This window comes from Pinus tabuliformis, chromosome 3_1 (genome assembly GCF_031772625.1).
Source record: "Pinus tabuliformis cultivar Carrire ecotype Pingquan chromosome 3_1, CPIR1, whole genome shotgun sequence".
In the NCBI taxonomy this organism is placed as follows: domain Eukaryota; kingdom Viridiplantae; phylum Streptophyta; class Pinopsida; order Pinales; family Pinaceae; genus Pinus; species Pinus tabuliformis.
This window is the reverse complement of record NC_142301.1, coordinates 107,249,798-107,321,886: the sequence shown is the minus strand read 5'-3', so window position 1 is coordinate 107,321,886 and position 72,089 is coordinate 107,249,798. Positions and strand designations below refer to the sequence as shown.

Here is a 72,089-nt window from a genome sequence, read left to right as displayed (position 1 = left end):
GATCAGAGTGACAGGCGGGTGACGGAATACTTAACTTGGCAGGATGAAGATGCAGGGAAAAGAGCAGGTGCACCCAGGATAAACGAAAATCATAAAGAATTGCTCTTTAATAAATGGGATGATCAAATCAGGCAGGCGGAGCGAGCAGCGGAGATAGCGGCTACACAGGCAAGCATTCTTATCGACTGTGTAAATGAGAATTTACACAAGACCAATTTAATCGCAGAGACCACCCCGGGGTACCTACCAAATAAGTTACAACTGGAAGCAGAATGGAAGCAGAAAGCGCAGGCAAAGGGAAAGGCGATCCAAGCATTAAACAGGTTGGATTGGGAATGTTACTGGACATACTTGGTCAAACCACACAGTCAATGGATGATGGTGAAATGCATCACAAACGCGGCCGAAAAAGTAGTGCCAGCTCTCGTAGATGCTATTTTCGCAGCCCAGCTCAGCACAGAAGTCAGTGAGCCGACTCTCCTCAAGCCCATGATGAACACTTGCAACTTTAAGGACCAAATTCAGAAGTAGCCTTATTTTAGAATGTTGTTTTTTTCTTTTAATTAGATTAGAAAAAGGACGGTCATTTGAAAACCGTATCCTAAATTTTGTAAAGATACTGTTATTAGAATTAGGAAGTAGTATTTTAACCCTTCTCATGGATTTTGAAAAGGGTCCAGAAATTTGTCAAAAACTTGTCCTCGGAACATGCACTTCTACACCCTCAGAGGAGGTTTTGATGAATGGATGGATCGAGATTTATTAATGTTTGCATTTGATGTCTGCTTCTGATGTTGCACTTCTGTACTCTTAGTAGATGTTAGAACAAGTAGAGATAAATCGTTTTTGCTTGAAGCTTGTGAGTAGGATTAGTCATAAATGGTACTTTTATCTCTTGACCATTTTTGCTTATATTCTTAAAGTGATATACATTTTTCAGTTGTTTATATGTTAATGCATGAATGTGTGGGTTACCATTTGGCACTTCTGTACGGTGGAGTCATTTATTTGTGTTTGATATATGAATAACTTATTATGCGATATGCTGTTCACAACTGTTTTGCTTAACTTTTTATGCAGAGTGGTTTATCTTAATTGATTTCTATTCTTATGATAGTTGAATGATCTTTATTACCAGTTATTGTTCGAAATCTCTTTAGATTGCATAATAGAAGAAATACACCCCAGGTTAGCGTAGATTAGATGTGTTGTTTCTCATTAGATTACAATAGCATAGAGTTAGTCTAGAAGTTTGAATTAAATTAGCTTTAAGTACTCCTAGATCAGCATCATCCAACTCTACACACACACACACCCCTTAGATTGGGAAACTGGTCCCATTATCCCCAGTCGGACCTGCTATACCAAACGGATAAGGAGTTGCCAACCAAGGTTCGGACCGGGTGGGTATCCCCCTTGTTGTCGACCCAATTTTCGGGGCTTCAACATATTTGGTGCTAGAAGGAGGGCCTGAACATAGTGTCTGTTGGAACGTTTTTCAATTGTAAAATTTGAATCAGGATGGCTGCTCATAAAATTCCTATTTGGAGTTGCATCCATGTTCCTACCTCTTCCAACACTCCACCAGAAGTGGTAAGACTTTTGTCTCAGGTAAAATTCAATGGTAAGAATAATTCTTCTACTTTTAACCATGCTCTTCAATTTATTCAAAATGTTTCAAGTTCTGATATTCAGAGAATTGATGAAGGCGTTTTATGCAGAATTTTTACTCTTACATTCACGACGGAAGCTAGAAAATGGTGCAGAACCCTCCCAGTTGCATCAATTCATAGCTGGGACCAATTCGTCAAGACTTTTATTTTTGAATTTGATTGTTATGATTATGATCAGGTATATGATGAAATTGATTATCTACGGAAACAAGATGAATCTGTCAGGGATTTTAATATACGATTTCATCTTAATTGTCTAAAGTATGATCTTGAAAGCGAACTCATGGATGAAGAGTCTTCAGATTATGCTGACCATGATGAAGAAAGTCCCCAAAGCCTAGGAGTCATGCATGCTCTAATGCAAGAAGACAAAAGCGAGAATGCTGGAGGAAAGCCTACCTTGGAACCAGGAGATGTCTTTGATACAAGGTCAGATAACATCATTGCAAATCAACTAATGCAGATGCCAAGGTTAGAACAACAAACTATTTCTCTTTCAAAAAGTATCGGTACACAAAGGTATGATCTAAAGCCCGATGTCTATGATGAATCTGATGAACAAAGATTTTTCCATGATGAGATTTCCAAATGCATTGTTCCAGAATCGCATTTTTCTCTTTATCCTGATGTTTTTAGTGATGATAATTTTTCCCCTCTCAATATTAAAGATATCTCAAAAAACACAGAGGATTATTCAAATGAGTCATCATTAGGTTTTCAAGATAAAAAGACAGCTATAGAACATCCCTTGACCATTTTCAAACAAGAACCACTTGACCTTCCTTGTCTGAAAATATATGACGAAAAAGAGAAATCTAGGGAAACTTGTAAAACCATTTATGATAGTTACTTTGACGACGATGATGTTGTTGATTTATCCCAAGTAACTCAACTAAGCTCAGATAATGAGAGATATCCTAATTCAAAAATCATATCAGTCAATCCTCATTTCAAAGTAAAAGATCATTTGCATGATTTTATTATCCAAGACAATACCCCGATCTATGATTCATATCATGAGAAAACCCCCATCCCTGTCCACAATCATAACTTGTCTTCTGATTCACAAGACGGAATTCGAAATAACTCGGATCCCATAATTCTGGCCAGTTCTTGTGAGAAGCAAGATATTACAAGTAAATCCCAGTTGTGCTGTATCATTATTTGTACAGATAATCTTTTCTTTCTTTCTCACTTGCACTCATTTTGTACAAAATCGGATTGTGTTTTAAATTTTCACACTTTTGATAGATTACTGTGGCATGTTGAGCATCTTATCAAGGAACATTCGAAAGACGTGATACTATTTTTGAGAGCCAAACTGTGTCAAGAAAGTATAGAACCTTTTCAATTTCAAGATCAATCAATATCAGACTTTCTTAAAAAACTTCTTTGGCATCCAAAACATCATCAACGAAAGAAAGTACCTTTCGAAACTTGTTGGCAATTCGCGCCAATTGATAAGAATCTTTCCAGGAATTTCTATCTATTCTGCATTGATTTATTTAGTGATTTATATATGGAAACTTTCCTTTTATACGAAATCGCTAAAAGCTCAACTTTAACGAACAGTAGGTTACAAGCCATTGAAACTAAAAAATCATGTTCACAACCTGGCTTGTCATCTTTCCTATTACGAGATCATCAATCCATAACAGAAATTCATCCTGATTTTTATGATCCAATAGGTTCCCAGTTGGAAAGAAGTTTTCATGAGAAGGAAATATCAGACAGAATTCCAACTGAGGTTACATATTCTTATTCCCCATCCAACATTAAAAGTTCAGGAAAAGTTTTGTTCTCAACGCTAATGTTTGGAAGTTACATACGGCTAGGAATGAAAATGAGGAGATGGTTCCACTGGAAATATCATTTCACCTAGTTAATTTTCTGTATATAGTTAGAATAGGAGTAGGAGTAATTTAGCTAGTTTATTAGGTTTTAGGTTCACTTTTAATAGTTGGTAGAAAAGAGATTATCCCTATTCTGTACATAATCCTAAAGAATGTCTGCCTCTCATTTCGTTAAATTTTCCCCATAATAAAATTTTCTATGGTCAACAGCATTTGACATTTACTAAAGACACCATTTCTCTGTCAGGTTTTGAGCTTCTGCTTGTGTAAATAGCAAATCTTTCAGAAACCGATCTTTATTATTTATAGATATAGTTAAAAAACTTTAAACCAGATACGATACTAGTCTCAACTTCCAAAAGCTTGACAAAAGTAATCTTAGTAAAGAAATTGTTTTATATCAGTACGATGAAAAGTATCAATAACAAAATAAAAATTCCCTGTAGAAGCAGCCATTTCCAAAAAACTCTATTATTGTCGTCCAGAGCTTTCTTAAGGAAAGCAATGATATCCTCCCTGTTAGAGAAAATCGCAGCATTCAGAGAGACAATCCAAGAAACGCTATATCTCAAAGAATAAGAGGTCTCATCACGAGCCGGCTTATCATGATCACAGATATTATAACTTGCTGACTTTGCCAAAACTGTCCACCAAAACAGGGCAACGACTCAAGATTGTTGAAATCAATAGACAAGGGGTCTCATCACGAGCCAGCTTGTTCAGCAAAAGTGTAAATCAAGTGAATGACTGTGTCATAATTTGGCTACCAAACCAAGACATTGTTCTTTAGAGAGGAAAAAGTGTCAATCTGGGTTTTTCTCCGAAGGATGTAGATCGCCTTAAGTAGGATAAAGGATCATTACTGGGTAATAGGTAACCCTATCGAGGCTATGGACGCCTGCTGGCAGCAGAGGCTCTACCTGCGGCAAAAGAGCATATTTAAAAGACTGCTACACAGGGGAGACTTTATTTTATTTTTACAAGACCAAGTAATGGCTGATGTAAATACAAGGACAAGCTGAGGATACAAGTAATTAAAATAGAAAGAGGTTGTAACGAAATATCATTGACAGCTTGAAGTATGACATGCTTTATCTTTTTATAATAAAGTTTAAGTTTCCTAAAAAAAATATTTTTTTGTTGTTTCGGAAGTTTAAAAAAATTCATTAGAAAATCAGAGATAACTGGTTCTCCCAAGTGAATCGCCAATTGTTGTGGCCGGCAACAACCCCCCACTTTTTTTTTTTGTTCATTTAAGTGTTAACCAAAATACCAAATGAATGGGGACCCTTAGTTAATGTTTAGGAAGAACAAGAGTATCCTTTCCTCAAAATAAGGTTACCATCATAAGCCTTGGTAAGTCTTTTGAATATTTTAAACCTAAGTCTATGATAAGGAGAAAATCTTTAAAGTCGTGTTGCAAAAAAGATAGGAAATGCCTCCATTTCTCTTTAAATATCGGTATGTGCAAGACCCCCGTGTTCAGTATAACATAGCGTCGCAACAAAGTAATACTCATAAGGAAAAACTTAAAAATTTACCGATCTGCGATAACACCGATCGCAAGATCGCATATCGCAGAAATGAGCCGGCAGGATTTGGCAAACATCAAACTTCTGCGATCTGCGATGGTGCAATCGTTGCGATATTGCGTTCTCGCGATCTGCGATGGTGCGATTTGCGATGGCGTGATCTGCGATGGCGCGATATGCGAGGTTACGTAAGCAAATCATAAATCACTTCATTACGAATCCTTCGAGCACACCATTCAAGGAAAAAGCCACTTACCATAATCTGACTCGAAATCATGCGCTTTTAATGATAGTAAATGAATTAGTTGTCAGTTATTAAATGAAGTAAAGACACGTGCCTTTGTAGAGAATTACTTCACGTAAGGTGGCATATTTGATACATCTGTTGCATTTAAAACTCTCCCATCACCTTTATGAATCAGTCATTTCCATTTCACTCGTAATCTGCAGGAATGAAGAGCCAAGACGATTCAAACCAAAACGCAGGAAGAAATGGGAAAGAAAAATAAAGCCCAAAGCTCTGAAGCGAAGGAAAAGACGAAGGAGATGGCGCCTTTGTATACAGACACAGCCTGTAACAGAGACGCAGGCATATTGACATGGGAAAGCATGTACAGGCTGCTTGAAGAAGAAAATCCTAGAATAATGAAGGTTTCTGCTGTCGCGGGCTCACAGCGCTCTTCCGAGGCATCCTTAGAGGAGCTAGCATGTTCATTTCTTCACAGAATAGCAGCAAGACCCAAAATTCTACCATATACGGATATGATCAAGTGGATACTTGATAATGCAGACATGAACAACAGACAATTCAAAGTTCAAGGACACGGGCTCATCGGATCATTCGCTGCGCAAGATTTGAAGCTTATGTATCATCTTCCTGAACCGCAGGCGACTTACAATGCACAATTCGTCAAGAAATTTGCGGCCGAGAACCCAGACCTATCAGAGACCACCAAAGATTGGTCCAGAAAAGAGGAGCCGCTCAAAAAGGACAAAAACGGTATGTACAGCACTGGTTCCCTCACCTCTCTGTATTGTTTTGCTGCGGCCATGATTTGTAGGTTATTTGGGATGCCGGATATCAATAAGTTTTCGTCTGAATGGCTACCATTAATTGATGCTGCCACAAACGCCGATATTATGGATTGGGCCAAGATCCTTTCTGATAATCTATACACGGCTGTTATCAATTACCGGTCTAAAAGATCCTTGTCTCAAAGGATCTATCCTCCTTTTTATCTGTCTGCATATATTATGGATTCTATTTGTTATGTGTCTAAATTTCCCATTATGGGTTGGAAATTGACTACCCAGGACCCATTACCTATCCATGTTTATCATAAGGTGTTATGGGATTCTCAGTTCGTCCCTCACTTCTACCAGATTTGCCACGGGCTTATTTTGCCCTTGTATAGAATAATGTATGATGAAGACCCCCCGAGGTGCTCACCCGAGGCACAAATAGACATCATCCCCATCGCAAGATGGTTCGGGGAAGAATGGTTTACCTATATTAGAGTGTTTGGAAGCACTGTACCTCCACATGTCCTACCTCTATATATTCCTGATAAACTTTTGGCTCGGGAAATTGCTTATCAAACCTGTTCAGAAGGTGGCCTGACCAAAGACCTAAAGGACAAAAAGAAGGCCATATGGCCTCAATTTCCTGTAGCTTGTGGGGCCTTCTCATTGTTCGATGTAGGACACGCTTTCACTGAAGTGGAGAATGTGACGTGTCTACAATTATTTAAATTCCCAGCAAGGCCATTTGACCCAAACGATGTTGCCCAAGATTTCACAACGAACGTCAAAATAAAAGTATTCGTTGGAAAGAAAGATTTGTTTGATGATTTGTTTCAGAGTAGAAGCTCACTCCAAGAAATTTTAAGGGAAGCTCGGTCGAGGTTGTCTCCAGATGACCTCCAAAGATTCATGTTATACAGGGAAAGAAGGTTGGCCAGTGTTCCTCTAGAGAAGCTGTGACTGCCTACCAGAGAACCAACTCCAAGCATTAGCCTCAGTGGAAACTCTAGCACTTCCAGATCTAAATCCAACGCTGTGCAAGGAGTACCAGAACATCCTAAAGAGTCTGGATGCGACCAAGGAAAAAACGAAGAAACAACTAAAGATACAGCTCAGTCAAGTGCAATGTCGCAACAGCAAGTTATCGCCTCCCCACTAAGAGATGTCCCCCCTCCTGTTATCGAAGCACCACTAGTCACAACAGAACTAGACAAAGAATGGGAAACCTTCAATGAACTGATCAATCTTGAAGGGAAAACCCCCAAAACACTTGTGAACAACACACAGGTAGTGCAAGAAGTGGTTTCGACCATAGTCAGTAGTGTCAGAGAAACGGAGCACATTCCTATCGCTCCGCATTCTGAGCTTCTACTTAATGTAGAAGAAATTACCCCACTGGATGTATTCTATAGTCCCCAACACAAAGCAGTTTTAAGGAGACAGAGGAAGAAAAGAAAACTAGAAAATACACTGTCACAAGATGCTGAACATTTGGACGTCTTATGGAAAGACCCCAACAATAACCCGACTGAAAATCTCACTAAGCTGTCTCAGATCGCAGGAGCATATGCTTCTGCAACTATTGACAAGGCATCGGAAGTTCAGCAACTATTGAAAGAACAAGAAGATCAAATACAGCTGCTACAATGACAGTTGCATCAAGCCAATGCTAATATTGAAGCTTCCAAATAGCTCGAGAAGCTGCAGGAAGACTTTCAGCAGATGCAGATAGTCTATCAAAGAAGTCTAGACGAGAAAGGAAAACAATTGCAGACTTTATAGGAAATGCATAAAGATGAGCCTAAGCTGGCAGAATTTATTTCAGAATCTATTGGCTTAAATGAGCAACTACTGCAGCAACAAGAAGAGTTGGGACGTAAAATATCACAGTGGAGTCACTATTGTGAGCTGAGCGATAAAATCACCAATCAAGTGGTAGACTTGCGGAGTGACTATGATCAGAGTGACAGGCGGGTGACGGAATACTTAACTTGGCAGGATGAAGATGCAGGGAAAAGAGCAGGTGCACCCAGGATAAACGAAAATCATAAAGAATTGCTCTTTAATAAATGGGATGATCAAATCAGGCAGGCGGAGCGAGCAGCGGAGACAGCGGCTACACAGGCAAGCATTCTTATCGACTGTGTAAATGAGAATTTACATAGGACCAATTTAATCGCAGAGACCACTCCGGGGTACCTGCCAAATAAGTTACAACTAGAAGCAGAATGGAAGCAGAAAGCGCGGGCAAAGGGAAAGGCGATCCAAGCATTAAACAGGTTGGATTGGGAATGTTACTGGACATACTTGGTCAAACCACACAGTCAATGGATGACGGTGAAATGCATCACAAACGCGGCCGAAAAAGTAGTGCCAGCTCTCGTAGATGTTGTTTTCGTAGCCCAGCTCAGCGCAGAAGTCAATCAGCCGACTCTCCTCAAGCCCATGATGAACACTTGCAACTTTAAGGACCAAATTCAGAAGTAGCCTTATTTTAGAATGTTGTTTTTTCTTTTAATTAGATTAGAAAAAGGACGGTCATTTGAAAACCGTATCCTAAATTTTGTAAAGATACTGTTATTAGAATTAGGAAGTAGTATTTTAACCCTTCTCATGCATTTAGAGAAGGGTCCAGAAATTTGTCAAAAACTTGTCCTCGGAACATGCACTTCTGCACCCTCAGAGGAGGTTTTGATGAATGGATGGATCGAGATTTATTAATGTTTGCATTTGATGTCTGCTACTGATGTTGCACTTCTGTACTCTTAGTAGATGTTAGAACAAGTAGAGATAAATCGTTTTTGCTTGAAGCTTGTGAGTAGGATTAGTCATAAATGGTACTTTTATCTCTTGACCATTTCTGCTTATATTCTTAAAGTGATATACAGTTTTCAGTTGTTTATATGTTAATGCATGAATGTGTGGGTTACCATTTGGCACTTCTGTACGGTGGAGTCATTTATTTGTGTTTGATATATGAATAACTTATTATGTGATATGCTGTTCACAACTGTTTTGCTTAACTTTTTATGCAGAGTGGTTTATCTTAATTGATTTCTATTCTTATGATAGCTGAATGATCTTTATTACCAGTTATTGTTCGAAATCTCTTTAGATCGCATAATAGAAGAAATACACCCCGGGTTAGCGTAGATTAGATGTGTTGTTTCTCATTAGATTACAATAGCATAGAGTTAGTCTAGAAGTTTGAATTAAATTAGCTTTAAGTACTCCTAGATCAGCATCATCCAAATCTACACACACACGCACCCCTTAGATTGGGAAACTGGTCCCATTATCCCCAGTCGGACCCGCTATATCAAACGGATAAGGAGCTGCAAACCAAGGTCCAGACCGGGTGGGTATCCCCCTTGTTGTCGACCCGATTTTCGGGGCTTCAACAGGTTCCCAAAGTAAAATCTTCTAAGCGCTCCAAAACCCTGGAACGAGGGAGATCACTGGTTTTCGGCGAAGGCATCGGCATGGACAAGGTAGCCCTTACAGAGAATACGGTCCTAATCGAACGTGTCCTCGGCCAGAACTACACTCTAGGACGACTAAAGAAATGGACCATGGAGGTGTGGGGGAATGTTCTTCCTTAGCTCCCCGCAGTGCTGGCGCTCTCCTGCGGATGGTTTGCTCTCATTTTCAACGAGCCCGAGGATGTAAACTGGATACTCACCTGGTACTGGCATATAGAAATGACCCTAGTACTCCTAAAACGTTGGTCCACTCTCTTCGACCCCAAAAAGGAAAGTTTAGGTGTTGGGCCGATATGGGTCCGTTTTCCCAGCCTCTTGCTTCAATTCTAGTCGGAGGAAATCTTCAGGATTATCGGAGACGACCTGGGTACTTACCTCGACCATGACAGGTCCTACATGGATATTGGTATTCTGGCGATGGCCCGTATCTTAGTTCACTTGGACACCAGAGACGGCCTGATGGAGAGTTATCAGTTCCATTTGGGTTATACTACGCGTTGGTAGGAGTTGGATTATGATGGTATCCCCTTCAAGTGCCAGAAATGCCATGAGGTTGGCCATCTCTATAAGGAATGCCCCTTAGTCACAGGGCTCAGACCATCCCCTCCAATCAGGGTAGCAACGGCTTCCAATGAAATGGACTTGGGAATGGCAGAGATCTTAGACATACAGTCCCAACTGTCCAGGGCTACCAGCAGAGGACCTCCTACTCCTTCCAGCCTCCCAGGGCCTGACTCCTTGCACTCTGCGGCACCAAGCACCAAGGCTTGCTCCAAAGAAGGCGTAGGACTCATGGTACCTCCTCTCCTCCACTCTCTGTTTCTCCGTCTGTTAATTTATTGATGTCACTAATCCTAGTCTGGTTACCTCGAATGTATTTACTCCCATCCCCAAGCTAAGTCAAATTATTTGCCCGGTGATTTCTGCCCCTCTCCCTTCCCTTCCCTCCCACTGTACTCTCAGCCTCCTCCCTTCTAATGATACCCCCGGGGCCTCGACCTCTGGCTCTTCCCATCTGTACAATCTGCGCTCCATCCCCCCTTCCCTCCATGCCTATGGATTGGAGGATGACCCCCTTCCCCCCCCTCTCGAAATCCCCTCAAGGCAGACAGTCCCACATTTCTAAAGCCATCAAGAGAGCCAATTTTGAGGTGGCCTCTGACATCCAAGCCCCCATCAACCAGGTCATTAGAGCAAAGGGGAACCCTGCCCCAGTGTTCCCATGAAAGGCTTCTCATTTAACTATAGGGAGCTGACTAGCCCTGACAAAAAATTGGCCTTCAAAAGACTTTGTAACTCTCATAAACTGGATTTCATTATGCTCCAAGAAACTCTGGGGGATGGCCTGTCGATCCACAATACCCTTAATTCTCTTCTGCCTAACTAGAGTTTTTTCTACCTGGATGCCAAAGGTCGTTCGGGTGGACTTGCTCTGGGGTTTAACAATCGCACTGTCAAAATATGCAGTGCTAAGGGCGGGCATGGTTTTCTAGGAGCGGATATCATCTCAAATTCGCCCCTCATCTCTCAGAGACTCTTAAACATCTATGGGCCTTGCCATCATCAGGAGGCTTTTTGGGATAGTCTCCTCCAATAGGAATTCATGCGGTCAAAGGACATTATTATAGGGGGAGACCTAAACTTTTCTTTGGGGTTGGATGAATCCTGGGGATACAGAGCTCAATCGAACACCCTTACTGATTATTTTGAAAAACTATTGGATGACAATGATCTTCTCAGCCTTGATTCGGCCCGTAATATGCCCACCTAGAGGAATCGTCGTATCGGGGTCCATGCACTGGCCCGTCGACTTGACTACTTCTTCATCAGACCCAATCTCCTCAACAGACTTGGGCGCATTAGACACTGGGTTGGTTCAGGAGGTTGCTCTGACCACTCCCCCATTTTTCTGGATCTGGAAGATGAGGCTAAGAAGTCGGGTTCCCCTTTTAAATTCAACGCTATTTGGATTGGGGACGCTAGTTTCCAAGAACTAGTATCAAAGAACTGGACACACTTCAACAGGGAAGAGGGGCTAACACCAGGTTCTGTCATTACTCAAAATTTGAATCAGCTTAAACAAGTAACAATAGCTTGGATAAAGAACAAAAAACTAGAGGAAAAGGATCTGGCCAAAATTGAGGCCGAATTGGGCTTCCTTGATTCCCGGGGCTTGTTGAGCTACTCTTCCTTCAACTCCAAGGAACACCTGGTCAAGCTGGAAAAGGAAAAAAATAAAATTCTCCAAAGAACTGAAGAGAGTTGCAGGCTAAAGAGTAAGGCTACCTGGCTTAAAGGGGGAGACGAAAACACCAAGTTCTTTCAACAATTTGCCAGAGGCAGAAAGAACATCAACACCATTTGGAGTCTAAGAGACAAAAATGGAAGGGAAGCCAACTCTTTTGCACAGTTAGCGGATCTGGGTGTTCGTCATTTCTCATACATCTACAAGAGGCCCAAGGAAGATAACATAGCAGAGATTCTAAGAGTCTCAGAGGCAATCCCCCTTTTCATCGAGGAAGAGGACAAGGAGATCCTTAATGACCCAATCACAGCTGTTCAACTGGAGGCGACTCTTAAAAGCATCGGAAAAGACAAAATTCCAGGGCCGAATGGTTGGCCAATTCAATTTTTCATTGCTTTTTTTGAGCTCATTGGTCAAGACCTACTACTTGCTACAAAAGACTGCTAAACTTCAAGGATTATGCCAGAGGCTTTTAACTCTACCTTCCTAGCCCTCATCCCCAAGGTGGAAAACCCCCTATCCTTTGATGATTTCAGACCCATCTCTCTCCGCAATAGCGTCTATAATATCTTTTCCAAAATCATTGCCCTCCGCATTAAACCCATCCTCTCAAGAATGATTTCCAAAGAAAAATTTGCCTTCCTAAGCCATCATCACATCTAGGAAGCTATTGGCACTGCACAAGAATTGCTCCACTCAATCAAATATGATTCGTTAAAATATACCATACTGAAAATTGACTTGTCAAAAGCCTTCGACAGAGTTAGCTAGACCTACCTTCAACTTCTTCTAACTCATATTGGCTTCCCCCATTAGTTCATCAAGTGGGTGGGTTGTTGTTTCTCTGGAGTCTCTTTCAGTGTCCTAATAAATGGTGCTGCCTCAAATTTTTTTCATGCTGAAAAAGGGCTCTGTCAAGGCTGCCTGCTCTCCCCTCTCTTGTTTCTCCTGGTAATGGAAGGCCTTAGCAGACTCATCTCGGCAGCAAGGAACAATGGCTCACTAAGGGGTGTCAAGATCAGTGACAAGACTACTATTTCTCACCTTCTCTTTGTTGATGATATTCTTATTTTTCTAAATGGGTCCCTCAGTGACTCCACTACTTTCAAGGCTATTTTAACTTTATTTTGCAAAGCTACAGGAATGGAGCCGAACTCTTCAAAATCAACGATTACCTTCTGCTCCTGCCTTCCTAACGAGCAACACTTTGCCTCCCAACACTTTTCCTTTGTGCAAAATGACTTGGATGCTGGTCTAAGATATTTGGGTTTTCGTCTCAAACCCAATGGATACCGCATTGCTGACTGGGCTTGGTTGATTGCAAAGATTGAAGGACGCATAAATATCTGGCAACAGAGATGGCTCTCCAGGGCTGGGAGACTCACCCTCATCAAATCAGTCCTAGAGGCTATTCCGGTCTATTGGATGTCTCTCGCCTGGATTCCCAAAGGCATCCTCCACAGAATCAAACATATTTGTCATAGGTTTATTTAGTGGGACAAAGACAATGGAAAAGTCTTCGCATGGGTTAACTGTGATCAGATAGCAAAGCCTAAGAAGTGGGGTGGCTGGGGTCTAAAGGAGCCTCAAGATTTTGTAGAAGCTCTGGGTGCTAAATTGGTCTAGCAAATTATCTCATCAAACAGCCTATGGACCGAAGTTATCTACAACAAGTATATCTTTCCTCTCTCCCCTACTGACTGGATCCGTAGCACATAGCACCACCATTCGGGGGCCTCAATCATCTGGAAGACAGTCACACGCTCAATGAACATCATAAAATCTGGATTGGCTTGGCAAGTGGGAAATGGTACTCAAATCAGAATTGGGGCTGATCCCTGGGCTGGCAGTGGGAATGTTCACATCCTCCCACAAGACATGAGAACGGAACTCAGGGAAATTGGCCATACCCTTTTGTCTCATATTCATGAGGTGGTTAGGGAGGAAGCCCCTCACAGTCGTTGGAAGGATTTCGACACCTTGGGGATCAGTGACAGATGGAGGGTGGACTGGGCTGGTTTTATAGGTGGCCTGGAGGAAGCAAATGTTAAGATCACAGAAAGAGAGTACAGTGTCATTTGGGCTAAGTTAGCAACAAGAAATTACTCCCCCAAAGCAGGTTTTGACTCCATTATGGAAACTCTTTGCACTGGTCCTCTACTTTGGTGGTGGAGTTCTCTCTGGAAATTGAAAGCCCCTCACAAATTGAGGCTCCTCTTTTTGTCTATCGTCTCCAACAAGATTCCCACTGACTGCAATCTAGCAAAACGCAACATCTATGGGTCATCTAGATGCAACCTCTGCAACTCTGCCTTTGAAGACACAGACCATCTCTTCCTTCACTGTCCTGTTTCAATTGAAATATGGAACTCTACTACCCAGGGGCAAAATCTCCCTTACCAGTGGACTGGTAGTAATATCACAGAAGCTTGGGAGACTTGGTGGATTAAAACAACAAACTTGAGACAAAAGAATTTGCCACTTAGCATCTGTTAGGGTATCTAGATAACCAGGAATTCCAAAAAAATTCAGGACAAAAACATCTTGGGTGCTTCTCTGTGCAATAATATCCTAGCCATCTACAACTCTCTTCCTGAAGACAACGATCTGCGCCGCCCCACCCCCCTGAATTATTATCCCTGAAACTATTGATAAAAATTAGCCTTGGGCTTACTTTGATGGTTCTACAAAAGCCGAAAGCTGTGGGGGTGGGGCCATTCTTCACCTGTCAGAGGCATCTCATTACAGACTGAAAGTGGGGCTAGGGAGGGGCACAAACAACTATGCCGAGCTCAACAGTCTCAGACACCTTCTGCTTTTCGCCTTAGAAAATCACTGCCCCTCAATACAAATTTTTGGGGACTCTCAACTCATCATAAACTTCATTAATGGATCTTATCACTGTCACATGCACACACTCAAAGATCTGTTGGATGAAACTATTGGTCTTAAATCACAGTTTGAAACTTTTGTCTGCTGTCACATTTACAGGGAAAGGAATGAAGTCACTGACTTTCTTTCCAAAGGGGCCGCACGACTGACCAGAGGAAAATGGATTATATAGGAATACAGGAATGGTGAATTTTTCCAAGTCTATCACAGGCCGTATATAGAGGGGGGAGTAGATATCAGGGATTGATTGCTTGCATCAATCGATTTTTTGGAGTCTCTCTGTTTTATTTAGTATTCGAATTTATTATATGCATAGTCCACAAATAGTCTTACATAGTTTTTGGACCTTCATTTTATTGAAGGATTTTGTAATATTTAAAGTATCACAGAACCATCATCAGACAGCAAAGAAAGCATAGTACAATGCTGGCACACAACATGTAATTTTCTTAACTTTCTTAATGAAAATTATGCTTTTTCCTTGGAAAAAAAAATAATAAAATATGTAATGCTACTTTTAAAATACTTACTATATACATTTTAATTTTCGTTAAATATGTTAGGGTGGCAAGAGTGAGGGGAGTAATTCTTTATCTTGGGAGAAAAATAGTTTGCCTTTTACATCAAAATTATGAGAAGTTACTATAACTAGGCAAAAACTTATTCCCAATATAAGGGATATTGATCGCAAAGGAGGAAAGGATCAACTTGTTTAAAATTGTTAGAGATTCCATAAACATCACAAGAACTTGACAATATCATTCAGATTAAAAATGATTCTAATTTCCTTCCACATTCCTCTTATTTCCATGTCAAAAGACACCCCAACAATGTGGGGAACAAGTGATCTAACATAGCTTCAGACCTTGAGATTGGAATACTATTAAAATAGGGGTTAGCACTACGTGCTATATACTATAGCGCTAAGTCCAAATTGATGGTTCCATATCAGTTTATTCTCTCATGAGTGAGCAGATATTTCATCATTGCATTTCCATAGTTTGGAAGATTGAAGGATCTTTTGTAGTACCTTAAGCATGTGTTCATTATTTTTGGTTGTGAATATTTAAGGATCCCATTATATTATGTGTTTCATTAATGGGATAATGGAGTGTGTAGGTGTTAGAATTGGGCAACAACATATCCTCTTTTTGGTATAGATAACAACCTTGGTATCCCTGTTAATTCTTTTCGACATCCGATTAACATTGTCTATGCAATTTTAGGGTTCAAACACGTATATAAATATTTGGCCTATGGAGAATTTTCTAGCTTTCTGTGAATCAACACCAACTTATATAATGTATTTCTCAATTCGATGTTTCTTCACTCTCCATTTCCTTTCGTAAACCTAAAATTTATCCTTTTGGGGTAGGCACATCACTTGATTGGTTTGATAAAGTTTGGGTGGAGTCTGGCCATATTAGACTAGCTCCTCCCCTTCTCTAAGTCATTTATTTTCATTTGTGGGATCTCTTTAACTTGTATCCCTTCTATTTTTTCTATCCTTTAATTTGTATCTTCTTAAGCCTAGAATGATTATGCAATAATTATGGAAGGCCACTTCAACAAGCTTGTGGATAAATGTAGAGAATGAGACATGGGTCTATCTTGAGGCTTCTCTAGTTTATGGGAACCCTTACTATTTCTTGTATTCAAAATAATTTCACCTCTCCTTAGTTCATTTCTATTTGGAATTCATCCTTGGGCTAAAATTTTTAATGAAATTTGATAGAAGTATATAAGTTTGTAGTTCATAACCCTGTTTGAAGCTCTTTCCTACTCTTCAAATCCCAAAAAGGTTTATCTTTATAAGCCATAATAAAAAGGCTTTCCTCATTAGGGATTGAGATAATATTTGTTGGATAGAAAATCATCCCAACATGGATAAAAGTGATATCAATGAATCCAAAATAATTTTGAGAAGTTTCAAAGAGCTAATTCATTTTAATAAGAAGACTCTTCTGTGAGCCTCCTCTAAGATCAATGAACTACAGAACCACTACATCAAGTAGCATGTAAACATTATTATTTTTTTGATACAATAGAATCAAAGGATTGTTCTATTGGAAGTTTATAACATGGTTAGAAATTCAGCATTGAATCTTAAAAAAGGCAATGTGTCATCAACCTCAAATAATCAACTTACGCATATTGGGCCATGCACTCAATGGGGGTGAGGGTTGCTTCTATGAGGAGGATAGGTTATGGTGTACACTTTTAATATTAATATTATAATATATAAACTTACTTTGGATTTGATCTATCATTCTTAAATATTCTTTAGAGACATTTCATCCCTAAACTTCATGTTCGTATAATATAGAAAGTGTGAATGAGAGTATCAAATATGATTTTATTTCTTATCCTATAACTAGAGGTCTAATAATTTACACATAAATCATATTTGATTTATCCTGGAAAACATTTATGGGAAAAACGAAATAATAGATCTATTATTCCTTTGACCAAATCTGGAAAAATAAGGATTTACTACTCACTTCGTAGCATATTATAATCAAGTATCCTCAATCATTTTAAATGTTTCATTACATGTAATCCATGACCTCAACACTAGATATCATCACTCTCACATCAAAATGCATATTTCCTAGCCACTATCTACCCTTTATTGTTGCAATCTTCTAGTTAATACCTTGTCATAAACCTAAAACAAGCCAAACCCTTAAAAATAAAGGTGTCCCTTGAAGCTAAAATATTTATCTAGTATAGAATGAAAGAATTAAAAATCTAACAGAAAGATAATTATAAAAAATCATAGCAACATGCACACATAAATCACATGTGATTTATCTTGGAAAACCCTTATGAGAAAAAATAGGCAATAGATCTATTATTCCCTTGACCAAACCTAGTCAAGCTAACCAAGTGACCCTTCACTGCTCACTTCTAAGAACATTACAATGAAGTATCCTCAAGCCTTTTAAAGGCTTCATTACATGTAATCCATAGGCTCAATGCCATGGATCACCAAAACCATGTTCCCAAAACCATCATTGTTGACTTAACAACTATGACTATTTTACCGATTCAAGATTAACTTAATATCTCTTCTCCAAGAATAATCTCAAAAAATACTAATACAACTTCTTCCATAATGATTCAACACTCTTCATAATCTTCATAATCGAGGATAATTCTCTAGCAAAGACCAACATGGTACAAAATAACCTTTCGAAAGGTGAAGAATGAACAATAATCCCAAGGATGAATTCCAACTTTTGTTACCATATTTAAGAGGAGAGAAAATAAGTATAGGCTAGTCAAGGATGGAAAGGCATATGCCATAAATGCACACAAGGATGAAGAAAAACTCTCTTTAGTCATTGATCATCAAGCTAGAATAATCATGGGTATCATGAAAAAGTTTGTCTCATTTTTTTTTTAGAGAAGGAAAGTAATAAGGAGAAGGAAAAAAGCTAGAGATGAAGGCATTCTTGGAAGGATGTAGTGGCAAGTAGAACTAACAATTACAACAATTAGTTGAAACCTACAAAGAAGTGTTTTAACAACATCAGGGGCTACCACCTAAGGGAGGGGCTGAGCACAAGATTTAGTTGTTGTCGAATTCATCGTTGCCTAACATTTGAATGTATAAGAAGTCCATCATTGAAGTAAAGTAAGTGAAAAAAGTAGCTACAATGTAGGGATTCATTAGAACCACTACATCACCATGTGGTTCACCAATCATCATGGTGCTAAATAATGATGAAAGTTGGATAATGTTAATTGATTACCATGCCTTGAATAAAATTTCCATAAAAAATAGATATCCTCTACTAGGGATTGATAACTTTTTGGATCAACTACAACAACCTAAATTCTTTAGTGAGGTGGTCCTTAAACAAACTTACCATGAAGTTGGAATCAAAGTTGAATACACGTGGAAGATAATGTTTCAATCAAGGTTGTAAAAGTGGTTAGTAATAGATTTACGTTTATGTGATACAACTGCAACTTTCATGATATTGATGAATGATGTGCTTATTTCTAATAGTCTATCTACATAAGATACTAATTTTCAGCGATACATGGAAAAAGCACTTCTCACATGTGATGCAAGTACTAAATACCTTAAGGAAGAATTAATTGATTGCCAATTTTGGAAGACACCGTTAATATATCTTGGACACATGATTGATGGACGAGGGCTAAGGGTAAATCTAAAAAATATTGTAACCAAACACCCAATGACCTATTCCCACTAGTGTGATAGATGTCATGAGTTTCATGGGAATAAAATAGTACTTGAGAAATTTCATCATAAACTTCTCATTAGTAGTAGCACATATCACGCCTTAACCACTAAAGAAAAGAGATTTCATTAGAGTAAGTCCCACAAGAAGCATTTGAAGACTCAAAGAAGAAGATTAATTATGTTGCCTTCTTCACCGTGCTAAATTTGTTATAACCTTTTTAATAATGAACAAATTCTAGTGAATATGCATTTGGAGGAATTCTCATAAAACAAAGAACACCGAGGATTACTATTCAAAATTGTTTCTTAAGTTAAGAAAATTCTAAAACATTTTAATAGGTCTTGATATTAAATAATTGTTATTATTATCTAATTTTTAGGTCACAACTAAGCTAGACGCCAAATTGGTATTTGGTGCGCAATGATTTGACTGTGAAGTCTGCGAAGTCTACGAAAGCATACATACTCTACCCCTCCCTGAGAAGTCTACGAAGGCATACATACTCTACCCTTGAGAAGTCTATGAAGGCATACATACTCTACCCCCCTCTGGTTTTGAACATGTGACCTCTTAGGGGCAAACACATGCTCTTAACCATTAGGCCCACTCGTAACTATACATTCAATAAATTAAATTAATTGATATAGACACAATCAAAACCACATAATAATAAAATTATTATATATTTTCAAAAATTATATATATATAATAATAATAAGAAGAAGAAGAATAATTGTTCTAAAAATAATAATTTATTAATATGAATGATCAAACATATATTATAATATATTTAATAAAACCTATAATTTAATTTATTTTCTATTAACAAACAAATTATTTAGAAAGTATTAATTTTTAACACTTTTTTTTTCATGCATTGATAATATCGAATCTTTCCTCTATATATTTTTTCCACATCTACAACTTTATATATCCCATATGAAGAATTTACATATACTATCAATATTGTAAATATTTATCATGTCACTTGTGAGAATTGAATCTGGGTAGGAGGATTCCATTCCTTCCTCCCAACAACCTGGATAACCCTAATTATTCCGCTATGTGTTTGTGTGTGTGCTATATTTCGAATGGTTATTATAATTATAGGGCTTTTAGTTCACTTTAATCAAAGAATTTTCTAAAAAATATATATGGAAAACACTACATTCTAATAGGTTTTTGCCTATTAAATATTAAATATTAGAGATTTTGTGAATTTAAAATTTGAATTCATTTAGAATTTTTTAGGTTGCATATGAAATATTTGATAAAAATGGCAATGTTGTATTAAAAGAAATAAAACCCACTAGTCAGCTCTACGAAAGAGAGTCTGAACCAAGAGAGTCTGGCTCTGCAGAACGCTCTACATTGCTCATGTACATTACACAATATATAGTAATCACAGATTTAGGGAAGTTAGAACCATAACCTAAAAAATAGAAACTAATTCCTATCCCGAGGTCTTGTGAACCAACTCACTATTCTAAGATATTCTCCATTATCTCTAACACTCCCCCTTAATGGAGAAGGGGTTCACAAATATGCCTAACATCTCCCTAAACATGTCAAACTTGATTTTTCCAAGAGGCTTAGTGAAAATGTCTGCAACATTATCACATGTATTACAATATACCAAATGGATTTATTTTGATTGCACTTTCTCCCTGACAAAGTGGAATTGTGTATCAATATGTTTAGTGTTTTTGTGGAACACCGGATTATTAGCAAGTTTGATTGAACTCTGATTGTCGCATCTAATTGTTGTTGCATCTATCTGTTCTTCCCCGACATCCTGGAGAAGTCTCCACAACCAAACTGCCTCACACATTGCTGCACACATGGCTTGATACTTTGCTTCTGCTGAGGACAAGGAGACTGTGTTCTGCTTCTTGTTGTTCCATGTGATCACCCCGGATCCAATGCTGAATGCATAACTTGTTATGGATCTGTGATCATCTAAATTTCCAGCCCAATATGAATATGAAAATCCTGTGAATCTAATATCAAAAGAGTCAGTGTAAATAATACCGTAATCTACAGTACCTTGTAGATACCTCAAAACACTTTTTGCTGCATTCCAATGGCTTTCAAGTGGCTTGGACATATATTGGCTTAGCACACTGATTACATAAGCCAAATCTGGTCTAGTGGTGGTTAGGTAGATTAGACTCCTAACCAGCTATCTGTAAAGTGTTGCATCTGCCTCCTTTGAGCCATCTTCACTCTGCAGTTTGATGTTCTGTTGTAATGGTACTGTTGCAGGCTTACACTGATCCATCCTAAATCTCTCTAACAGGCCTTTGACATACTTTCCTTGGGACATAAATGTTTTTCCTGAATCTCTCCAGATTTCAAGACCCAAACAGTATCTTAATTCACCAAGGTGTTTCATTTCGAATACCTGTGACATCTGTTGCTTGATTTCTTTGATCAAATATGTAGCATCACCTGTAATGATCAAATCGTCTACATACAGAGAAATCATCACTATGCGCCCTTGTTCATCTTGCATGGTGTAAAGATTAGGGTCATTTTTGCTTCTGTTGTAGCCAAATTGTAGAAAAAATGAATCAATCTTTTCATACCATGACCTGGGTACTTGCTTCCATAAAGTTCTTTCTTCAATCTACAGACTAAATGTTCTTTCCCTTTCTGGACAAACCCTTCAGGTTGCTCTAAATAAACCTCCTCTTTTAGTTCTCCATTTAAAAATGCAGACTTTACATCTAGTTGGTGTATCATCCAATGTTTCTTAGTAGCTAAAGCAATTAACATTCTGATAGTGTTTAGTTTAGCTACAAGGGCGAAGGTTTCTTCATAGTCTATACCTTCTTTTTGTGAATACCCCTTTGCTACTAATCTAGCTTTTAATTTTTCTATGGTTCCATCTGCATTAATCTTCGGTTTGTATAACCATTTACAACCTATGGTTTGTTTTCCTTTAGGAAGTTCAACTAGTTCCCAAGAGTTGTTCCTGATTATTGATTCATATTCATGTTCCATGGCTATTTTCCATTCTCTACATTCATTTGCTTCCTTATAACTAGAAGGTTCAACCACATTCATCATACTAGTTATAAAAGCATTTTCCCTATATCTTGCAGGCAATTGAGCTTTCCTACCTGATCTCCTGAGAGGTGGGGTAGCTTCAAACCTTGTTTGATCATTATTTTCTTCCTGCTGCTGTCGTTGTTGTTGTTGCTGTTCATCTTCTGCTTTTGTCTGTTGCTGATCCTAATTGTTTTCTACTTCTTCTTCCACAAAGTACGGAATATCCCATTCCTCATTATGCTTATCAGATTCTTCATGATCCTGCTCATGGAATATGACATCTCTACTAACAAAAATCTTGTGAGTAGAGGGATTAAATAATCTATAAGCTTTATATTGTGAACAATACCCTATAAAAGTACATCTAATGGCTTTCGAATCTAGTTTTCTTCTATCTTCCTTTGGAATATGGGCAAATGCTTTAGATCCAAATACTCTTGAGTGTTTTACTGCAAGCTTAAATCCATATAATACTTCATAAGGAGTTTTAAACTCAAGACTCTTTGTAGGACTCCTATTTTTCAAATGAACTGCAGTATTCATTGCTTCAACCCAAAAACCATTCGAAAGATTCTTACCTTTCAACATGCTCCTAGCACATTCCACCAGTGTTCTGTTCTTTCTTTCAGTTACTCCATTTTGTTGTGGAGCATGAGGTATTGTGAACTACTGCAATATTCCATGGTATTTACAATACCTGATAAGCTCATCTTTCCTGTATTCTCCCCCTTGATCGGACCAGAGAATTTTTATTTGTTTCCCTGTTTGCCTTTCAATCATGTTTTTTAACTGCTTAAAGTATTCAAATGTGTGACTTTTCTTACTCAAGAAATATACCCAAGAAAACTTTGTGCAGTCATCAATAAACAATAAAAAATATAGTGCACCTCCTAATGATTTTGTTTACATGGGTCCACACAGGTCTATATGCACTAATTCAAGTATATCCATTTGTTTCTTTTCTACTCGAACATGGAATTATTCTCTATGCATTTTTCCTAATGTACACGCATCACGATCATTATGTACTTGCTTTAGCATAGGAAGATCTCTTACCATTTCCTTCTTCTGTAGTAACATCAAATCATTGTAGTTGATGTGACCAAATCTTTGATGCCATAGCTCTTCTGTAGTCAAACTCGTAGCTGTCAAGGCTCAAATTGGTGCAGGTCTTACATCCAACTTGTACAGACCTCCTGTTTGAATTCCTGTAGCAATTGTCTTCATGCCATCTAGCAGATCTTTAATATAACAGTTAGATTTAAAAAATTCAACTTTAAGATCTTGATCTGTGATCATGGATACAGAAATCAAGTTCTTTGTTACACCAGGCACATACATGACATTATGAATTTGTTTTACATTACCATTAGGTAGAATGATAGAAATTTTCCCACACCCTTTGATCTGATGACTTCTATCATCACCTAGGTAAATTTGTGCTCCTTCGTTGATTTCTTTAAAATCTTTGAACCAATGCTTGTTCCCTGTCATATGTGTTGATGCTCCCAAATCTACATACCAGATGTCTGCATCAACATTCTCATCAAAATATACCATAAACAATCTGAAATTATGCACATGATTTTCATTCGCGAGATGACCTGCATGTCGTTTCTGCTTCTTCTGTTCTTCATGATATTTCTTCTTCCTGCATTCTCTGGCAATATGCCTAAGTTTTCCGCAATAAAAACATTTAATTTCAGAGTTGTTTTTATTTGGATGCATACCTTGGGTCTGATTCGGTCTTTTTTGTGAATGTCCTCTGTTTCGCTGTTGCGGATTTCCTTTCCCTTTGAAGAAGTTCTTCTTCACCATCAATGCAAGATCGGCACTTGGGGGCTTCAGAGTCGATCTTATTTCTTCTTTTTGCATCAATATTCCTGTCAGCTCTTCAAATTTCAGGATCTTCTCTCTTGCATTTATCCCAGTGATGAATGTTTGACAGTCATCTGTAACACCATTCATTGTAATGGTTACAATATTTGTATTTGCAACCGCTTCGCCAATGTCTGGCAGTTTGTTCTTCAGATCCTTGATCCTTGCTATGAATGAAGCAACTGTTTCATTCTCCTCCATCTTCAGGGATAAGATCTTGCTCTTCAGGAACAGAAGACGATTTGTATTCCTGATCTCATACAAATCCTTCAGAATTCCCCAGATCTCGTTAGCTGTCTTACACTCTCTAATGTGTGGTATGATGTTGTCTTTCACTGACATCTTCAGCAGCGTCCTTGCTTTACCCTCATGCTTCTCCCAATCTGGGACTGTTGCGGATCCAGCTGTTGGCTTCTGTTCATCCCCATTTGCAATCATCCAAGCACTCTACACTTCTAGCAGAGTCTGCATCTTGAATTTCCAATTTTCATAATTGGAACCATCGAGCTTGTTATGCTCATTCAAGCATGCTTCAAACATATTATTATTCATCTTGGCGATTTAGACAAAAAAATTCGACAGGTAAAAGAAGATGTTAGATTTACCCCAGATTTGTGACAAAGACAGATCACTGATCTTCAATGTTGTTTGATCTTGCAGCACACCCGCAGATCACTGTGGCTTCCTTCATAGCCTCCAGACAACCTTCTGTTGTCAGCCTCTGCAGCGTTCTTCAGGATGCAGCCTTCTCTCAGAGCCTTTTTGTTGTTTACACGATCGTCGCAGATGTACATCACTTATCTGAGACGTCGTCGCAGGTGTACACCACTTATCTGCGACGTCGTCGCAGCTATACACCCAATATCCGAGACGGTGATGTTAAGTATGATTTCGTAATCGTCGCGTTTATTCTCCTGAAACCTGTGACGATTTCGGTTTAGTCGCACCCTCCTCTCAGCGTACAGGTTCCTCAGCCCTGATGCTCTGATACCATGATAAAAATGGCAATGTTGTATTAAAAGAAATAAAACCCATTGGTAAGCTCTACGAAAGAGAGTTTGAACCAGAGGATTCTTGCTCTGTAGGTCGCTCTACATTGCTCATGTACATTACACAATATATAATAATCACAGATTTAGGGAAGTTAAAACCATAACTTAAAAAATAGAAACTAATTCCTATCTTGAGGTCTTGTGAACCAACTCACTATTCTAAGATATTCTTCATTATCTCTAACAAAGTTAAACTTGCATAATCTATACCAAGAATCCTATGCTAAAGGGGTTTGGCCATTGAAAGAGATTTTGTGAATTTAAAATTTGAATTTATTTAGAATTCAATTAGGTTACATCTAGAAATTTTTATAAAACTTATATCATAAAAAATTTATGATCACATTTGAAATTTTCACCGCAATTTGATTAAATTATATAATAATAAAAAACCCTTAAATATATGATTGGCTTAGTTCCAAAATATTTAGATATAAATTTCTAGCTTTCTATTGTGTTGTTAGAAAAGTTTTGATTTATTAAAATTTAGACCAATGAAAAACTTTATTATGACAATATAGTTACGAGCGAGCACAATTTAGTTTGGATTTGACAAAAAAAAATTGCAATTTTTTTTATAATTTAACATTAGAAATTAAAATTTATTATTTTTAAATAATATTTTAAGTTATTTATTTTAAAATTGATTGAATAAATTCTTATTATGTAATCATTATCAATATATTCCACATTTACCATCTTCTGAAATCCATTGCAATCTGTACCATATTTTGAAATACATACCATGACTTCATGGCAAGAGTTAACAGGCATACCATTGGATTAAATGACTGGCGACATGCACCCCCTATAGCTTTTAACACACATGCGCATAATTCAGTCGGGTATTTTCTAGCCGGTGGATTTTCAAATTGTGCATAATTCAGTAAGGGGTATTTTCTACTTGGTAAGTAAGTATTCGCTGGGTGTGTATTATTATTGTACATGATTTAGCTGTGTATTTTATGTTTTTTACTTCTAATGTGAGTAATTATTATTATTATTTAATTGTAATTTTTATTAATGTTATATTAATTATAATGATTTTTATATATTATTTCTAGATTAGATAATTAGAATGGTTTCTTTTTATATTATTTTTAGATTACATTATTGGAATTAGTTCTCTTTCCTGTCTCGTTTATTTTTCTAATTTTGTAATGCTATAAATATGTATAGGTTTTTAGAATATCAAGTTCGTGCTTTGTCATGAAAAATTATTATATATAAGCATTTACTTTTTCATTTGTCATCCAATTTATTATTTATTTTATTATGAATGGAATTATGTTATTAAATATTAAATGCAATATTTTTGATGTGAAGGGATGTGTATTACTTTTGTTTTTCGTTTAAGAGTTAACAATGTGATAACATCTCTACACAACTTTATTAAATTTCTATTGAGTAGCCACTTAACATAAGTGCATAAATATATTTGGTAGTTAATTAACATTTTAGAAAATTTGAGAAGTGGCTAAATAGTCTCTAGATTGTGATTTATTATGAATGAAATTATTTTACCTAAAAAAATCTTATGTAATCAATCAACTAAGTTATGATTATAAGTCTGACTTGATAGATGTGATCCACTTTTTAAAGTAGTGGTGCTACTATTAATATTGTTATTACATGAAAATTTGAAATTTTGGATTGAGATTTTTAAATTATTTTATTTAATAATTAATTTTAAAATAAAATAAAAAATAAAATTTAATTATTAAAAAGTTAAGTAAAAAAATTAATTTAAATTTTGTAAATATTTTTATGGTTAATATGTAATTATATATATAAAATATTGAATTTTGCAATTTTAATATTAAATTTAAATTTAGTAAAAGTATTTCTAATTAAATAATAAAATTATATTTATGTGTTTTTGTGTAAAAATGTTCATCAACAATTTTTTTTATATATTCTAATTTTTTAAGGGAAAAAAATGAATGTAGTCTTTTTGTTGTTGTTGTTGTTAATCATGGAGTTTTCTTCAAACTCAACAATCATCTTCCATAGTTACTAATAGTAGCAATGCACAATCCAAAAGAAAATTTCAACCATATGTAAATTAACAATTTAGCAATGGAGTAGTTTATCAACTAGCTCTAGGAAAGAAAATGTCAAGACATTATGTAATATTCCCGGATAAAAGATGGTTGTAAATATTTTATTACTGTTAAGGTTAAAAGACATTGGACAATGTGCTATTCACTGTTTTGAATTAATGATAATTGTTAACTCTGCACTAGAGAATTATAATCGAGTCATACTTGAAAACTGTAACTTCCCATTTGGGAGTTGTTTTCTTTTTATAATAAAACAGTTGCCAAAAAAAAAGAAAGAAACCCTAACTGTTCCTCCCAACCGTAACCACCCAAGGAAAGGGGGTGGGAAAAGGGAAAAAGAAATGGGAGAGCAGGGGGGGGGGGGGGGGACCGTGCTGTGGGGACAGATGGGTACATGATGGCAAAGTTATGCTAAGTCTGGTAAGGACCAGATAGCATTGGCACGACAGTGCAGGAAAAAGTTTGCTGAAGGTTGTGACCTGGCAGACAAGCTTGGGGGGAGATTTGGTTGCGTCAACAAATCTCGTGGACGGGAGGAAGACAAGCAGAGAACCAGTGGTGACAAGGTTCTGAGTAAAGAGAGAATAAGTGTTGTTCATACCGGATACAGGTAAGTACCGTTATGACAATCTTGTGCTATAAACACAGTGCTAGTGAAAGTTCTATTTCAGTTATTTGGATTAGTACTATAGAAAGGTTGCGAAATAGGAAAAGGTGAAATGATAAACAGTGTACAGAAGGACAGTTTGAGTGTGAGGTAAATTATAGTTCTAAGTTGGCCAGTAGTTTTTTGATTTAGATGGTCTGTACGAGTTAGGCTAGTCTCCTTATGACAATTAGATAACAACAGAAGGCCTTTAAGGGCTAAAGCCATCAGGCTTGGAACAGCCAGTTAAGCGGCTGCCCTGACCTAGCTGCAATCGAGAAACCTTGCCCTCTATATGTTTGGAGTATATAAAATACGGGGAAAGGGTACACCTTCTATGCATTAAGAAAAAAAAAAAACAAATGACAGATTAGAGGAGGAACCTGAATGGAAATTACTTTAGCCATAAAACCAGTAAATCACAATACTGTTACCAATTATTTCTCACGGGATCATCATGTAAACCCAACAATTACCGGTGAAATTAACAAGAACAAGAGCGATTAAAGAACCTGGCATAACTTAATGGGTTGGCCGCAAACCGGGCTGTTGCTAGTATCTAGATTCATATAAGGCACGGCTCTTTCTATCCCAATAAAAACTCTAAAACCCTGAGGGTATAATATGCATATATATTTTGTATAGCAGCACAACGACCGCTTTAGAATCACGCATATATATTTTACGAACAGCATATAACAGGAAAAGACAAGCATCGACCGCAAGAGTTAACACCATATATCCAGTAGGTTATTGAAACTGAAAATATGCATAAGAGTTTAGCTGAAACCAGTCCCAACATTTATTGCTAGATAAAACAAATTATGTAATGCTACAAACAGGATAAGAAGTGGTTATATTTTCATTTCACATACAAAGGCGACAAAACATACATGTATTGGAACCAAAGAAATAGGAAATACCGAGCAGTCACCATAACCCACACACAAAGGCTGAATGCCTCAATCCTGGCGTTAAAGCCACAAGAGTTCATACCAGACATAAAATGGAGAAGCGGTCCACCATATAACATGATAAAAGTCCTATAACTTATCAAATCGCATTAACAGGCGAGGAAATCAAACAGTCAAACATATTTAACAACAGGCCGAGACAGAGTCAGCTCCAGAGTCATTATAAGGTCTCTGCTAAACTATTATGTAACTAGTGAGCATAATGGATTTATATTGATGCCGCTTCGACAGAGTTCAGAAAAACTGAGGAAACCCTTCGTTAAGCGGCGGAGTCATGAAAGGGACTTCGACAACAGTATAATAACAAACCCCTTTTGGTTTCCAGAGAAATCACGGCAGCCCAACCTGACAAGACACATATATACAAATATATAGCCATAAGAAGATTTGGCAACTTCTGTAAACTTCCATGCAGACCTTGTTCAGGGTTGAATGTGTGGACTTACCTGGGAGAGGTGAAGCGCCTAGCCTGGAGGAGAGGGTACTCCATTCACCAATTTATGACGCAACGGATACCCGACACCCCAACCTGTCACCAGAAAAAAACGCATTAGGACCTGTCTGTAGAGTTGTAAAGAAAAAACAAAACGAAATGCATAGAACCGATCGTTGAATAGAAAATTTATTCCACCTTGACCTGCAGATAAATCAAGTAGTCTTGCCACATAAGGAAGCATCAAGGACACCTGTAGAATCCTCGGTCTGCAACCATGGTGGACAACATAACCCCAGGCGGAGCCAAACCCAGAAGACCAAAAAGGAGCGAAATGAGTCTCGTCTTTGGTAAGTGAGAGGTTGAACAAACAACTAGAAAGCAGCCAACCGTCCGATGCAATAGAGGAGATCTCCTCCATTGAATTCATTCAAGAATCCCGAGAAAGGTGTCCTCCCTGCAGTTTCCATTAATTGACAGTGCGGTGGAGTTTAATGACTACGGATGAGGGCTTATATGTCGAGTTTTGGGAGAAGCTGCTGTTAATAGCAAAGGGAGGAGTACTGTCCTAATGTCTGTCAGCATGTAAGTCATGTTAATACGACACAGATTTTCATGCATGGGAGTCTGAGCGAGACATAAAAACTATAGAATTAATTTAAACATAAGTTCAAGCCTCGGTGAATTCCGTAGATGGGGAGGTAATGAACGTAGGTAATTAATTTAATATTGTTTTTTTTTCATGTATATTACGTTTGTTTTTACGGGAGATGTTACATATGGTATCAGAGCCAAGTTCTAGAAACTGTGACCTCTGGGACAGTGGTGTGGGAAATATATTTATATATTTATAACAATCAATAACCTGTTTAATTATTCCCCTGATAAATTCTGTTTGAGTACAGGAGCAAGGTCGACAGGATGAGAAGAACAGATAGCGTATCCCAGGGATTTGTAGCAGGTCAGGGACCTGCAGGGAACCATCCCGAGTTGTGGGTACAGCTCGGCGAAGAGACTCGCAGCGCAAACCGTGCCATTCTGGAAACTGTACAAGAATTGAAGCATGAAATGGCCCGTTTACGGGAGGATAACGCCAGAATAACGATGGAACAGGAGAGAATTATAAAGAGTCTCTCGGATAAGCAAAATCAGATACCACCGCACCCCAGTGTTGAGCAACAAGGAATATCAGGGGAACAGGACCAAAACACAACACCTGGAGAATCGGAAGGTAGGGAGCAGGAACGGTCTGATAATGCCTCTGAACAGCAAACGTCAAAAAGGCAGCGGATAGAGTTGCAAGGGGAATTCCGCAAGATTAAACCGCCACATTTTGACGGAGAACAAGAGGAGGCAGCTGAAGCATGGTTGATCAACATGAACAAATATTTTCAACTGTACGAATATGACCACAACCTTAAGGCAAGGTTGGCCATTTTTCAACTACAAGGGAAGGCCACCTTGTGGTGGGAGGAGGTGAAGATGGTCAAGGGAGTGAGTGAACAGACTATTACCTGGGAAAAATTTCAAAGGTACTTTAAGGAAAGATACTTGACAGAACGCTTCTATGATGAAAAAGCTAGAGAATTCCATGATCTGCGATTGGGACAACAGACTATGGACGAATTCATCACTCGTTTTACTTCTCTGCTCCGCTATGTGCCCTACATCCGGGAGGAAAAAGCTAAAGTATAGAGGTTTGTCAGCAGTCTACCCTTGGGTATGAGGGAAAGAATCGAATTCGATAATCCAAAAACGATGGACGAGGCCATACGTAAAGCCCGGATGTGTTACCAACAGAGCAAGCAAAAGGGAGATGGCCTACATAAGAGATGGTTGGATAAGAAAAGCAACAGATTGACTGGTAGTACCAAAGGTAGCCATAGTGGAGGACATAGAGGTTTTACCAAAGGGCAAGCCAACAGCAAAAATTCACAGAAGAATTCGCTGCGACTAAAGCCTCCCAATGAGTCTAGGACTAATGACCAATTTGGGAAAAATGACAATGAGGGGACAGCAAGGCCTCCAGTGCAATGTTGGGGCTGTGGAGGCCCCCATTATGTGAAAAATTGTCCCCAACGCAAAGGAACTGATCAGGTGTCCTAGGTCTATGAAGCCTCTACAGTGGGTGATGTAGGACGAAGCCTACCGAGGATTAATGCTGCTCTAGAGGATCGCCAGGCAGAGTACCAGCCGACTATGGTGGAATTTGAAGGTACACTCTTAGACCTTACTGTCACTATTTTAATTGACCCTGGTGCAACACTAAGTTATGTTAGCCCTAGAATTGTGGAGCAGTGCAGGTTACAGCCTGTTAAATTTAAAGACCCTTGGCTGGTTCAGTTGGCTACAGGGGCAAAGAGACGGGTGAATGCCAAAGTTAAAAACTGCCCCTTAAAAATAGCAGGCCAGTTAGTTACAACAGACTTAAATATGCTTCCCCTTGGCTCTTATGATGTTTTAATTGGTATGGATTGGTTGGAAAAACACTGGTCTGTAATTAATTGTAAAACCAAGACTATCAGCTATAGGGATGAGCTGGGGATTAAGCAAGAAATGCAGGGGATCAAACGGCCAGTGCAGCTTCGGCCTATAACCACCTCCCAGTTAGAAAAATGCATCAGGAAGGGATGTCGGATTTACGCGATCCAAGTGGGTTATGCTGACACAAAAAACAAGACAGCAGCAATAGAAAATATCCCTGTAATACAGGAGTTTGCTGATGTATTCCCGGAGGAAATTCCCGGGTTACCTCCGAAGCGGGACATAGATTTTACCATTGAATTAGTGCCGGGAGCAGCTCCGGTATCCCGGGCACCCTATCGAATGAGTATACCGGAATTGACAAAGTTAAAAATGCAATTGCAGGAGCTGCTAGATAAAAATTATATCCGCCCCAGTGTGTCACCCTGGGGAGTCCGGTGTTGTTCGTTAAGAAGAAAGACAAGACCCTGCGCATGTGCATAGATTATCAGCAGCTAAATAAATTAACTATCAAAAATAAATATCTGCTGCCCCGTATCGATGAACTGTTCGATCAGGTAAAGGGAGCAATAGTTTTTTCGAAAATTGACCTGCGGTCGAGATATCACCAAGTCCGGATTGAAGAAGAGGATATAGCTAAAATTGCTTTCAAAACACGGTATGGCCACTATGAATTTGTCGTACTATCCTTTGGGTTGACCAATGCCCCTGCCACTTTTATGTGTCTAATGCACATCGTATTCCACCATTATTTGGACAAGTTCGTGCTGATTTTTATTGATGATATCTTGATTTATTCTTGGACAATGGAGGAACACAAAGAGCATCTCAGATTGGTACTGCAAACCCTCCGAGAACATCAATTGTACGCTAAATTCAGTAAATGTGAATTTTATAAAGAACAGATATAGTACCTGGGGCATATAATCACTAAGGAAGGAATTGCAGTTGACCCTGAGAAGATAAAGACAATAATGGAATGGCCGGTACCTAAAGATGTGCGGACATCCGCTCTTTTATGGGATTAGCCGGCTATTATAGGCGATTTGTGGAAGGATTTTCAAGGGTAGCATACCCCATTACTTCCCTGCAGAAAAAGGGAAGGGCTTTCAGGTGGACCCCGGAATGTCAAAGGAGCTTTGAGCAACTCAAACACCTGCTCACCACAACACCCGTTTTAAGCATTGCGGACCCCAATAAAAACTATGTGGTGTGTACAGATGCGAGCAAAGAAGGAGTAGGGGGTGTATTGATGCAAGAAGGGAAGGTAATAGCCTATGAATCACGGAAATTGAAAGAACATGAGCAGAAATATTCTGCTTACGATTTAGAGTTGGCAGCCGTGATCCACGCCCTGAAAATGTGGCGACATTATTTGATGGGAAGAAAATTTCTGTTATTAACTGATCACCACAGCCTGACTAATTATTTTAGTCAACCCACACTGAATGCAAGGCAAGCGCGGTGGGCAGACTTTCTGAGTGGTTTCGATTTTGAAATTAAGCATTTAAAGGGAAAGGAAAACAGGGTGGCAGATGCTTTAAGCAGAAAAGTGCAGTGCCTATATGAAATCTCCTACAGTGAAGGGAAAAGTCCCTTCAGGGAAATTATTACTAGTGCAGCTGAACAAGACGCTAATTACCAGCAAATAAAACAACAAATACAGTGCCCCACCAGCAAGGAAAAACAGCCAGATTATGCCATAGACACTGCCGGAATGTTGTATTATAAAGAGAGGTTGTATGTGCCTGATCAGAACCATGTCAAAAATCTGATATTGGACGAATTTCATAAGAGTCACTATGCCAGACATCCCGGTTATCAAAAGATGATTACTGCGTTGCGAAAGGAATATTTTTGGCCAGGAATGAAGAAAGACGTGGCAGGTTATTTGGCACGATGCTTGGAGTGTCAACAAATCAAAGCAGAGCATCAGCACCCTGCAGGATTATTACAACCACTACCCATACCGGAATGGAAATGGGAAACCATATCCATGGATTTTATAACAGGTTTGCCTAAGACAAAGAAAAGTAATGATTCCATCATGGTAGTGGTAGACAAACTGAGCAAGTCAGCACATTTCATACCGGTACAATCTACCTATAGAGCTGCACAGATTGCACATGTGTTCATGCAGAATATATTTAGATTGCATGGGTTACCAAAGGTAATAGTTTCCGACAGGGATGTAAAATTTACATCAGTCTTTTGGAAGACTCTGTTTGAAGAATTGGGAACACAGCTGAATTTTAGCACGGCTTATCATCCTCAAACGGACGGGCAGACGAACGAGTGAACCAGGTAGTCGAGGATATGTTAAGGGCATACGTAATGCAGCAACCAACCAAGTGGGAGGATTACTTGCACTTGGTCGAATTTGCTTACAATAACGGCTACCACACCTCATTGCTGATGAGTCCTTTCGAGGTATTATACGGGCGAAAGTGTCGCACCCCCTCGAGCTGGGGTGGACCGGAGGACAGATTGATGCTGGGTCCCGAGATGCTTAAAGAAATGGAAGAACTGGTGAAAAAGGCACGATCTAATTTGAAGGCAGCCCAGGATAGGCAGAAGAACTTTGCCGATAAGAAAAGAAGATTTAAAGAATATCAGGTCGGGGACCATGTCTTTGTGAGGATACGCGCAAGGAAAAGTTCATTACAGTGGAACGGGTGTGCCAAATTAGCACCTCGATACTGTGGCCCATTCCAGATCCTAGCAAGAGTGGGGCCGGTAGCCTACCAGCTCGCCCTACCAAGCCACATGCGGATTCATAATGTCTTTCATGTTTCCGTACTAAGAAAATATGTTTATGACCCTAACCATGTAATTAATTGGCAGGCTGTTCAGGTGAGGATTATCACCGATAAATCTGTATAAACGTCTTCCTTTTAGCAGGAAACTGACGTAGGATGTTGCATGTGCAGGTAGAACCAGAAGGAGAGATCCAAGTCGAACCGCTGAGAATCCTCGATCGGAGAGAGGCAACACTGCGGAAGTGGGATATTACCCAAGTTAAAGTGCAATGGCAGCACTTTGGGCCTGATGAGGCCACTTGGGAAGATGAAGAGTTTATGAGAAGAAATTACCCAGAACTATTCATGGCTGGGAGACATCGGGACGATGTCCAATCTCAGGGGGGGAAGATGTAATATTCCCGGATAAAAGATGGTTGTAAATATTTTATTACTGTTATAGGTTAAAAGACATTGGACAATGTGCTATTTACTGTTTTGAATTAATGATAATTGTTGACTCTGCACTGGAGAATTATAATCGAGTCATACTTGAAAATTGTAACTTCCCATTTGGGAGTTGTTTTCTTTTTATAATAAAACAGTTGCCAAAAAAAACCTAATTGTTCCTCCCAACCGTAACCACCCAAGGAAAGGGGGTGGGAAAAGGAAAAGAGGAAGGGGGAGAACCGTGCTGTGGGGACAGACGGGATCATGATGGAAAAGTTATGCTAAGTCTGGTAAGGACCAGATAGCGTTGGCACGACAGTGCAGGAAAAAGTTTGCTGAAGGTTGTGACCTGGCAGACAAGCTTGGGGGGGAGATTTGGTTACGTCAACAAATCTTGCCGACGGGAGGAAGACAAGCAGAGAACCAGTGGTGACAAGGTTCTGAGTAAAGAGAGAATAAGTGATGTTCATACCGGATACAGGTAAGTACCGCTATGACAATCTTGTGCTGTAGATACTGTACTACTGAAAGTTCTATTTCAGTTATTTGGATTAGTACTGTAGAAAGGTTGCGAAATAGGAAAAGGTGAAATGATAAACAGTGTACAGAAGGACAGTTTGAGTGTGAGGTAAATTATAGTTTTGAGTTGGCCAGTAGTTTTCTGATTTAGATGGTCTGTACGAGTTAGGCTAGTCTCCTTATGACAATTAGATAACAGCAGAAGGCCTTTAAGGGCTAAGCCATCAGGCTTGGAACAATCAGTTAAGCACTAGCTAAGCGGCCGCCCTAACCTAGTTGCAATAAAAAAACCTTGCCCTTTATATGGTTGGAATATACAAAAAAAGGGGGAAGGGTACATCTTCTACGCATTAAGAAGAAAAAGAAAACAAATAACAGAATAAAGGAGGAACCTGAATGGAAATTACTTTAGCCATAAAACCAGTAACTCACAATACTGTTACCAGTTATTTCTCACGGGATCATCATGTAAACCCAACAATTACCGGTGAAATTAACAAGAACAAGAGCGATTAAAGAACCTGGCATAACTTAATGGGTTGGCCGCGGACTGGGCTGTTGCTAGTATCTAGATTCATACAAGGCACGGCTCTTTCTGTCCCAATAAAAACTCTAAAACCCTGAGGGTATAATATGCATATATATTTTGTATAGCAGCACAGCGACCGCTTTAGAATCACGGTTATATAGTTTACGAACAACATATAACAAGAAAAGACAAGCATCGACCGAGAGAGTTAACACCATATATCCAGTAGGTTATTGAAACTGAAAATATGCATAAGAGTTTGGCGGAAACCAGTCCCAACATTTATTACCAGATAAAACAAATTATGTAATGCTACAGACAGGATAAGAAGTGGTTATATTTGCATTTCACATACAGAGACGACAAAACATACATGTATTGGAACCAAAGAAATAGGAAATACCGAGCAGTCACCATAACCCACACACAAAGGCTGAATGCCTCAATCCTAACGTTAAAGCCACAAGGGTTCATACCAAACATAAAATGGAGAAGCGGTCCACCACATAACATGATAAAAGTCCTATAAATTATCAACTCGCATTAACAGGCGAGGAAATCAAACAGTCAAACATATTTAACAACAGGCCGAGACAGAGTCGGATCCAGAGTCATTATAAGGTCTCTGCTAAACTATTATGTAACTAGTGAGCATAATGGATTCATATTGATGCCGCTTCGACAGAGTTAAGAAAAACTGAGGAAACCCTTCGTTGAGCGGCGGAGTCATGGAAGGGACTTCGACAACAGTATAATAACAAACCCCTTTTGGTTTCTAGAGAAATCACGGCAGCCCAACCTGACAAGACACATATATACAAATATATAGCCATAAGAAGATTCAACAACTTCTGTAAACTTCCATGTAGACCTTGTTCAGGGTTGAACGTGTGGACTTACTCGGGAGAGGTGAAGCGCCTAGCCTGGAGGAGAGGGTACTCCATTCACCCATTGATGGCGCAACTGATACCCGACACCCCAACCTGTTACCAGAAAAAAACACATTAGGACCTGTCTGTAGAGCCGTAAAGAAAAACAAAACGAAATGCATAGAACCGATCGTTGAATAGAAAATTTATTCCACCCTGACCTATAGATAAATCAAGTAGTCTTGCCGCATAAGGAAGCATCAGGGTCACCTGTAGAATCCTCGGTCTGCAACCATGGCGGACAGCGTAACCCCAGGCAGAGCCAAACCCAGAAGACCAAAAAGGAGCGAAATGAGTCTCGTCTTTGGTAAGTGAGAGGTTGAACAAACAACTAGAAAGCAGCGAACCGTTCGATGCAATGGAGGGGATCTCCTCCGTCGAATTCATTCAAGAATCCCGAGAAAGGTGTCCTCCCTGCAGTTTCCATTAATTGACAGTGCAGTGGAGTTTAATGACTACGGATGAGGGCTTATGTGTCGAGTTTTGGGAGAAGCTGCTGTTAATAGCAAAGGGAGGACTATTGTCCTAATCCCTGTCAGCATGTAAGTCATGTTAATACGACACAGATTTTCATGCATGGGAGTCTGAGCGAGACATACTATAGAATTAACTTAAACATGAGTTCAAGCCTCGGTGAATTCCGTAGATGGGGAGGTAATGTAACGTATGTAATTATTATTATTATTATTTTATTTTATTTATTTATTTATTTTTATTTTATTTTATTTTTATTTTTATTTTTATTTATTTTTATGTATATTACGTTTGTTTTTACGGGAGATGTTACACATTAGCTCCATAAACATAAATAAAATCAAACAAATACACAATCAATGTCTTGAAGAAAAGGAATAATAAGTTGTTAAAGATTATAAAGTGACCAATGCATAATGACATGGATCATAGAACAAATAAAAATTAATATGTGTTTTATTTTTATTAAACTATATATATATATATATATATAAAAGTTTGAATTACACTATAGAATATACATGAAATTAAATTTCATAAAGACAAAATTATCATTTCACCCATATATTATATCATGCATGCACATGCATATATACACACACAACCTATAATATTATTAGAATACCACATGCTTTATTTAGTCATAGGGTTATTGAAATCACGACACAAACAATTTTTTTTGGGTATTTCCAAAATCAAATGTTTATATATGATTATATCATAGAATTAATTTTTAATTTTCAATTTTGTTTTTGTTTTAGATAGCACTTTGCAATACATAAACTAGGAGCTTATTAATTGAGAGAAAATTCAAAATCAAAATATCTCAATATTATCCAAATACTTCCTCACTCAAATAAAAAATAATATTATTTAAAAATAATTTATTTTACTCTAATCAAAAGTTTAATTGTTTCACATTTTAAATTTACATATGAATAAAATTAAATAAAGTACTATTACAATTAAGGTATAATAAAACCATTTAATTAATCAATATATTAAATTAAAGTAAAATAATAAAACAATTTTTCATTTCATAAATATATTATTGAAGTAAATAAATCCCAATTAAAATTAATAAATGAAATGTAAAACAACTCCATATTTTAATTATTTTTAATTTAGTTGTCCAAGGGGTTTTGGATAGACAGTAATTAGGTGCACTATTACGTCACTCCTAGATGTTAAAGTCACTAGTAAATTCCCCACCCTATTCAATTGTTATTCTTGTACATGACCATGATGTAGCTTCATTGTTGCTGAACTTGCTAAAAAAAATTAATTTAGACTTAAGTGTACCATTTGTCGATTCAAAGGAAGATAATAAATGGTAAATCAATTTGTATCAAAGGTAGGTAGATTTCGTTAGATTTTATCAAGCAAGATCAACAAATATTAGTGAATTGTTTAAGAACAATTAGTCTGACAACAATGAGTGTGACATTGCAACCATTAGCCCATATAATACTACCATCGGAATTTACAAATAAAGACAAAACCTTTGCATCTTAACCATAGTCAACTAAGATGCCATTTAATTCTAGTCAAACACAATGCCACATTATGCCTACTAAGTTATTGCCATTCTGTTCAATGTCAATTATATATATATATATATATAACTCTTACCTACGATAAAATGCTTAATTACATTTAAAAAAATCAATAAAAAAAGTTAAACAAATATTCATATAACTTATTTTACAATTTTATTATTATTGGGAGTACTTTTTACAACTATCACAATATTAAATATTTTATTTAAACTAAATAACAAAGAACACTAACTATATAATTTTGTTTTATACTTAACCTAATAATTAAACATTTAATATATAAAATTATTTGCTTTCATATGTATTACTAATTAAATGCGTCACTCAAATTTTATTTTTAAAAATTACATATTTAATTATTATTTTATTAAAACTAATTTTTAGAAATATTTTTTTAATATCAATGATGGCCGGAAAATAATTCAATTAAATGAGTATAATACAAAATGGGTTACTATGGCTAATGACGGTCTTGGTAAAACCACATTCCATTCCATTCCCTACCTCGATCTCCGCATTAGGCTGGCCAGTACAATAGATTGATATAACACGTAACACACTCAACACAATGGAAAGTACAAAGTAGGAGACATTTCCGGCGGCAAAATGCCTGGGACAATCAGTGATGAACCAAACTCCGCTTAGGTAAACGGAGAAGGAGAGGTGGGCCCGAGTAGCCACGAAAGCATATCTGCAATCGGGATAAGGGTTGCCGCAGGAATGAATGACCTCGGATTTGATTTCAGGTTAGCCAATAACTTTTGCCAAAATGCCCAATTGTCCTCTCAAGTTGTAAATGCTATTCATGAAGTGATCGCTGGGAAAGGTACGACGAATTGATGGATGACGCATACGCCACTCCGTCAAATATTTGACATCACTAATGAATGCCCTCCGATTTGCCGTTCCTATTAATTCAATTCATGGGTACGACTTGTTGGGGATCGAAGGCTTTTTGTTTACACTGGGATTGGAACTGTGAACATGTCGCAAGCAGCAACTAAAACGTTGCCAAATACCTTCTACGAGAAAAAATGGGTGAACGAGACAGGTAAAAGATAATCTCAATTTCCATGCAGTTTTTGTTGTTGTCGTGGGTAGGTTTTTCAGAGATTTTATCTGACCTATTATTGGTGCAGGAGGATTTGTGGAGCGAGATACCTTGAGTTTCTTAAACATGACCGGCGATAAATACATAGCAGCAAATTCACCTCCAACAATGGAGGTGAGGAGGGGATACTGGCAACTGAGGCAGGGAATGAATATATGCGGTGTCTGTGACAACATGGACTGTTCAGTATTTGGGAGTTGTGTGACCCTGCAAGTGGAAGGTGGTGGATTAGGGTTCGGTACTTTTGATGTGAGAAAGGAAATGCCATCCCGTTTTGTCTGCCCCCAGTGTATGAAAGCATGTAATAGTAAGACTGTAAGTTGCAGTTTTTACAGATGCAGGTGGAAGTACGAGGGTGTGGCATTAGAGTGGGATGGGAGTCATTTTGCTTGCGTGAAGAAGAGTGGAGGTGGTGTGGCCAATATGACCATTGCCTATCTCTCCTGCAACACTGCTAATTCGTGGACAAAATGGACAAAACTCAAGATTGTGGTGGAAGATATTAAAGATTGTGAACTTGTGAAGCTCTATTCCTCGTCTTCGGACAACTCAGGATCCAAATCATCGTCGGAGGAGGAAGAGGACATGGACGACTAGGGATCGTGGTGGTGGTCGTCAGAGGACTGTTTCTCCTGAAACGTTTTTCCTTCTCTTAGCACAGTAAGATTCAAAACAACCGTTAGAGTATATATGGAAACGGACTCCTGAAACACGTTATATAATCATTTTGAATGGTACTTTGTAACTACTTATTTGTGAGATTTTGTGCTTTATACACTGGTCAGGTTTTTGTGTCTTCATCTAAGTGGGACATTTAATATAGTCTCTAATATTAATTTAGACTCATTGTAAAATAGTTTTAAACAGTTCAATTTTGTGTGTTTAAAGAAACTTAGTGATGTAATGTTTTAAAGATCTGATTTTTTAAACTGATAAATTACTTTCAGAAATTATAAGTTTTATTATTTAGCTTAAATTTTTATGTGCATATATAAATTAGTTAGGCCTTGCGTCGGCCATAAGCCAATTTTCTTGTATTATACACCAAGAAACTGCGCGGTCACTGCCCCTTTTTCATATCAATGTAAGAAAGATTGTTATTAAATCGCCAGGGTACCGGCACGAGTTTTTTTCTCCATTTGGCATTACTGTTAATTTTGAGTTAAAAAAATTAATGTTTTCGAAACCCCCTGAAAGTTTGAGGGTTTCTACCTCTCTCTGTAAATTCATATAAATTCTACACAGTACGCTCAATGTTTATTACTGCGGTATTCTTGATGTGATTCATTTGTTATTATTTACTGGTGATTTTTTCTTGGGTTGTAACCCTGACGGTTACTTTTTTAGGAAGGAATTCTTTTTTCACTACCTATTTTTACAGTAATTCGCTTATATTCAGATACCAATTTACCATGGCATTTTACAAGAAGTTTATGTAATTGAGAGTCATTTGGATAATTCGGTGCTTCTTACTCTTTTTGCGGTATATGAAATGTATTTCCATCTTTCTGCTTATATTATATGGATTAATTTTTGCTCCAATTAACTTATATTGGGAGACCATTAGATTGTTCTTTACCTGTAAGTAGCCTCTATTATTTGTATGTTTATACTAATTACTCCTTTACTGGATCCTTGTAATGGTGAACTAACTATTTGTCAACTTTCTAAGACTTATCTTTCCATGTTGTTTAGGACTTACTCCATGGAACCTACAAGTCAGGGTCTATAGGTCTAACTTGACCATAAAATTACTAGAGTCAAAGTGTTTTATTTTTAATTTGTTTTTTATAGGTCTAACTTGACCATAAAATTACTAGAGTCAAAGTGTTTTATTTTTAATTTATTTTTTAATTGATAACATATTATACATAATCTTTAATGTAATTCCACTTTTAACATTTTTTAATCGGCAACAATCATGCTTATCTTTAAAAATTTCCAATTTTTATATATTTGTTTTATCTGGGAATGTTTCTTAAAATATAATGAATTTATAATTTTTTTTATATATTTGTTTTATATTGGAATGTTTCTTAAAATATAATGAATTTATGTTTTTATATGAGATCTAATTTTAGTTGGAAAATAAATTTTATATTTTCTATATAAGAAGTAAAATTTATATTTTCTATATAAGAAGTAATCTTTGTATTGGTTAGAAAATAATTAAAATAATAAATTATTTGCAAGAATTTTGTAAAAGGCGTTAATATTCAAATGAAAGATCAAAACATGTTTTGATCATCATTAGTAACCCTAAAACTAAATCCATATAAATGACCACATAAAATGTATAATTATAATAACTCTTTCTTTTAAAAATTATTTTTCATTATTTTTTTCACAAATATCATGATAAATATTACATTCAAGGCATTCAATTCCTGAAGGCTTTTTGATCCGGTGGAAATGTTATTTAAAATCAAAAGTTCCCCTCCATTCTTTGTGTTGGAGGATATATATTTGTGAAAAGCTTTCACATCACATGAGAATGTGATTTAAAATCAATATTACTTCTCTTTTTAGCAGGTGCTTATGCAGGGACAAGAACTCTTTATAGATCTGTATTAAGAACCATCAATCTACCCGGATCATCGACTTAAAATCAATATTATTGCAACATTCTTCGTGTAGGAGGGTGTATATCCGTGTTCACATGTTAAGGGGAAAAACAAGTTGGTTCAGAGAGAAAAGCGCGGGGAGTGGATCCAGTTAGGCTGAGAGAGAGAAAGGGGAATGGATCCTGATCAGTGGACCCGTATCCGGGTCTTTGTTCTCCCGCCATAAATGGATAATGATGAAGGGGCCCTTTATGGCCAAGATCTATGGCTCTACGAATTACCGCCTGAGATAACGTCAGAAGAGTGGGGAGATTCTGTTTGTGCAGAAACCCTTGCAATGATACTATCCAGTAGATCGATTGAGTTAAACGGATTGAGAATTGAATCTTCTTATGACGCTGGCCGTATCGGAGCGGCCATGTTAAGGGGAAAAACAATTAATATATATGGCATAATTTTGTTTGGATGGTAAATTTTTTTCCATAATCTAGTTAGAAAATTTTCAAAATTTGATTACTTGAGTGTTCGAATCACTTTTTTGATGGTGGAAATGAATTTAGCACCATTAGAAACATCTATGGCACCCAAATGCCTTTTTTGATGGTGGAAACGACTTTAGCACCATTAGAAACATCTATGGCACCCAAATTCTTGAAACTTGACAGCCTACCTCAGCGTTCCAAAAATTTCAGCTAGATTTTATCAAAATCTTGGTACAACTTCCATTATTTTAAAGTGAAATTATGCCATGGTTAGACTTGTCTATTAATTTTTATTTTTATTATTAATATTTTAAAATTAAAATTTTTAAAATATTGTCTTGTGAGGTAACTCCTCAAAACAAATTGTGTTTTTTACATTAAGGTTGATTATAGATATATACATAGATATATGCATGGAGAAAGAGACTCTTAGGGTTTGTTCACACTTAATCTTCAACGGTTGGGTAAACTGGAACGTGAACAGTCATCAAGAAGATGAATTGATCCGTCCATTTTATGTATATAAACAATAGTTGTCTAATGAAATAATCAGTCAGTTTTCTTCTGCCCATTTTGGAGTTACCCTGGCCTGACATGGTATCAGAGCGCAGGTCCCAGATTCCTTGTAACTCCCATCTCTGTTCTGAGCGCTCCTCTGTCCTGAGCGCTGCTCTGTTCTAAGCGCTGCATCCGTCCAGAGTGTTATTAATTCTCTGCGCATCATTGATTGTCTGCGCCTCATTGATTCTCTGCGCATCATTGATTGTCTGCGCCTCATTGATTCTCTGCGCATCCGTTTTGCTGCCTCTCCACACCGTATACCTTGCTGCCATTGCGCACAGTTATCTTTTGACATTCATAACCTTTACAAAAATCCATCAGGAATTTTAACAATTTACGATATTACCCGCAGCAATCTTGAATCGTTAAAACTTACAGCTGATTCCTGAAGGCAATTTCGAGTTCCTCGTGCTGCCTCGAAAACCCTCTCTGGTTAATACTTCCTTGCTCCACAAGCGCTTGTTTGACCTCGTTGTTTCCAGGGAAAACCACTCCCTATCGACCTGATTGTCGGTACCAACAATTTGAACGTGGTGAGACCACGACATTGTGGCTCCTTTGAAGCATTCCTGTATGACCTCATCGTGAGCCGGACCAAAGTTCACACTCCGTGATTCCTCTCGGCGAAATACAGTTAGTCTACGGGCTCCCTTAATGGCGTCGAGGCTGGCTAAGTAGAGCTCCACTTCCTCGTACACCTCATTTGAATTGACTCCATAATTCCCATTGAACTGTGGAATCTCAAGTTCGTAATTGGTATTGGAACGTTCCTGAAAGAGGAACAACCATCTATTCAGCCACCGACGATTTGCTGCAGAAATGGCAGAAGAGGTCGGAGAAGGATTCGCATTGCAGAAGAGGACTGTATAAGCTGTGGGAGAGCAAACCGGTTACATCAAACAAATCCAACAACTCGATAGTGCTGCCACCGACAAATGCACAACGTAGAATTAAGATCGAAATGTGATGTTGGTGGTTCACCTTTCGAATAGATCCCTGTACGTGATGGAACGACTTTCAAGAGAGCTGGGGACTGTAATGATTTAGCGCAGAGCAGAATCGTTTGTCCAGAGAACGCCAAGAGTTGTTTGGCATCTACGATAAGAAGAGCAGATCTCCGAATTTGCTTCTGCCCGCGTAGGTCTTGGATTTTGATTTGAATGCCTATAATATTGCACAATTTTTGATCATTTGAATGGTAATGCTGCTTTGAAAAGTTAAAGCATTAAAGTGATATATTGAAGTGATCCCTTGCGCATTTTTCAAAACATAGTAGTATTGCAGTGATATGTACAATGAAATGCTGATGCTTTTAGCAAAATATTAGAGGGATTTGAAGGCTGTAGCGTAAGGATTTTTTTAGCAGAAGTAATTTTTTACAGAATGCATTCAATCATCTCTATGGTAGGAATAGTTCTCACTGGCAAGGAGAACTATTCTGAATGGTCTCGGAGGGTGAAACACACCCTCATCTACAATGAGTTGTGAAAAGGAGTGTGTGTCGGAGAAGAATACAAAGACCCGATGCAGCCTACATTAGATAAAGAACTTGTCATTTGGGAAAACAAGAACAGCAAAGCCTATGCATTGATCGCAACATTTGTAAATGAAGAAGTAAGTTGTCATATTTCATCCTATTCCACTGCCTTTGAAGCTTTACAAAAGCTGAAAGAACTCTATGATTCACATTCTGCACTTGAAGTTGTTCAGCTCATGATTAAACTCTTCACTCTTGAACTGAAAAATAATGATCCTCTTGCTCTTGCATCTGAAATAAAGTCTATAATGCATGATATTAAATCCACTAAGGTTGAGCTGGATATCTCTCTTATTGCCTTTCTCAAAGCACTCTATCCTACTTACTCCAATTATCTTGAGTCATTACAAGCAAATGGAAATCTTAAAGATATAACCTTTGACTCTCTTGTGAAAAAGTTTGCTGAAAGAGAAAAAGCCTTTGGAAAGAAGACAGTCCCTGAATCTTCTGAAGAGACTGTTTGCCTTGCTCATAAAGAAAAGCATCCTACTCAAGATTCTACAAGAGGAAGAGGTGGACGAAGAGGAAGAGGAAGATACTTCAGAGGCAGGGGGGGCAGACATTCTCAAGGAGAAAAGGCAGATCTGCATTGCATTCGCTGCAAACGAAATGGATCACATGATGCTTCTACATGCAAGCTACCATGGGACAAAATTGAGCAGAGAAGAAATCAGCAGAAAGGTAAAACTGATGATACAGACAAAGGTAAAGCACCTGAATCCGCTCACTATATTGAGGCACAATGTAACATTGGAGTAAATGAAGATTTGTTTAATGCTTCACTTGCTTCTTCGAAAAATGATTGGTTGCTTGATTCAGGAGCAACTTGTCATATGACTCATAGGAAAGATTTTTTTGAAGATTTCACTGAAAATGTTGATGGAGCAGTATACTTTGCAGATCAGTCAAAAATCAAGCCATCAGGGCTTGGCACAATCAGGCTTAAACTGCCTGGTCTTCCAGACTTTCTTCTGGATCATGTTCTATATCTCCCACAGCTCAAGAGAAACTTGCTGTCCTTGGTCCACATCCGCCAGCAAGGTCACTCCATTCATATGTTTGATGGAAAGCTTGAGGTAAGAAAGACATCTGACCACTCACTTGTCATGAGGGGAATAGAAGAAGAAAGACTTCTTAAACTGCAAGGAACCTCTGCTCATGCACAACATTTCTCATATATTTCTCATCATGAAGAAGGTACACTTCCGTCAAGTTTATTATGGCATGCTAGATTTGGACATTTAAACTATGATAGTCTCCGCTTGTTGAAGAAAAATGGTGTTGTTGGTTTGCCTACCATTCCTAGAAAACATAAGCAATGTGATGCTTGCATTCTAAAACAGTCTTTTCATGATTCACATTCAAGAGCACATAGGAAGCTTGAACTCATTCATTCAGATTTATGTGGTCCAATGCCTGTTCCTTCTGCAAATGGAAATAAATATATCATGACATTTATTGATGATTACACCAGAATGTGTTGGGTTTATTTATTGAAGAACAAATCTGATGCTTTTCAAACATTCAAGAATTTTCATAAGTGGATTGAAAATGATGCACAATCTCATATTGGGTCTATTCGCACTGATAATGGAAAAGAATATATATCAAATGAATTTGAAAACTATCTTCGCCAACATGGGATCAAACATCAAACAACTGTACCTTATAATCCCCAACAGAATGGTGTAGCAGAAAGAATGAATAAAACAATCTTGAATATGGTACGATCCATGCTTTTCTTCAAAAATGTAAAGATAATGTTTTGGGCTGATGCTGTTTTATGTGCTGCATATATAAAGAATAGATGTCCATCTAGTGCTATAAGAAACAAGACTCCTTATGAATTGTGGTATGGACATGTTCATTCGGTAAAACATCTCAGGATTTTTGGTTCCCCCTGTTATGCTTTAATACCAAAGGTACATAGAAACAAACTTGGTGCTAGAAGTCGTAAATGTATCTTCCTGGGGTATTCAAACACTTCTAAAGCATACCGTCTCTATGATGAAGTAAATAAAAAGTTTGTTGTATCTAGAGATGTCATTTTTCTTGAATCATCCAAATCTGACAGTGTTGTTGAGCGGCAACTTGATCGCTTGGATAGATTCACAAAAACGAAATCATTTCAAGAGTTTGATAATCAGATTCCACATCTTAAAGGGGGGATTCCTATACTAGATCAACATGTGGAATCTTCTTCTGAAGAACAATCTCCCTTGCATGAAACTCCAACACCGGATGATCCTTTAAGTGATGTAATTGATAGAATTGGGAGACTCAATCTTGATTCAGTCCCAACTCAATCAACAGAGCAGCCTGGACCATCTCAGAAAGGTCCCTCAAAGTGGCTGACAAAGACACTTGAAAGTGTTCATCCTGATGAAATTGGAAAAATAGGAACCAGAAATACAAACCGACAAGATGGAGGTGATGTAGATAACTCTAATTCACCTGTTGATATGGATGTTACTTATGATTGTGAATTGAACTTGTCTACAGATTTTGAACCAACTTCCTTCAAAGAAGCTGCTTCTCATGATGAATGGAAAGAAGCGATGCAGAAGGAGTATGATGCCCTCATAAAGAATGGCACTTGGAAGCTGGTTGATCCTCCATTCGGAACCAAACCAATTCGCTGCAAGTGGGTCTGCAAGAACAAGTACAAAGCTGATGGCTCACTTGACAAGCACAAAGCTAGGCTTGTGGAAAAAGGTTTTGCACAGAAGGAAGGGGTTGATTATGAGGAAACTTTTGCCCCCACAGCAAAATGGGCCACCATCCGAACACTCTTTGCACTAGCTGCTCAGAACGGTTGGAAAGTCCATCAAATGGATGTAAAAACTGCATTCTTGAATGGAGATCTAAAAGAAAATGTTTTTATGTCCCAGCCTGAAGGATTTGCTGTGAAAGGACATGAACATAAAGTATGCAAACTTGTGAAGCCCTTGTATGGCCTCAAACAAGCACCACGAGCCTGGTATGAAAAACTAACTGAGCATCTTCTGAAACTCAACTTCAAACATTTTGATCTTGATGATGCAACTTTATTTGTCAAGAAAGTTGGCAAAACAGTTGTATATCTTGTGGTATATGTAGATGATCTTTTAATGACAGGGAACAATGAAAGCTATATTGCATCCATAAAGAAAGAATTAGGAAAAAGTTTTGAAATGACTGATTTGGGCTATGTTCATTACTATCTTGGCATTGAAGTAACCTAACATCCAAAATCCATATTTCTTTCTCAAAAGAAATACATTGGAGATTTGTTAAACAGATTTGGCATGACAGAGTGCAATCTTCTTTCTACTCCAATGGAATAAAACTTGAAGCTCACATCTATTGAAGGAAAGGAATTTGAGGATGCAACAAAGTATAGACAGCTTGTAGGAAGTCTCATCTACCTCACTACTACCAGACCAGACATTTCATTTGCTGTTGGAATCCTCTCCAGGTTTATGCAAAAGCCTTGTGAGGGACATTGGTCTGCTGCAAAAAGAGTTCTAAGGTACTTGAAGGGAACTCAAGACCTTGGAATCAAGTATACACAGGTGGACGACTTCAGCTTGATTGGATACTCTGATTCAAACTTCGATGGAGACAAAGAAACTGGGGTATCTACTTCAGGGTATGCTATGAGTCTTGGATCAGGAGCTGTCTCCTGGAGATCACGCAAACAATCAGTTCCAGCAGATTCCACAACAGAAGCAGAATACGTGGCAGCAGCTGAAGCAACGAAAGAAATTGTGTGGCTCAGGAAAATTCTTGAAGATTTGCAGGTAAAACAAGTACAATCAACTCCACTCATGATTGATAACACCTCTGCAATAAAGTTGGCCAAGAACCCAAAGTTCCATGATCGTACTAAGCACATCAATACTAAATATCATCTGATCCGACATCATGTTGAGGCCAAAACAATCCATCTCCGTCATTGTTCCACAAATGAGCAAATTGCAGACATCTTCACCAAAGCGCTTGGAAGAGAAAAGCTTGAAAGATTCAGAACGATGCTTGGACTCACCAACATCCCTTCAGATTAAGGGGGGGAATGTTCACACCTAATCTTCAACGGTTGGGTACACTGGAATGTGAACAGTCATCAAGAAGATGAACTGATCCGTCCATTTTATGTATATAAACAATAGTTGTCTAATGAAATAATCAGTCAGTTTTCTTCTGCCCATTTTGGAGTTACTCTGGCCTGACAGAGTTCATCTCCCCATGCCTTTTCATATTCCAATTTTCCTTATTTTTTATTTATACTATTTTATATGGATTTATCTAATCCCAAAGATTAGGTGTCAACATTTTTCTTCTTAATTTGAAGGGATATTGGTGAGTCAAAACATTGTTCTGAATTTTTCAAACTTTTATTTTCCAAGCGTTTTGGTGAAGATGTTTGCAATCTGCTCATTTGTGGAACAATGGCGTAAGTGAATTATTTTGCCCTCAACATGATGTCGGATCAGAGGTTATTTTGTATTGATATGCTTTGTTTAATCATGGAACTTTGGGTTTTTGGCCAACTTTATCGCAGAAGTGTTGACAATCATGAGAGGAGTTGAATGCACTTGTTTTTCCTATAGATCTTCTAGAATTTTGTTGAGCCACATAATTACCTTTGTTGCTTCAATTGTTGCCACATATTCTGCTTTTGTTGTGGAATCTGCTAGAACTGATTGTTTGCGTGACCTCCGGGAGACGACTCTTGATCCAAGACTCATAGCATTACTTGATGTAGGTACCCCAGTTTTTTTATCTCAATCGAAGTTTAGATCATAGTATCCAATCAAGTTGAAACCACCCACTGGTATATACTTAAGTTCAAAGTCTTGAGTTCCCTTAAAGTACTTTAAAAATATTTTCGCAGCAAACCAATGTAACAACAAATGAAATGTCTGGTTTGGTAGTAGTCAGGTAATTGAGACGTCTTGAAAGTTGTTTATACTTTGTTGCATCCTCAAATTGTTTTCTTTCAGTGGATATGAACTTAGTTCTGTTCCATTGGACTAGTTAAAGAATTGCACTCATCCATGCCACAAACTTTTTCAACAGATTTCCAATGATTTTTTTTTAGAGAGGAATATAAACTTTGGATGTTGAGTTTTTTCAATACCAAGATAGTAGTGAACATACCCCAAGTGTGTCATTCCAAAACTTTTTTTCAATTCCTTTTTTGTGGGTGCAATATAGTCTCATTGTTCCCTGTCATCAAAAGATTCATCTACATACACCACAAGATATACAATTGTTTTGTCAACTTTATTGACAAACAAAGTTGCGTCATCAAGATCATAATGTTTGAAGTTGAGTTTTAGAAGATGTTTAGTTAATTTATCGTATCAGGTTCGTGGTGTTTGCTTGAAGCCATACAAGGATTTTATAAGCTTGCATATTTTATGTCCTTGATCCTTCACAACGAATCGTTTTGGTTGGGACATAAAAACATTTTCTTTGAGATCTCCATTTAAGAAAGTAGTTTTTACATCTATTTGATGGATTTTCCAATCGTTTTGTGTTGCCAAGGCAAAGAGTCTTTGGATAGTAGCCCATTTTGTTGTGGGAGAAAAAGTCTCCTCATAGTCGACCCCTTCTTTTTGTGCAAAACCTTTTGCCACAATCTCGTCTTTGTGTTTGTCAAGTGTGCCATCAGCGTTATACTTGTTCTTGTAGATCCACTTGCAACGTATCAATTTTGTTCCCAATGGAGGATAAACGAGCATCCAGGTTCTGTTTTTTATCAAGGCATCATATTCTTTCTGCATCGCTTCTTTCCATTCATCATGAGAAGCGACTTAGTTGAAGGAAGCTAGTTCAAAATCTGTAGACAAATTTAGTTCACAATCATTAGAGACATCCATATCAACAGGTGAGAATCAGAATCGTCTACATCACCTCCATTGTCTGGTTGAGCTTCTTGTTCCTGTCTTTCTAACCTCATCAAGATGAATACTTTCAAGTGTCTTTGTCAGTGATTTTGGAGGACCTTTCTGAGATGGACCACGTTGCTCAGTTCATTGAGTTGGGGCTGAATCAAGATTCAGTCTCTCAATTTTGTTAATCACATCACTCAAAGTGTCATCAATGGTTAGAGCTTAATGTGGGGAAGACAGTGCTTCAAAAGAAGATTCTACAGATTGTTCGAGTATAGGAGTCTCCCCTTCAAGATGTGGAATCTCATTATCAAATTCTTGAAAATATTTTACATGTTTGAATTTATCTAAACGATCAAGGTGTCGCTCAACAAGATTGTCAATCTTGGATGATTCAAGAAATATCACATATTTAGATACTACACATTTCTTATTAACTTTATCATAAAGATGATATTCTTTGTAGGGATTTGAGTACCCCATGAAGATACACTTGCGACTCCTTGCACCAAGTGTGTTTCTTTGTTCCTTAGGTATCAAGGCATAACAGTGGGAACCAAAGACCCTGAGATGCTTTACTGAAGAAATGTGGCCACGTACCACATTTCATAGCGAGTGTTGCTTTTAATAGCATTATATGGACACCTATTATTTACATGCACATCACATAGAACTCCATTGGCTTGAAACATCAATTTAACATTTTTGAAAAACATCATGGAAGGTACAGTGTTTAAAATTGTCTCGTTCATTCTTTCAACGACTCTGTTCTGTTGGGGATTATAAGGCACAGTGGTTTGATGTTTGATCCCATGTTGGCGAAGATAGTTTTCAAATTCATTTGAAGTGTATTCTTTTCCATTATCAATGCAAATAGAACCAATATGAGATTGTGCATCATTTTCAATCTATACATGAAAATTCTTTAATGTTTCAAAAACATCAGGTTGTTCTTTAATAAATAAACCCAACACATTCTAGTGTAGTCATCAATAAATGTCATCATATATTTATTTCCATTTGTAGAAGGAACAAGCATTGGGCCACATAAGTCTGAATGAATAATTTCATTTTTTCTATGTGCTTTGGAATGTGAATCATGAAAACATTGTTTGTTGTTCTTTCCTAAGATACAAGCATCACATTGTTTAAGTTTCCTAGGAATTGTAGGCAAACTAGTGACACCATTTTTCTTCAACATACAAAGGTTGTCATAATTCAAGTGTCAAAATCTAGCATGCCATAAAATACTTGATGGAAATGTACCTTTATCATAATGAGAACCGTATGAGAAGTTTTCTGCACGAGAAGAGGTTCCTTGCAGCTTCATAAGTCCTCCTTCTATCCCTGTCATGACAAGTGAGCGATCTAAGGTTTTTCCTACCTCAACCTTGCTATCAAACATATGAATGAAGTGTCTTTGTTGGTGGTTGTGGACCAAAGACAACAAGTTTCTCCTCAGCGCCAGGATATATATAACATCATGTAGAAAAAAGTTTGGAGGACTAGGCAATTTGAGCCTGATGGTGCCAAGCCCTGATCAAGCAACTAATTATTTTTTCCAAGAAGCAAGTTAAGCATTAAACAAGTCTTAAGTTACTCAATTATTACAATGTGTCACAACATAGTGAGTGGATTTGGGTGCTTTACCTTTCCCTTTGTCATTGGTTTTACCTTTGCCTTCATTTCTTTACTGCTTAATGTTGTCTCAAGAGAACTTACATGTGGATGAATCATGTCCATCTCTATTGCATTGTATGCAATGAAGATCAGAGTTTTCTCCTTGGAATTGTGTGCCCCCCTGCCTTTAAAATTTCTTCATCATCTTCGGCCACCTATTCCTCTAGAATAATCTTGTGCATGATTATTCTCCCTATATATAAGACACATAGCTGTTATAGACATTTTTGTGCCTTACAGCATTGAGCATGAAATGTCCATAATCCAAGGGATCCAAAGTCCCTAAAAGAGTTGTTCCTGCCCCTAAAGGAACAAGGTCAACCAATGACAGCTTCTCCCAGAAGTTCTCCACCAAAAACCACTCAGAAACAGTCAATTCAGGATCAATTCAGAGGCTCCACTAGCTGCCTGCATTGAAATGCAGAGGCTACACTGGCTAGGTGCACTGCAACGCAGGTGGAAGCACTACCAGGGTGCGCTGAGCGGGAAATGACAAATGGCAAGTTCATTCAACGAGGTGGAAAGACCATGGAAGCTTCCAGAATCTTCTCCAATGACACTTGCCTCAATGAATTCGACTAGTGATGAGTAAGAGGCTCTCAACCTCAAAGTGGAAGCAAGAACTGACAGAGAGAAGCCACAAGTCAAAACATAAGCTGACTCATCCTCTCTGCTTACATCTATATATGGATCTCTCACCCAGAGGTTCAGGAGGCTGGAATTTTGTACTTTGCAGAGAATTGCTGTTGGTTTGAGATTGAGATTAGCACATTGGGTGATTTATGCTTTGTTGGAGGAGAGGAAGGGATTCCTTTGCTGGGAGGTAGATGCTGGATCGGAACTCACTTGGTTGTATCTCCTCTTGGACTTTCTTATTCTATCAATAAACTATTTGAGTTTCTCCTACATGCTGTGTATCAATGATGTTTTGTTATGCTTACATGTTTAGCTTAATCTGATCTTCAGCTTTTTATGAATGTATATCTGTATCTTCGTGTAGTTTCTCTCTCTTGTGATCTTCCAGGAATTCGGTGAAGCTGGGCCGGTGAAGGAGCAAGGAGCTGAGAGCCACTGAAGAGAGGAGTGATTGGATCAACAAACTAGCAGAAGACACAGGTTAGTTACATCCTTTCTCCTCATTTACATTTCATAAAGAAGAAATACTCAAATAAGTTTCCTTGTTTGTTGCTAAGGCACTATCACACCTTAGAGTGGGATAGGGGCATTCCGAATGGATACTTTTCCCAACAACAAATTGGCGACTCCGCTGGGGAGAGTATCTTGTTAGTTTATTTGTGTTTCTATTGTTGTTCTTCTCATAAACTCAGGAGTGCCGAATCGAAATGCATTTGCCATTTTCAAATGCAAAGTAGAGATCTGTGACTCTAGTCCATTCACTGGGCCTGTTTTTATGATCTGAACAAATTGATCCACAAGTGCTCTAACAGCCCTTTGTGATAGATCTTAGTCCTCCTTTAAATCATCCTCCTAATTGTACCTAATTGATAGCTTTTATCCGGCCAAAAACTGTAGATTAAACTGCAAACCGTGACCCAGAACCCAGAGACAATTCTCGTTTCTGCTTCAGCGCAGACTCTGTGAAGAGGTTCTGCATTTCAACGCAGGTCCCGTGAAGGATACCTGCGCTGAAGTTCAGTTTCTCTGTGCTGAGGGTGCGCTGATCAGCCCTTGCCTTGTGCAGCTGTGGTTCCCTGCTTCCTTTTGCTCAGTTTTATCTCTGTTTTTTGCAGCCTGTTATCAGTCAGTGTACCTATCTGAAACCCCTTTTCTTTGCCTCAATTCTGCCTCAGTTGTATAAAGAAACTGTATTTGTTCTTTGTGTATTTGTTACATCATTTGTAGTTTCCCATTACAAAAGTAAACTAGTCATACTGTCGCCCTTAGATCTAGACCTGTCGTAAGTGTCGTTTTGATCTTAGGAGTGAGTTTGTTTGCTGTTCATAGTTGATTACGCTTTTACTTTTGTCTTTTGGTTTGAATTTATGCATTTCTAGTGTCGAAACAAGTGTTTACTTCAAAATCATAAAGTGTCGTAATCGTCTTTTTGTTTTCAAAAAGAAACTTGTTTATGTTTTCACTTGAAATCGAATTCAAATTTGTACAACAGCTTTCTTTTTAGGCATCAATATTAAGAAAGCGAAAACAAATACATGCATATGTGCATTTGCATTCTGACAGTTTGTATGTTGATTTAGGAAAAGTGCATTTACGGTGTGCTCTATGCTCTTTGAGAAAAGATTGTGTCTTTCTTTTCCCCTTGTAGCTAGGATTTTCATTGTTGAAAAGATATAAAAGCTTGCTTATCATCTTTAGACTGCATTTAGGAATTGTATCATACATCTCGTGGTGATCCAAAAAGGCAAACTTCTAAGAAAGATCAACCTAAAATAAATTGAATGAACTTAACAACGCTTTGTAACTTAACGCACAACATAGAGGTCTAGGCTAGAGACGTGTTCCGGCGTCGTAAAACTTGGTGACTGTCGATCTCGCTGATGGTTGGGTGATTCCTCGTGAGAGACGATAGCGCTAGTACGGATTGTGCTCCCACGTACCGTCGAGTATATATTGGGAGACCCCTATAGGAATAAAACCTTTATCCATAGGAAGCTGTGTCGGCCGCCCTACTGATCGCAATGCAGTGAACACAGCATTCGGGAAGATTGACCGCCCGTACCTTAAAAAGTATTCTGCGGTTTTGCGAAAAGTTTGGCACACCCTCTACCTAGAACTCCAAAGCAGTTCCTTTTGGCCTTTTTCAAACTCTATAACGGAAAAAGTCCATCCGAGCATTTGTCACTTCAGGCTCGTTAAAACATCGAAGGAGACTAGAGTCATCTTTTGCTTTTTCTCGACTCTTTAAAATTGAAAAAGCAAGTTGTGTCTAAGCGTCGTTAAAATTTATTTTAAACGGAATATTCATACCCTTTTTTTCCTGCGTTGATCTTTAGGTTGAGAAAATGGAGCCCACCAACCAAGGAATTCCCCTTAGTGGAAATCCTAGTCCCTTCTCCTCTTGGGGAGATGTTGGTGCGCTCCATATGGCCACATTGTCGCTTCCAGGACTGACAATTGGCTTGCCGGCCTGGCTCTTCTCAACCAATGTCGTTCAAAACACCACTATTCCTGAACAGTCGAATCAACAGTTAGACCAGTCCAGAGTTACCCACCAGCCTTCTACTTCCTCTAATTTTTCCTCTCCTCCTTCCTCTTCGCTTGACGGAACTGGTAAAACAAAAAACCAAGTTCCTAAGGAGAAGAAGGAAAAGAAGAAGAAAGAGAAGAAGAAGAAGGAGCCAAAAGCGACTGGGGGCAAACAAGTGTCGTCTGACAAAAATCCACACACAGCACTGACTAGGTCTAAATCGCCATGTGTCATATGCAAGGGAGACCATTTCCACAGAGATTGTCCCTGCATCCCTCGGATACTAAGGGACTGGTCTCCCCGTTTGCACAATCCGGTGGCATCAACCTCTGATAGCCATGTTGAATGCACACCGTCAACTAGCGAAAGTGAAGTCCTTGGACAAAAAGGGAGAGCTAGATCTCCCTGTAGACTGTGCGAAGGCAATCACACCATCCACCGTTGTCCCTTCTTAGACGAAGCGAGAAGAGTTTTGGATGATCGTCCGGTTTCACCGTTACGACTTCCTCCTGGATATAAAAAACTCTTGCCGAGTCCTTCGTTAGTTGAAAATCCAGCTGGCCCGCTCAAGTGGTCAGCTGAAGCGCCGGTCATTGAAGATGAACCAGCTGAATCCATACCCGACGAAAGTCAAAAGGTCGAAGCGGCAGTTGACCCGGTCTTGCCTTCAGAGGATTTATCTTCGAATGATACAGTCACTGAAGAGGATAAAGATGACACCATCCAAATTCTCTTCATCAACACAGACTCCGATGAGCACGGGGGCAATCCCCCCATTCCTTTATCGCAGGAAGGGAGTTCGTCAGAGCGATACCAGGCCGTCTACTCGGTCCCACCACCAAGCAACCTAGTTGTCTCCTTCAACTGGAACCAACTAGGCAGACCCCGTTTGCCAGCAAGCATACCATTCAGAATTATCGTCCAAATATACAGAATGATCATGGCTGGCACCATCATTGATGAGGGGGCATCTGTGAGTATCCTTTCCTCTATTTCTTGGAAAGCGCTTGGTTCGCCAGCACTTTTGCCTGAAATGAGAATTCTAACAGGCTTTGATAAAGGAACCAGTGGACCTTTAGGGATCCTCCCCAATGTGCCTATCACATTGAAAGGGAAGACCGTTCAAATGAACGTGATGGTCGTTCAAGGACCCCTGGATTATAACCTACTCCTTGGACGAGACTATATATATTGCATGGGAGCCATCGTCTCCTCACTCTTTAGAGTAATGTGTTTTCCGCACGAAGGAAGAGTGGTCAAGCTTGTGGACCAGCTTTCATTTCCTGGATCACGCATCGCAAATAGTCATATACCATCCCTAAATGGTCTCTTCACGCAAGAAATGTCTCAACCCACGGTCCGTCCTCCCGATGAGCGCGAGTAATTTGGAAGGATATGACTGGAACCCAGGGGGCATGCGTCCTGGTCTACTTCGGCAGGAAAAATTTGGGTATAGGGTAGGTTTCCGCTGGAGAATATGACTAGTCTGTACCCCGTCCGTCTTGGAAGAGGGGTTATTCTAGAATAAGATTCTTTTGTCAAAGTTATGTGTTTGGCGCTCGTTGTCACTCACCTTTGTCTATCTCGGTAGACATCGCCGAAGAAGTGTTTTGTTTGCTGCGCAAATGAGACAATCTTTGGTAACCTGAAAGAGGTAGGCCTTTCCTGGTAGAACAAATGTTTTATCTGCAAATTGAGAGGTAACCTTGAAATCGTACTTTATACCTGGGGGCATGCAAACCTTTTGGAGTGCAAGCAAAGAGCGATTATTTATCTGTTTTTTGGGTTAGTCGTTTCCTAACTTGCATAAAGAAAGGATTCCGGAGCAAAGCTTTGTAAGGCGCAAGCTCCATAAAAAATGGCATCTTACATGAGACATTCTTATCATATGACTGGATTAATCGAGCAGTTTTAGCACATAGTTCATGCTCGTTAAAAAATAAACATAAGACCGAGCAGTGTTTTTCCGCGTTTAAGCTCGTTAAAAAATGAACTACCCTCCGGTAAATAACCACCGTGAATGTAACATTATCAGCAACTAAAGCCTTGGTCGTGTTTGCACCGTCACCTCCACTTTTCCATTGGCCGATCATTCACCTCCATATTGATTGTTTACCCATTTTGAGGAACAGCTGCGAAGAGTAATTTCACTAGCCATCCTTGTGACACTGCCGTGATTGGAAAATTCCAACCCTTACCTGGAATCAGCTGCTACCCGTTTTATCACTCGTTCCTCAAAAGACGAGTCTTCTTTAAGCTCTTTTCATCTGACTCGTAAAATATGAAAAGATTGCCGAGTTTTGGCCTTCCAGCTCGTTAAAGCGACCGGAAGTGCTATCCATCCTTTAGATTTTAATCTTTTTGGACCTGAGGGATTATTGCACAAAAAGATCGAGCGCTTGTTTTGTTCGGCTCGTTAAAACTATCGAAAATTCATCCCTTCTGTATTGTTTTATACTTTTTCGGACTTAAGGGATTAGATGACGAAAAAAGACTTTCGGAGTTGACTTTACGTACCTTTTCAGACTCTCTAAAAATGAAAAGGACCGAGTTATCTTTGTCGTTAGACTCATTAAAAACATTAAATAGCGACAAACTTGTCTTTAGACGAGAACGAGTTTCACTATCGCTAGGCTCGTTAAAACATAGCGATGGGTTTGCCCGAAGGGCAAATTATAGAACAAGCATATGTTATCCTCCTCAAGCTTGACAAAAATAAAGAGGTACTGGTCAGCAATGACTGGGGAAAAATTGGGAAGAAACTCAAAGAACTTTATTGGTAGCAAGTCGCTCTTGAACATGACACTTCCACTCTGTGCCTGAGTCGGGTTGGGTTGTTTCATTCACCTGTCACATTGCCATGGTCTCACCATACCATCCACCTTTGGGGTAAATGCTACCAATCCATCACACAAGTGTCGTCGATATGTTCAAGAGAAGTCATCCAGAGAAGTCAACCGTGTCCCATCCACTACCATACATTATCCTTCATTCTTTCATGACCGCCACCCTGAACCGTATATCATCAGATCGTTTTCACCTCCATCAAAATCATTTGCTCCGTTCCGTGTCACTGATGTGGGATACATCAAGGCCCTCCTTTGACGGATCACTTCTTGTCGACATCAGCTCATTATCCAAGAAGTTGATCTAGGAACACCCCCTTCAGTACTTTGAAGCTTGCATGCTTCAATGGCAAGTTTTTCACTTCCGGCGACAGGTATACATCAATGACCTTTGACCGAAAGATTTTGCGTGGTGTTCGACGCCAAGTCCTTTATTCACACCACGTGAATTGTACTGCAGTACCTTGAGGGTCATTATCATTATCGGTGATTCCTCTCGCGCTTGTTAACGGTTTACATCATTGACTGGTAATCAAGCGATGTCTTTCCATGTTCGACTTCAGAACATTTCTCACATGGATCGACTTGTACTTAGAGTAAAGATCGGACGAGATTGAAGACCCCGGATCTAGTTTCATCCATCCGGGCTGCGATATATATTCAGGGAAAATAAAGACATTGACATGTACAGCATTGCAGCACAGATAATCATCCTACCAAAAGGATGATGATTTCATTCATCAGTCTACCATCAGACGATTGTCTGTCCTATGTACATCAAAATGAATTTATAAAGCTGAGCATGGGAATGCCCGCCTCAGCTAGATCATGAAAACAGTATGAAAAATAATGTATTGTATTGTATCTTATTACAGGTCTCTTCCCAGCATTGGAAGAACTTCGGATCCTCCTAATAAAGCATTTCACCCGATAAACGACCTCATACTTTAGGGGGCAACTGTTATAGACTTTTTTGTGCCTTACAGCATTGAGCATGAAATGTCCATAATCCAAGGGATCCAAAGTCCCTAAAAGAGTTGTTCCTGCCCCTAAAGGAACAAGGTCAACCAATGACAGCTTCTCCCAGAAGTTCTCCACCAAAAACCACTCAGAAACAGTCAATTCAGGATCAATTCAGAGGCTCCACTAGCTGCCTGCGTTGAAATGCAGAGGCTACATTGGCTAGGTGCACTGCAACGCAGGTGGAAGCACTACCAGGGTGCGCTGAGCGGGAAATGACAAATGGCAAGTTCATTCAACGAGGTGGAAAGACCATGGAAGCTTCCAGAATCTTCTCCAATGACACTTGCCTCAATGAATTCGACTAGTGATGAGTAAGAGGCTCTCAACCTCCAAGTGGAAGCAAGAACTGACAGAGAGAAGCCACAAGTCAAAACATAAGCTGACTCATCCTCTCTGCTTACATCTATATATGGATCTCTCACCCAGAGGTTCAGGAGGCTGGAATTTTGTACTTTGCAGAGAATTGCTGTTGGTTTGAGATTGAGATTAGCACATTGGGTGATTTATGCTTTGTTGGAGGAGAGGAAGGGATTCCTTTGCTGGGAGGTAGATGCTGGATCGGAACTCACTTGGTTGTATCTCCTCTTGGACTTTCTTATTCTATCAATAAACTATTTGAGTTTCTCCTACATGCTGTGTATCAATGATGTTTTGTTATGCTTACATGTTTAGCTTAATCTGATCTTGAGCTTTTTATGAATGTATATCTGTATCTTCGTGTCGTTTCTCTCTCTTGTGATCTTGCAGGAATTCGGTGAAGCTGGGCCGGTGAAGGAGCAAGGAGCTGAGAGCCACTGAAGAGAGGAGTGATTGGATCAACAAACTAGCGGAAGACACAGGTTAGTTACATCCTTTCTCCTCATTTACATTTCATAAAGAAGAAATACTCAAATAAGTTTCCTTGTTTGTTGCTAAGGCACTATCACACCTTAGAGTGGGATAGGGGCATTCCGAATGGATACTTTTCCCAACAACAATAGCTTCTTCAGAAGATTGAGGAGTTGGCTTCTTCCCAAAATTATTCTCTCTTTCAACGAACTTTTTCTCAATGGAGTCAAAGGTGATCTCCTTTAAGTTTCCATTTGCTTGCAATGACTCAAGATAATGTGAATAAGTGGGATATAGTGCCTTGACACAAGCTATGAGAGGAATTTTTATTTCAACACTAGTGGTTTTCATATCATGCATAATGGATCTTACTTCTGATGCTAAAGCAAGAGGGTAATCATTTTTTAATTCAACACTAAACAATTTAATCATCAATTGGAAAACTTTAAGTTCAGAGTGTGAGTCATATAGTTTCTTCAACTTCTTTAAGGCTTCAAAAGAATTTGAAAATGGTGAAATATGGCGACTCACCTTTTCATTTACTGATGCTGTGATCAAGACATAGGCCTTGTTTTTATTTTCCCAAATGGAAATCTTCTTATCTGAAGTGGGCTTTGGAGGTGCATTATCTCTTTCTCCTTCACAAACTCCTTTCCACAACTCATTGAAAATGAGTGTGTTTTATCTTCCTTGACTATTTAGGTTAGTTCTCTTTTCCGTAGAGAACTACTCCAACAATTGATATTAGTGAATGCATTTTAAAATCTATGTACTGTGTAAAAAATGTACGTTGCTTGAAATATACTGTAAAAAAATTTGCACTTCTGGTATATATATATATATATATATATATATATATGAAAAATTTGTTATATGGGAAAGGTCGTATATGGGGAAGGGGAGGTGAGGCGGAAAATGTAACTGTGCTAATATATATGTGATATATTATGAATTTCGGCCACCACAAAATGTCACCAAAGGTAATTCCATTCAATGTTACGTAATACCATTCATCGTATATTAAGATTGTCGAAGTAATGTGATACCAGAGGTGATATGATATAGGGGAGGAGTATACCAAAGGTGATATGTAATTGGGTTAGCTATTTAACGTACGAGGGAAGAAGTGGTATGGTGATCGATATGTGGTATGGAGGAGGCGGTTGACGGGGCCATGATGGGTGGTATGCAGTGGTATATCTCTCGTTGCACCACGAGCTCGACCGAGGGGAAAACCAATACGTATGCCAATTATAACGTTCTTAAAACAACGGTGGTAAGAGACATTGGGAGAGGATAATTGAAGTGGTAGTATTATTGCGGCGTATGGTGGTTTGCAACGTTATATGGTACAACGGAAGGGTAGTCGATACAAACATACCAAGTGGCGTGCAGACCAGCCACAAAACCTTCGACTTCAATGTGTTAACTACCAGAACAAAGGTACCCCTCACATGCCATGCTCAAACTTTATTGAAATGTAATCGCGCATTCGACCTCTTCAGGCAGTAATTCAATGCAACAACTGTTCGAATAGAATGCATGGAATTGGAATTAACACACAGTTAGATAAAATGTGAAGGGACAGAGAATAATGGAAGAGATTAGTAGATATGACACACTTCCAAAGAAATGTTAGAAGGGAGTTACAAGGACAGAAAGGAAGCCAAAAATAGAGATTGGAACCTATGCTCTGATACCATGTCAGGTCAAGAGGAATCTCTTCAAAACTAATTGTGTTTTCGCATTAACGTTGATCGTAGATATATACATGAAGGGAGATACTCTTGGGATTGATCTCCAATGTCTCTTCATATTCCAATTCTCCTTATTTTCTCTCTACACTATTTTACATAAAAATTAGATATCAACCCATCTAAATTAATAAACACATTTTTATATACCATAGAATTATTATAAGCCATTTATGCATTCAGTATTTTATGCTAAATTTTTAGCAATAAATTTAATAACTTTAAAGGTGAACCTCTCCTCCGGTAGTAATTAAGTATCAATTATTATGATTAAAAGTCACACTAAATGCGACAATGATCTATGAATTCAAATGGCTTTAATAAAACAACAATATTTTTGTCATTTCACCATTCTATTTTGGAGTTATTTGGGATTTGATAATCACATGTTAACAATGAATCAAATTAAATAACATATTAAATAGATGCAGTTTTACAAAGACCAAAAATTGCTTGCAAATTATTCAATGTTTAGACCAAAAAAATTCTGAATTTTATTGTTTTGACCAAATTTTAATGTTTTCACCATTTTGTAAGTCCATTTCTTTTTGCAAAATAAAATTAGAAAATAATAATTTATATAAATTAAATATTTAAAAATTTTAAAAATATATATATTAAGATTATAAGATATGTATCAAAAACATCCAAACATATAATAATTAAATTAGTAAAAGTATTTTACTATAAAATTATATCATATCATGGTAGTAGCGTAATACAACACAAAATATCGCATACAAGTAGTTACAAAATCTCATTAAAAAATGATGACATAATGTGTTTTACGCATCCATTACCATATCCTTCGATTGTTCTTCCTTCGACGAGGAATAAAACTTTCCAATTTCATAGTCTTCAATATCTTCCATCGACTCCAAGTCCTCTGACGATGACGAAGGTGATTCTAAGTCCTCCTCCCAGTGCTTTAATGATAATTTGGATCTTCTGTAGAATATGCAATGACTTATTTAAGCCAGTGGATAAGCCAACATAACTATGAAGAAAAATACATATATAAAAAAAATAAAACAAATAAAACACAGTGATTGTGTGAGCTAAAAACTGTTGTAAATCTCATATATTAATTGAACCATTAACTGAATTCTTATATAATAAAATTATTACTGAAATGATTATCAATAAATTCTGAAACAAATCTACTGGCGCTACAACTAATTCCTAGCACTGACCACTTTAACAATTTGCTACCTTAATTTTGCACAGAACACAAAATTTGCTGACTAATTTGTCAGCAATTTACATAACTAATTAAGAATTATTCCCAACACTCCCCCTTAATGATTAATGAGGATTTACTATCTTATCTCGTAGTGCCAAAAATTGAGTTTTTGCAACTACTTTGGTGAAGATATCTGCTCGCTGATGCTGAGTATTTATATGCTTCAATTCAATATCCTTCCTCTGCACCAAATCTCTAATGAAGTGATATTTTATGTCAAAATGCTTTGTCCTGCTATGATGAACTGGATTCTTTGCTAACTTGTTGGCACTTACATTATCACAATAAATCACCGTAAGCTAAATTTGTTTTTCTCCAATTTCTTCCAAAAATTTTCTAAGCCAAAGAGCTTGTGTACCCGCTGAGGTAACTACAACATACTCCGTTTTTGTGGATGAGAGGGCAACAATGCTTTGTTTTTTTGAGCTCCATGTAATCAAACCATAACCAAAAGAGAAACAATTTCCAGATTTGGACTTACGGCCATCAAGGCTACCTCCCCAATTTGAATCACTAAATCCAACAAGATTGAACTTTTCAGATGAGTAGTAATGAATACCAAAATTTAGTGTCTTTCACATACCTTAAAATCCTCTTGGCTGCCTTCATATGTATTTAAGATGGATTTGTCATATACTTTGAAACAAGTGAAACTGAATATGTAATATCAGGCCTTATGTGGGTTAGAAATATCAAGTTCCCCACAATACTTATGTAAGTTTTCTCATCAACTAAATCAGCACCATCATCTCTACATAACACCTCTCCATGAGCACTTGGAGTAAGGGATGGATTACAATCAAGCATATCAAATTTATTTAGCATATCATGTGCATACTTTGTATGGCAAATGAAAATATCATCTTTACTTTGATAAACTTCCATTCCTAGAAAATATTTCATTATGCGTAGATATTTCATCTCAAATTCATTCATCATAGCAACTTTGAATTTATCATTCATCTTAGAACTACTAACCATATACAATAGATCATCAACATACAAACTTATGCTTATAATATCAATACCTTCTTGTTTGTAGTAAAGAGTAGGATTACTCTTACTTCTCTGAAAGCCATTTTCCTGAAAGTATCCATCAATCCCAGCATACCATGCTCTTGGCGCTTGCTTGAGGCCATACAAAGCCTTCATCAAATTGTAGACATTATTCTCCTTTCCTTCCACTTCAGAACCTTGTGGCTACTCCACATATACTTCTTCTTCTAAGTACCCATTCAAGAAGGAACTTTTCATGTCCATACGATGTATTCTCCATTTTTTCTGAGCTGCTAATGAAATCAACATTCTAATAGTCTCATGTCTTGCTATTGGTGCAAATGTCTCTTCATAATCAATTCCATACTTCTGTGTGAATCTTTTAGCAACTAATCTTTCTTTATGTCTTTCAACACTCCCATCGCTGTTAAATTTAGTCTTATAGACCCATTTGGTGCCAATATTTTTCTTGTCATGTGGAAGCTCTATCAACTTCCAAGTGTCATTCCTTTGAATGCAATCCATCTCTTCTTGCATCGCTTGCATCCAAACCTCATTAGTACATGCATCTTCAAAACATGATGGTTCAAAATCAGCCTTGGCTAATAAAGCAAAATTAACTATCTCACCTGTTTGGCTTTTTTCATGTGCTTGATTTTCACTCCTCTGATAAATATCACTCAATCTTCTTACCTTCCTTGTAGAACTTAGAGAAGAAGTTGGACTTGAACTTGATGTTGAAGAAGTTGATGAAGGGCTATTTGGTGGAGTTAAGCCACTAGTTACAAAAACATTAGTTGGCTGCTCATGATCATTATCAACAATTATATCATCATTCAAAACAGATTTTGTCTTCTCAACATGGCCTTTTTGATGACCATAAACTCCCCCTTCATAAAAAATTACATCTCTTGAGACAATAAGCTTGTTATTTAGAGGATTATACAATTTATAAGCCTTGCTTGTCTCACTATAACCAATAAAAATACATAACTCACTCTTTGCATCTAACTCTTTTCTATTCTGATCAAGTACATGCACATAAGTCAAACAACCAAAAACTTTGAAATGATTAACATTAGGCCTTTTTCCATACCAAGCTTCATAAGGAGTCATCTTTTCCAGTGCACTGGTGGGGCTACGGTTGAGGATGTACACTGTTGTAGCAATTGCATCTCCCTAATAAGAGTTGCTCAATCCCTTAGTTTGTAACATGCATCTTGCCATTTCAACCACAGTACAATTTTTTCTTTCAGCTATGCCATTCTGTTGGGGTGTGTATGTTTTAGTATGCTGCCTCCTGATGCCATTCATATCACAATAAATCTGGAAAGCTTTTGAGCAGAATTCTCCTCCACGGTCAGTCCGCAAACATTTGAACTTGCACCCTTTCTCATTTTCTACAAGGGCTTTGAACTTCTTGAATGTATCCGGGGCTTCACTTTTGGCCTTCAAAAAATATACCCAACAATTTAGTGAGTAATCATCAATAAAAGTGATGAAATATGATGACTTACCCAAACTCTTAGTCTGCATAAGACCACATATGTCTGAATGAACAAGCTGAAGCGGGTGATGAGCCCTCCATGCAGTTCCCTTTGGAAACCTTTCCTTTGCATGCTTTTCTTTAGCACATCCTTCACAAACCTCCTCATGCTCTTCTACCTTGGGCAAACTAGAAACTAATGCATGTGAGGTTAGAAACTTCAAACTGTGAAAATTTAAATGCCCATACCTGAGATGCGATAACCAACTTGAATCTTCATAAGCCATATTTGCAAGATTGTTGTTATGTTCATCAAACCTCAAGGGAAACATCTTATTTCTTGTCATAGGCACAACAATGATCACCCTATTTCCCTTATTCTTATCATATATAGTACATCTCTTATTTTCAAAGACTACTTTATAAGTTTTCTCACATAGCTACCCAATGCTCAACAAATTATGCTTCAATTGTGGAGTATAATAAATGTCATGAATACTCTTTATACCTTCTTTTGTTTGGACCTCCATAGCTCCTTTGGCAACGACCTCCAATGATTTATCATCACCAAGCTGGATCTTGGATTTGAAACTTCCATTCTTTGCTGAAAACAACTTCTCATTCCATGTCAGATGGTTAGAGCATCCAGAATCTAGGTACCAAACATCTTTATTAGTATTTTCACCTTTGGCATAAGATAAAAATAAGTGATCTCGAAGATACTCACCACTTTCTTGAGCATAATTAGCATTTTTACCTTCTTTCAATCTGCATTCTCTTTCAAAGTGGCCATACATGTTACAATAGTAACATTGAACATTTCTCTTATCAAATCTACCTCTGCCTCTTCCTCTGAAACTACCTCTCCCACTTGAGCCACCGCTTCCTCTACCTCTTAAAGAATTTTGGCTTTGCCATTTACCTTGACCTTGATTGATTTTGGCATTGCTACTGCTTGCATCTTCATTCTTTGTAATTTGTAATTTAGAGGAAAAAGCTTTCTCTACACCTTCAAAAGTGTCCTTCAATCTTGCTTCATGAGACATCAAAGATCCAACCAATTGACCAAACTATAGATTTTTCAAATCCTTACTTTCTTCCATGATTATGACAACATGATTCCATTTATGTGTTAAATATCTCAATACTTTTTTAATTAAAACTTCATTACTTACAATTTCTCCAAGTGTAGCCATTTTATTGACCACATCTTTGACTCTCACACAATAGTCACTCACACTTTCAACTTCTTGCATTTTCAAATTCTCGAACTCTCGCTTCAATGTCTGAAGCTTGACCACCTTAACTTGATCACTAACTTGGTAAGCTTCTTGTAGAGTCTCCCAAGCATCGTTGGCAGCTTTTTCTCCTGATATTCTTGGAAATAAGATCTTATCAAGAGTTATTTGAATGTGAAACAAAGCTTGAGCATTCTTCTTCCTTGCTTCTTTTCTTGTTGTTCTTTCATTGGCTGTAAGGGCATTCCAATCAGTTGGCTCCTCATATCCTGATTCAACAATCTCCCACAAATATTTTCCAATAAAAAAGGTTAGCATCTTAATGCACCAATAATCATAATCGTTCCCATCAAATTGTGGAAATAGCATGTGGTTAGAATTCGACATGATTAACTTTGGCGAAATTCCAACAATACAACTTTAAACCAAAACAATTTTACCTGCTCTGATACCACTTATAGAATATGAAATGACTTATTTAAGCCAGTTGATAAGCTAACACAGCTATGAAGAAAAATACATATATAAAAAAATAAAACAAATAAAACACAGTTGCTGTGTGAGCTAAAAACTGTGGTAAATCTCATATATTAATTGAACCATTAACTACATTCTTATATAGTAAAATTATTACTAAAATGATTATCAATCAACTCTGAAACAAATCTACTGGCACTACAACTAATTTCCAGCACTGACCACCCTAGCAATTTGTTGCCTTAATTTTGCACAGAACACAAAATTTGTTGACTAATTTGTCAGCAATTTACATAACTAAATAAGAATTATTCCCAACATCCTCATGAATTCTCTGAAGACAAGGAATAGAGCTTCACATGTTCACAATTTTCAATATCCTCCGCCACAATTTTTAGTTGTGCCCATTTAGTTCGGGATTTAGCAGTGTTGCAGGAGAGATAGCCATTGGTCAAATTGGCCAGACAACCTCCACACTTCTTCATGGGGGAAAAATGAGTTCCATTCCAATCTAATGCCACACCCTTAATTGGCCAGCCCACCTCCACGCTCCTTCACGGGGACAAAATGAGTTCCATTCCAATCTAATGCCACGCCCTTGTACTTCCACTTGCATCTGTAAAAACTATAACTTACAACTTTACTATTACACGTTTTCATACATTAGGGGCAGAAAAAATGGGATGGTATCTCCTTTTTCATATGAAAAGTGTCAAACCACAATCCACCACTTTCCACTTGCAGGGTCACACAACTCCCAAACACTGAACATTCCATGTTCTCACACACACCGCATATATTCATTCCCTCCCTCAGCTGCCAATGTTCCCTCCCAACATTCATTAATGGATGTGAATTAGCTGATACATATTTCTCACCTGTCATGCTTAAGAAACTAAAATCATCTCACTCCTCAAATCCTACTGCACCAACAATAGGTCAAATAACATTTCTCATTTTATAACATTTCTGAAAAAATTGCCCATAATAACAAAAAAGGGCATGGAAATTGAGATTATTATTTACTTGTCTCCTTCAGCCATTTTTTCTTGTAGAAGGTATTTGGCGAGGTTTTAGCTGTTTCTTGCGACATGTTCATAGATCCAATTTCAGTGAACAAAAACTTTAGTCCCCAACAAGACTGAAATGATTTTCTTAAAAATAATATATGTTGAATCTCGAAAATCGGACATAATAATCTCTAAGTCGTAGTCATAAATTAAATTAAAAGGAATCTGAGGGCATTCACTCTTGATGTCAAAGATTTGAGGGATTTCCTTATGCCTTATTGGTTATCAATATCTACAAGGCTATCTCGTTTTTAATACAGTGAACTGACACACCTTTATTTACGATATCAAAGAATGAATCGATGTGTATGGGTTATTAATATTTCTAGAGTTATAGCTTCATTAATGCATTGGGTTGTATATGTCACAAGATGTGAATGGGCTATTAATATTTCTAGAATTATAGCTTCATTAATGCACTGGGCAGTGTATGCCACCCATTAGAGTTTAGAAGTACAAAATCCAACTAGTAACATATAATTCCATGTGCATTAATGGAGTTATAGTTCTATTAATATTAGTTGTTGATGTGTATGAGACGGAAATTAGTGGATGACCATATCCTTGCATCCGAATATAGACGAGTCACTTGTTGGTTGTGGAGCCAGATTATGTTCTGTATTCAAAGGTATTGCCGCATTGGACCCCAGTTCGACGTCACTGCCCGTAAAATATTCTCCGCAGGGGGGCGACTGCGACCTTTGGGGAGCCCCCCTGGCATGGGGTTTCGGGTGCAGCGCCCCCGAAGCTAAGAATAGATGTAAAATTGCCTTGTAAAAGTATAGTAATTTCTAGTCAATCTAGGTCGTTCATTAAGCGAAGATCTGACAGTAGAAGTTATGTTTAATTTAGGGTTTTTTGCCCTAGAAGGCAACTCCTCACTATATATATGAGGGAATTGTATTTCCTCTATGCAGTTCTGTATTCTGAGTAAGAAAGAGAGAGGAGATTGAGAGCGAAGAGAGTGTTACGGCGGATCTGCTATAGGTTGTATCTCTTCATTTTGCTGGATAATAGAAAGGAAGTACTGGGTGTTCAGGGTGGACGTAACCCAAACTGGATGAACCACGTATATCTGTGTCTCTCTGGTTTTATGTGTTTTCTGTGTTTATATTTATGAAATATTCTATGTGTTCCATTGCTCTTAATATATAATTTTCTAACAACTTGTATTAGAGCCGAAGGTCTATTTGGATGACAAACTCGCAGGAGAGAAGGGTTCCTAGTTTGAGTGGGAGCAATGGCAGAAGATGGTAAGTTTAGGGTCGAGAAATTTAACAGCCAAAACTTCTCGCTGTGGGAGATGAAGATGGAAGATTATCTGTATCAGAAATATCTGTACCTACCATTGGGCGGAAAACCAAAGATGCCAATGGTCATAACAGATGAAGAATGGAACCTTCTCGATAGAAAGGCACTCAGAACAGTACGGTTGTGCCTCGCAGCATCGGTCACGTTCAAAATTTTGAAGAAACAATGACAGAGGGTTTGATTAAGGCGTTGGCAAAACTATATGAAAAACCCTCAGCCTCAAACAATGTATTTCTTATGAAACGGTTATTTAATATGAAGATGTCGGAAGGTGGATCTGTTGCAGACCATTTAAATGATTTTAATACTGTTACAAGTTAGTTAAGTTCTGTAGGGGTAAACTTTGATGATGAAGTTAGAGCTCTGTTATTCTTGTGTTCATTGCCAGAAAGTTGGAATGGTTTAGTAGTGGCCATTAGTAACTATGTTTCTAGATCTAGTACTTTAAAGTTTGATGATGTTGTCGGTGCTATCCTTCGCGAGGAAATGCGACGGAAAAGCTCCGGTGAGACATCGGGTAATGCTTTGAGTGCAGAGTCTAGGGGAAGAAAAATGGAAAGAGGAAAGAGCTCAGGATATCGCAGTAAATTAAGGAAAGGCAGATCCAAGTCCAAATCAAGGATAGTCTGCTGGAAATGCGGAAAGAAAGGACACCTAAAGAAAGACTGTAGATCTCGGAAGGGAAAAGAAGGAGATGCACAGCGAGAAAACAATCATGAAGCAAATGTGACAGATGAGGTGTTACAAGATGCTTTGATTCTTTCTTTCGAAAATATTACTGATTCTTGGGTGGTAGATTCAAGGGCCTCATTCCATGACACACCTAATAAGAAATACTTTCATGACTATGTTCAAGGAGATTTTGGACAAGTCCGTTTGGGTGATGATAAACCTTGTAAAATTGTTGGAATGGGTAAGGTTCTTGTAAAACAACAGAATGGAAACCAATGGTTACTAAAGGAGGTAAGGCATGTTCTAGATCTAAAGAAAAATATGATTTCATTAAGGCAGTTAGGCGGTGAAGGTTGTGTGACAACTTTCACAGATAAAACTTGGAAGGTCACCAAAGGAGCCCTGGTAATATCAAAAGGCGAAAAGGTTGGTACATTGTATTTATGCAATGGTATTTCTAACTCTGTTAATGCTTTAACTTCCAAAGGAGCGGATGCAACATTATGGCATCATGGGCTCGGACACATGAGTGAGAAGGGGATAAAGATCCTTCACTCAAGGAATTTGTTGCCAGGTTTGAAGAATGTTGATTTGGACTTCTGTGAGAATTGTATTTATGGAACACAGAAGAGAGTCAGATTTCTCAGAGTTGGGAAAAAAAAGAAGAGCGAAAAATTAGAGCTTGTGCATACAGATATATGGGGACCTACTCAGGTATCATGTCTCGGTGGCTCTCATTATTATGTTACTTTTATTGATGATGCAACTAGAAAAACTTGGATTTATTGTATTAAGAATAAATCTGATGTATTTGATACTTTCAAGAAATGGAAAACTTTGGTTGAGATTGAGATAGGAAATAAATTGAAGTGTCTCAGATCAGACAATGGAGGTGAATATTGTAGCAACGAGTTTGATAGGTACTGTTCAGAGCATGGAATTCACAGAGAAAAGACAGTTCCAAGAACACCACAAGTAAATGGTGTGTCAGAAAGGATGAACAGAACAATCATGGAGCGTGCAAGGTGCATGAGATTGCATGCAGGATTGCCTTTACCATTTTGAGCAGATGTTGTAGATGCTGCTGTTTATCTAATAAACAGAGGGCCTTCAAGTTCCTTGGATGGTGGTGTTCCAGAGGAAGCATGGACAGATAAAAAGGTAAACTACTCCTTTTTAAAGCCTTTTAGTTGTGAGGCCTTTGTCCATATTAATAAATAAAATAGAACAAAGCTTGAGGCAAAATCAAAGAAATGTACCTTTATTGGATATGGTGTTAATGATTTTGGTTATCACTTATATGATTATAAAAATCACAAAATCATTAGGAGCAGAGATGTAATATTCAATGAAAAGGTCTTGTATAAGAATTAGTTGCAGGAAAAGAAATAGGAAAAAGAAAATAAGGAATACGCAGTTCTTGATGAGATCACTGAAAAAGTAAAGGTGCCTTAAAATAATAA

The 72,089-nt window shown here is 38.0% G+C and overlaps 1 protein-coding gene across 1 annotated transcript; it reads left to right on the top strand.

The window, feature by feature from the left end:
* Nucleotides 1–39,638: 39,638 nt before the first annotated feature.
* On the top strand, nt 39,639–40,518 carry LOC149186000 (uncharacterized). Its single transcript, XM_089412536.1, has 2 exons — nt 39,639–39,753; nt 39,842–40,518. The coding sequence occupies exons 1-2, from the start codon at nt 39,687–39,689 to the stop codon at nt 40,408–40,410; spliced, it is 636 nt and encodes a 211-aa protein (XP_089268662.1). The 5' UTR covers nt 39,639–39,686; the 3' UTR covers nt 40,411–40,518.
* The last annotated feature ends 31,571 nt before the right edge of the window (nt 40,519–72,089 follow it).

Coding starts and splice junctions, on each gene's coding strand:
- LOC149186000 (XM_089412536.1), top strand. CDS start 39,687: ATGTCGCAAGCAGCAACTAAAACGTTGCCAAATACCTTCTACGAGAAA. Junction 39,754..39,841: donor AAAATGGGTGAACGAGACAG/GTAAAAGATAAT, acceptor TTATTGGTGCAG/GAGGATTTGTGGAGCGAGAT.